Source organism: Lactuca serriola, chromosome 2, assembly GCF_051521515.1.
Source record: "Lactuca serriola cultivar US96UC23 chromosome 2, Lser_US96UC23_V15, whole genome shotgun sequence".
NCBI classification, from domain to species: Eukaryota; Viridiplantae; Streptophyta; class Magnoliopsida; order Asterales; family Asteraceae; genus Lactuca; species Lactuca serriola.
Genome location: NC_136409.1, coordinates 124089983 through 124162071, shown reverse-complemented (window position 1 = coordinate 124162071; position 72089 = coordinate 124089983). Strand labels below are relative to the sequence as shown.

At 36.1% G+C, this 72089-nt stretch overlaps 1 pseudogene; it reads right to left on the bottom strand.

Annotated features, from left to right (window-relative positions):
* Positions 1-12684: 12684 nt before the first annotated feature.
* Positions 12685-44482, bottom strand: LOC145089551 (protein phosphatase methylesterase 1-like; annotated as a pseudogene).
* Between the last annotated feature and the right edge of the window lie 27607 nt (positions 44483-72089).

The following is a 72089-nucleotide window of genomic DNA, read 5'->3' as shown; positions in this document are numbered from 1 at the left end:
TAATAAAAAATTTAAATACAAAGGTCAAAATATCTAAGAATATTGAATTTATAAGAAAATAAGAAAAATTACGAATTATTATAATAAATATGTTTTCTTATTTTTTAAATTTAAATAAATAAAAGAAACTAATAATCTTTAATTTTGAAAATTTTAAAACTAACAGGTAAGTTCATTAATTAAATTGATATTCATTTATTACTATATTCATTGCAATTATTATATTAAAATATTATGTTGGATTTAATGAAATAGAAAAAACTCATAAAATGACATATGGAAAAAATTAATTCAAAATAACCACAAAATGACATTTGACAAACTGAATGAGAGTGTCACAAATGACAAAAAAACCTTCATTTATTAGAAAGGATTATATTATATACTGAAAAAAAAAAAAAACAAACAAACATTCATATCTTGGGAAATTTATGATTCTTTTTAATTTCTAACTTCTTTTAAAAGTTATTTTTCGGTGATGACATTTAAAACAAAATCACAAAGAACAAATTATAAAATTAATGGTACTTTTTTTGGTTTGAGTTATTTAAAAAAGTCCACCCATTTACACCACCATTGTATGACTCCATAAATTTTCATAACTCTTGTATTGATCCAATAACTTTATTATAGTAATAATATATTCTAAAATAAAAGACGATAAAAAAATATCGAATAAAAGTATATTATCAAAATGTTTTATTGATAATTAAAAAGTTATATTATATCTCCCTAATATAATGTTTTATAAATATATATTGTGAAGTATATATTTCTCTATTCAAATTCATAGTATGTTTTACAAATCATAATTATATTAAATGTTTTAACAATAACATAAATCATATTCAATATATATATATATATATATATATATATATATATATATATATATATATATATATATATATATATTAGTTTAAAATTATCAATACAAAAGTGTAAAAAAAGTTAAATCTTATTAATTTATCAAAATTTTATAAATTTTTTTCCCGTAGTTACGATAACGTAGTATATATATATATATATATATATATATATATATATATATATATATATATATATATATATATATTGGGTGTATTTTAAAAGTTATTAAAACACAAGATTTCAATATTAGCTATGTAAATTAATCATATAATTATTTAATTAACTTAAATCAATCATGGATTTATAATTATCCTTTTAATTAATCTTATAGTTAAATTAATTATTAAATCAATAAGCATAATATTAACTAATCTTATAATTTAACATTATCTTATTCAAGTTTATCTCCTAATATTTAGGGTTTTTATTTTATTCATCTAAGGGATTAGAAAAATCGGATTTGACCGATTTAAAACCAGATAATTACCAAAATTAACCTCACAAATCAGATTAGGCAAAAAATTTCGTTTTTAGCTAGTTTCACATCGTGACAAGCACTGTGTTATGACGTGACCAACAAATTTTTTGAAAACTTAGTTTTGTTCGATCATTTTCTGTACAATCAATGTTAGGCACACTTAGTCTCTGATACCAATGATGAGTTTTATAGCTTGCAAAAACTATGTGCTTGTGGAATTTCACTTAACACTTAAGTGCACATGAAACCTAAATGATCTATGTCATACTCTTTGAATGTAACATACATAAATAATAAAACTAGATAAACCGTGGAATAATCAAAATACAATACAAGAATTAGGATTATATACCTTTTCTTTGTTGTAGCAAACAAATCACTTCAATCATTCCTTTGAAGAGCTTGGAAAGCAAGCATCAAAAGGATACCTCTAGTGGGTCACACTTAAACTCTAGAACTAGAAGACAGATGAGGAGAGAGGAGGAGATGTATAATTTTTGTTCGTATGCCTCTAGGAATGAGTATGCACATAATTTACAAGCGAAGGGGGTCCTGTTTATAGTTTAGGTAACTAGTAGACAAACCAAGATTTGAATTGATTAAATAATAGATTTAATCATAATTCAAGTCATTTCCTTTTCTGTAACCAGGAGGCTTCCAGAAACTCTAGAAGAGTTCCTAAAACCGTCCATGCTTGGATGGTTTTAGAATTGCCTCTATTTTTCACCTATTGAACAAATATAGTTCACCCCTTGCACCTTTAGTTAGTTCCAATTAATCCCAAACTAATTCTAGATTAATTATGATTACTATCAAATCAATTATAATTGATTTCATATTAATTTATTAATCATATAAATTAACAAATGAATTATTTAACATTTCAATTCATATTAATTTATTAATCACATAATAAATTAACAAATCAATTGTCTATTTTTTTAATTGGCAAACAACCTTCTCCTAAATACCACCTATGTCTCCTAATGAGACATGAACCCATGACCTCTTATTTGGGAGTATCACTCCTTATCGCTAGGCGAAAGACCCTTTGTATCAATTGTCTATTTTAATATATATATATATATATATATATATATATATATATATATATATATCATATAATATATTAACGTATCATTTATTGCAATTTTTTAATCATATAGTAAACTAAAAAATTTATCTTGTCTTTATAAATGTCATTTTAATCAAGTTCTAGTTATGAGGGTAACCCAAAAAGGACTTTGCTTCTAATTACAAGATAATACCAATTTAGTTATGATCTTAGACAACTAAATCCAAAAGAAAACCTTTCATAAGATAAGATAAACATAAATATGGATTAAGCATGCTAATGCTGACATAAATCACTAAATCCCACAGATCTAAGAGTTCCATAGAGTGTGATTGGTAAAGGGTTTAACTTACCTAAGTAACTTCTCCTTGTGATTAAGTCTCACCTCTATACATGTAGAATTGAATTGTTGTTCTTATCCTTTGATAAAATAATATACCAAGAAATTGATTTTATAAAGTATATAATAAAATCACTATTAAAAAGTTATACAACTTTTTATATGTCTTCAAACGCAAATTCCTAAAACTCAAACTTCTCACCTCTATGTATCCTTTTAAATGAAAAATTGAATGGATCACATTATCTTGACTGACATCGTAATTTGGGAAATGTTTTCATGTACGATAACAAAAGTCGAGCTCTAAACCTCGTGCTGAAAATGAAACTAGAGGTTAACCAAAAGAGAATAATGATTATGTACTTGAGTCTACTGATGTTGCATACCTCATGCATGTGATCGTGGTTTTAGATATTCGAAAGAGTTTTGTAAAATTTTGGGAGTATGATATCACAATGCAGCTTAAGGAAATGTTTCAAGTACAAGATAAGGTGTAAAACCTAATCTTTTACACATTAAAATGCTATGGTTTATAAAATATTTTCTTTAAATGGGCCCCTTTAGAAAATATCCTCTCGAAGCTTTCTCATTTCATTTAAAAATAAATTTGTACAAATATTCCTTTGGGTATTACAACCGACAAAAGAAACCATAGTAAAGGTGTAAGGTTGCCTACCACATGGAAGAAATGCCCATGTTATATCCATTGGTTCATTGCTATTTGGCTCACCTCAACTCTCTAAGTTATATCTCAAAACCTAGAATACATGGTATTTAAACAAACACGTAAGACAATCATAGTCTCATGAGCTACATGGGTTTAGAAACAAAATCATTCTCAAATCATTTGATAAAACTATAATTCGAGACATATTTATATATATAATGCAAGGCATGTTATTTGTGTTCTCACTCAATGCAACACTTCTCTAGAAATCTCGAGTCTCTACCATCTTTTGAATCTAATGTCCATGTAAGGACCTGTAATTTGTTCACATGCTAACCCCTAGGCAAATATGGTCCGCACAGGACCTCTTGAGCAACATTACACTGGTCCCCATGTGGACCCCTTAAGAAACATTTCATTGGTCCCCATGTGGACCCCTTGGGAAAGTCAACAACATTTGATGCATGGTTCCTAGTTTTCCTTAACTGACTCAATCATACCTAAATGATTGATGGTCATGCATATGCATATTTAATAATCACTTTAACTAGTAAAACATTTAAACATAATGTAATCGTAAATACATTTCATTATACCTTTTCAATAATCTATATAATAAATCATTGCGAGCTAACCATTACTCTTAAAAGAGTTTGTTTATTCTAAACCATACCTTTCAATACCTGTAACTTATTCTTTAGATAAAGAATCCATTTACTCATTAGCTAGGATTTATTAACTTTTCAATAATAAAGCATATCCAAATCATTTTCAAACATTTCATGAAAAACATTTCTAATATGCCATGGACCCCAAATGGGAAAATCCATATGTACTCACTTGGCTGGTTAGTGAAGACAAACTTCTGATACAGCTTCTTGCCTCGCGCTATGTCTTATCTCAAACACCTATATGGAAAAATAACAAGCTCCTTAGAACTTGTTCCATTACACTTAGGATCTTAACTATCATATCTATTACAATGATCCTTGCATGATCACTAACACAACGGGGTAACTATTTCTTACCAATTGACTAAGCTTCTCATAACCATTAGCAAACGGCTTAACTCTACTAGGGTTTACAACCCTCATTAACCAATTGGAGTTTAGCCACATAAACTCTTTACCTATTTATATATCATTCAGCTCATAAGAACACATTGTTACGAGTTACATACTATATCGAGTTTATCAACCCGCCACATGAATGTTCATTAACATAATAAAACTACGTATTAACAATTGATAGGATAAGTTAGTCCTATCACAGTAGTAATCCTGTTAAACGAACTCTCGATCTCCATTTTTAAGTTGTAACAACGTAACCATCACACACCAACTTTGATCTCGAATCCTGTATATCGATGTTAAAATGTGCTTCCAAAGGCTAGATGAAGTTTCATAACTGCTCAGAAAAATCATAGGGAAAACATGCAACAAATCATAGAAACACACACACACACACACACACACATATATATATATATATATATATATATATATATATATATATATAGTTATGGTCGTTGAGCCATAACAAGTATGTGGTCGTGCCGTTGTCACATGTCAAGATCTGTACCTGCTATGTGACCTTCATTATTCGCCATGTGTCCTTATTGTTTGAAATGTGTCATTCGTGCTTCAAGAGAGGTGCGTCGTGCCTGTTAAAGGGTGCTCCATGTCATTCAAACTTTTCACTGTCTTTTTTCGAATAGTAATATAGTTATCGAATAGCCATAACTTTCTCATGCAAACTAAATTTTTGAAAAACTTTATATCGACGAAATCTTCTGAACCAGAACTAAAACTTTCATATCATTACTAGGTATATAATGGCTTCACAAAGTAGGTAAGTCTTGGATAAGGTGTCTAAGTCCATAAATATATTTGGTATGTACTTAACCCGATTTAGCATGGTCAATTTGGGTTGCATGACATCGGAACAATTTGGATAAACTTTTATGAGAAGAGGATATTTATGGTTTATTAATATATTATAAGTTCTAATATATTAATATGAATTATTTAATTATTATTGATCAAGAATTAGTTTGGAATTAAATTTGTGATCAAAAGAGACCAACTAAATAAATGGGGACTGATTTGGTAAATCATTCATTCTTATATAGTGGGATTGTGATCCATAGTTCTTCATGTTAGGCTAAACCCATGTGGTGACCTATGGCTACTCCATGGAGGTTATAACACATTGATCATGAGGAATGTGGAAAGTCATGAGTTAGATGGTGTAACCCTAATGAGCACACTATATAAAGAAGCCTCATACTAGCAAAATCGGCACTTAAGAGACACACAAGTGAGGGCTAGCCAATTTGGTTCAATATAATCTTCGCTCAAGTTATTCCAATTGTTGGTGGTGTTTTGTGAAGCAGTTGAGGCATCGCATTTGGGGTGCTAGGCTCACAAAGTCTAGAGGGATCAAAGGTACAACAAAGGTATGTCATTCTATTAGAATTTTGTATTACATATACCTTATGATATGCTAGTTAGGATGAAACCTTGGAAAAATGAAAGTTTTCATGTATAATAGAGAAAACATAGATCCAAGGTTTCTAGGGTTGCATGCACACCATAGGAATGTTAGAATGCTCAAAATCCATCAGTAAGGTGATGCATGATTACGCAGAACAATCAATGGTGTTTTTAGTTAAAAACAATAACTATGTGTTAAAGGGTGAAGATTCATAATGAATGAAAAAGATTAGTCTTCACCGGATGTGGACAATGCTCGATACATATCAAGTGTAGGTGTATATGAGCTACAGTGCATGCCACTAGTTGAACCCGAAACACCAGAACCCTTGACAGAGAATGTGATCACGATACACCCCAACGTCGCTAAATTACTAGAGCAATACAAGGACTACTTCTGAACACTTACAAGGTTTCCGCCCGGTTGATTGGTCGATTATATGCTCTCATTGTCTCCAAATACCAAACATGTAAGCATGCGAGCATGCCGCTAACCGCACTACCAAAAGGGTGAGATGGAAATGCTGGTTACTGAGATATTGGACCAAGGAATCATATGCTTTAGTGAGATCCCATTTTCTTCACATGTCCTGTTAGTTAAGAAGAAAGACAGACATTACCGATTTTTGCTTTGAGTATCGAGCTCTAAATGTCTTAACAGTCAAAGAGAAATTTCCAATACCACTGCGTATAAGACGTTTGATGATATGGGTTGCGAAATAATATTCACTAAGTTGGGTGTTGTCGGGTACTACCATCGGTTCATCAAAGGGTATGCAACGATCGCATCACCTTTGACCATTATACTCCAAAAATATGGGTTTCATTGCGACAAGTGAGAGAGTCAAGCCTTTGAAGACTTGAAATGAAAATTGTTAAGTGCATTATTATTAAGACTACGGGACTCTTACGATGAGTTTATAATCAAGTCTAATGCAATAGCAAAAGGTATGGAAGTTATGTTACTGCAAAAGGGCGACCCATTAGTTTTTTTCAGTCGTAATTTGGGCCTACGAATGAAAATTGCATCCACTTATTAGAAATAACTACTTGCGATTGTGGAAGCGTTTTACAAGTGAAGAGAACGAGTATAAGCCATTCCAACAATAATATGTTAAAAAACTCATGGGCTTTGATTCTAAGAACGAGTATAAGCCGGGAATCAAGAACCAGGCGACTGACACTTGTTCTCGGATTTATAAGGAGGGCAATCTGTTGATGGTAGCATTCATGCCAATCAGTCACCCTATTGTCAGGTTCTTTGAGGAACTACAAATCGAGAATAAGAGTCTCAAGGAATTACGCGACGTAAATCTCTCTTGAATCGAGGTGAATTGGCTAAAGGGCTTTGACATTAGAAAGGGTTTCTCGTATACCAGGGTCGATATTTCCTTGGCAACTTGTCTAAACTTAAGAATAGGTGTTGAAAGAGTTTCACGAGACACCAAGAGCTAGTGTCGGGCTTAGAGGAATTAAAATGATTATGGTGAGTTTATCTGTTGTATTTTACGAGAAAGGGATGTGGAAGTCTATGAAGGAATTTGTTGACTAGTGCTTAATTTGTCAGCAGCCAAATATTCTGCTCAAGTTGGTTGAGGTTATTTTAAGCTATTACCCACCTCGAGGCCGTTTGGAAGGATGTGACAATTGACTCCATTACCAGGTTACCAAATTTGATAGGTGTTACAGTAATATTTTTGATAGTCGATCGGTTAACCAAATACATTCATTTTGGTACTTTACCAACTCATTACACCGCTCAAAAAGTTGTCGAATTGTTCATCGAGATAGTTGTTAAATACTAATGGTTTCTTAAGTCAATCATGTCGGACCGCGACGACCTTTTTCTTAGTGAGTTTTGGACTCACTTGTTCTCATTAATTGGCACACAATTAAAGTATAGTAGTTTGTATCGCCCGTAAACTGACGGGAAAACAGAAGTCGTCAATAAGGGGTTAGAGCAATATTTGCGGGCCATGGTGTCTGAACAACCTAATCAATGGTCTCGCTTCTTGACTTGGGCTAAGTTATGTAATAATTCTAGCTATGATAGTAGTATATGGATGTCAACATATCAAGCACTGTATTGAACAACCTAATCAATGGTCTCGCTTCTTGGAACTTCTAACATAGAAACAGTGGAAGATTTGTTGTTTGAACGAATGAGATGATCTGACGGTTGAAGAAAAACTTATTCGTAGAAGGACATGGAATCGCAACCACGGCTAATCGTAAGCGTCGTGAGATTGAGCTTTCACCAGGGAATGGCAACCACGGCTAATCGTAAGCGTCATGGGATTAAGCTTTCAAAGCAGTATTATGGGTCATTTGTCATCACAGAGCGCATCGGAAAGGTGGTGTATCGCCTGGCTCTATCCGCTGCTAGCTGAATTCATATGGTATTTCACGTGTCAGTCCTTAAGTTTTATAAGGGAGGAGAAAATGATAAGGTGGTACAGTTGTCGAAGGAATTCGAATATATGTGACTAATACATAAACCACTAGCTATTTATGCATCACAACGTGTGTTGCGAAGAGGGTCATCCACAGTACAAGTGCTCTTACAATAGTCTGGTCGTTCGCCAGCGGATGCGTTGTGGGTAGTGGAGAATGTAGTTAAGAAGAAATGGGGTTCATGCACCCCACTTAGATGTGAATTTCACCTTATTTACTTATAAGTTTTTTTTTCCTTAAACGTATTCTTTGTTTATTGATGTCTATATATGGAATAAAGATGTACAAAAACTAGCCTTAAATAAAGGAGATTAATTAACCACACAAATGTTATCTAGTCTAATCATTATCTCTAATATTAGTTCTAATATTATTGCTAATACCCCCCCCCCCCCGACAAGCTAAGTGTTGGTGGACCAAGAAGAAGCTTGGTACGAAAACAGTTAAATAACGCGCAGAAGAATTTTAGTGAAAATATCGGCTAGGTGAACATGTCTGGGAATAAACTTGGTGTTTACTTTTATGAAGGACACCAGTTCACCAAAAAAATGATAATCAATATCAATATGTTTTCCTTGTTTGTGAGATATGGGATTTTGACTGAGAAATAAAACACATTTTTGTTGCATAAAAGGGTTGGAACTAAATCATGCATGACGTGAAGCTCACATAGCAAATAGGTAACCGAATATAAGCTATGAAGTAGTGTTTTCCATGGTTATATACTCGGAATCACAAATAGAATGAGAGATAGTGGGTTTCTTTTTAGCGCTCCAAGATACAAGATTTCCTCCATGGAATATAGAATAGCCATAAGTTGAGCGACGAGTCTTAATACATCTAGCCCAGACAGCATCAGAATAACCAAGGACATATGAAGAATGTGGCCGATTAAAGTGAAGTACATAGGAGAGGGTGCATTTAACATAACGAAGGATAAGTTTTACATCCTGGAAACGATCGATGGTAGGCACCTTAAGGAACCGACTGACTTGATTCACAAAAAAGTGAGATCCGGACGTGTAATCGTGAAATATTAAAGAGCACCAACAATCGATCGAAATAAAGTAGGGTCCTCGAACTAAGTACATGTAGTGACAAGGTGGTCAGTTGTGGACAACAAAGTTGTGTTTCGTTTTGATTCCAAAAGACCGGCACGAGTTAAGATGTCGTTAACATATTTTGGTTGAGTAAGGAAGAGACCATCAGAGGTGTAGGTGACTTCAAGACTAAGAAAGTAGCTCAACCTAACTAGATCCTTTGTAGCAAACTCATTACTTAGACGAGTTATAAAGGTGCGAATCAGTGTAAGATCATTTCCAATAAGGATAATATAGTCGATATAGGCCAGAAGATAGAGAAGTGTAATGCCTGGGTGAAAAACAAAAAAAGATGTGTCCGCCAAGCTATAGAGAAAACAAAGGCTTATTAGGAAAGCAATGAGACATTGAAAGCATGCATGGGGTGCTTGCTTTAGAACTTATAGAGCCTTGTTGAATCGACACACATGAAGAGGAAACTGATATCAATGAAACACAGTGGTTGTTTCATGAAAACGATGTTAGTTGGGGGCTAGTGAGAAATGCATTGTTTACATCAAGTTGATGTAAATGCCATTTTTGCAATACTGCAAGAGAAAGAACAACTCGAACAGTAGATTCATTCACAATCAAACCATAGGTGTGCGAGTAGTTAAGGTTGGGAACTTGAGTGAAACCTTGCACGACTAGATGAGCTTTATAGCGATGAATTGTGCCGTCAGAATGAAGCTTGGTTCGAAATATCCACTTGGATCCAATACTATTTGTGTTTTTGTGTCTACGAACTAGACACCATGTACTATTTGCACATAAGACTGCCATCTCCTCTTCCATGGCCATCAACCATTGTAGGTGCTTTGCTACAGACTTAAAGCCTTTAAGGGTGGAGGAGGCGAACAAGGCATGTATTAATCCCGAGAGTTGAAGAGATGCTAAGTCTGCCTGATGCTTCAGGTTATAGTTACACACTTGAGAGTGAGTAAACATAGGGTGGGTCGGTGGGACAATCTATAGTGTGAGAGCTAGTGGTGGTGAATTTTACACCAGATATTGAACAGTCGACTCAGTTGTAGGCTGTTGGCAGTGTAAGTGCTAACAAAGGAGAGAGAGAGATATCGACACATGGACAACAATGATTTGCATGGGAAGAGGCACTACTAGAAAAACAGCCTTTTACGACGCTCATTGCGCGTCGTAAAAGGCTCAGACGACGCGCAAATGCGTGTCAAGGAAGGCCCTGTCATAAAGAGAGACGACGCGCTTTTGCGCGTCGTCTATAGACGACGCGCATTTACGACGCTCATTTACGACGCGCAATTACGACGCGCGTTTACGACACGCAATGCGTATCAAGGAAGGCCCTGTCATAAAGGAAGATGACACGCATTCGCGTGTCGTAACCTTACGACGCGCGTGTTAATGACACGCAATGCGTATCAAGAAAGCCCCTGTCAAGAAAGGCCATGTCATAAATGAAGATGACACACATTTTTGCGTATCGTAAATTTAAATGTTTAAAAAAAATAAATTTATATATTTATTAATTTTCAAATTAAATTTGCATTTAATTTCTCATAATAGAAATAAAATAGCATATACAAAAAATACAATCCATTGCATAATATAAAATAAAATTTCATACTCAAATCATAAAAGGTAAGATGAAAAACAAAATCAAAGATATAGTTACACCAAATTCAGAAAACAATTACCCTAGCTACATTTGTTCTATTTTCTATCCCACTCCAATCCACTTCCCTAGCTGCATGTGCTATCAAACTCCATCTAATTGTCCTTGCACAACCGAACAAACAAACATGACTATCAAAGATATAGTTATGTGAATTTCAGAAAAAAATACCCACCTGAACATTTGTAGAGTCTATATCTATTCGTAGTCGTCTGGTACTTCAGCAAACATGTATTACCTTTGAGGATGAAAAACATTAAGGTTGGATCCATGGAAACTAGAAATCAAATTTTCAACTTATGAGAGAAATTAAAAGGTAGAAATTGAAGCTTACCTACCTGTTGTAGCATCCACATAATACTCCCACATCCATTTCATATAACATTTTTTACACAACTTCATTTGACCACCATATGTACATATATTAAATTCTCAAAGCTCTGTTTTAATTTGCTTTTTAAATTGCATGAAACATTGAAACCCATGTTAAGCCTTTATATCATATAAAAATTAAATAACAGATTGTAGTTGAAACCCATGAAAAATGCTAATTCTTGAAAATTCATTACTCCAAACCTGTTTAGACTGATCATTACAACCACCTAGAATGCTCCACACAGCTCCAAAAGGTGGCAGCAAGCTCCACACAGCTCCAAAAGCATGGGAAAAAATTTGAGACCAACAAACACAACAACTAAGCAAAACACAGAGCAGGGGTAAAATGGTCAAAAAGGCAGAAAACACTTCAAAGTTCAAATAGCAACCGTAGCAGGTTAATGATGTAGCTATAAAATTAGCAATTAGATACCTAAGAAAGAAATCACAAGTTTCCCCAAGTTTCCCCTGTTCCAACAATTAATAAAATCAATAATTCACAAATTAGGTTAATGATATAGCTAATTTTTTATACTCACAAGAGAATAAGGGAATAAGTGATGCAATCGATTTCTACATGACAGAGTCAGAAAGAAGACCGGGTGTGTTGTTGTTCTTATAACATGCCTTGCTTCAGAACCCACACCATGTACTATCTCTGGTTCACTTTCCTGCAATATAAATCCAACATGAACAGATTATCAATAACAACTGATGATATGTAAGAATTTTATGAATGATATATAAGAAAAGTTATGATAAGGGAAAAGGAACTTGCACTCACTCTTTCATCATCATGTTCTACCTTGTCGCATCTCAAGCATCTCTCTCCCGAGCCAGTCAACTGAACTAGATAAATAATTCAAGCCGGTAACAACTCTGGAACTGCCAACTCCGCCATGTCCAAGGTTGGTAGAAGCCATTTAACACCTGATGAATAGCACAAAGGTGGCAACGACTGTTTCTTTAGTAACTTCCAGGAAGTTTTTTATAAATGTCAACCAAGGGTATAATGGACCAAACTTGAAATAAATTTATATTTATCCCTGACATGACGTTGAAGTTTTCAACCTCGAGTGTCAATACCAAGCATATCCCTGGAACTTTATGTTGTTGGATCGATGTATATCAGGAGCTGTAAAATCAAAAATAAAAAACATTAAATATGAGTAAATGCAAATTGTAACTTACCAATAGACATTAAATATGAGTAAATAAAAAATCAAGAACATCATCAACCAATAGTTTGATAAAAATAAATTCATCACGATTAGCAAGGCTTCTAGCAAGGCTAATTGCTCATTCACTATAATCTATTCCAGTGAGATCAGAGAACCTATTTATACTAACATCAAAAGTAATAAAGAATGATTTATCAATTATCATCGTACCAAAAGGAGGAATAAGTGTTATTATGTATAATACTATACCCCTGTTTAGCAAGCTCTTGAAGAAGTAGCCCATTGCCTGTTCCAACATCAAGAACACTCCATCTTGCTAAATCTTTATCCTCTTGACTAACAGACTCAGAGTCATCAATTTTATGTTGAATTTGTAAATGTCTTTGTGAAATGTCAGCACATAGTCCTTTTTTCCATGAAGCAACCATTTCCATGACATCTGCCCCAAACCTTTAGAAAGAATTTAAAAAGTCATACAAAAAAGCATCTTGTCAAAGAAGGTATATGTCATAGTCAATTAGATATGCATACCAAACTTCACCAGCATCCCCATGTTCACGAAAATTTGTCAATTCATGTGCATATGTTGCATCCCAGTAACTTTGATACCCCAGATGATTACCTTGGTTAAAGCTTTAATTTACTAAACCTTCAATTGGAACTAAAGAAGCATAGGGCACTACCCTTGCTGTTGTAATTGATGATTGGGACCCATTTTGCCTAGCAATAACAGATCACAGATGTGACCATTATTGCAACTAAATGAGCTTCAATTCCATTCCATATCTTCAATTCCAACTCTCAAACGCTAAATGGTAATTTTCTCCAGCACTAGCAACTTCAGGGTAAGATTGACAAGTTGATTTAGTTAATGAAGAATCATGATCTTGAAACTGAATTTCAACTAAACAACACATGGGTGTCTTCAAAGTCAAGATCAAGAACTAAAGACGATGGAATTTTCTAAAAAAGAAAAACATTAAGAACAAGAACAAAGGCAAAAGGATTGGATGTTTAAGAATCATAACCCTAATTTGTTTACTAATCACAGATAAAAATGCCCAGATTGGGAAGGAAAATAAACATGCAGGTTCCAAAAATCAAGAAACCCGAACAATTTATGAAGATCTTATAAAATCAAAGAGCTAAATCCAGATAAATTCTAACACTGAAAGAAGAACAAGAAAGGGGTTTGAAAGATTAAAGATGAAAAAACATGAAAGCAGAAATTATACTCTATGGAGGAGAGACTTACCTAAAGTCGCAGGAGAAGAAGTGTTTATGCAATCAGAGTAGTTTTAGGGTTTCCTTCGGTTACTCCCTTCATGTCTCCGACAATCTCCATCTATGGAGGAGAGAGATGAGAGAAAACACGGTGGAGGGGGAGAGACGAGAAGGTGGATGCAAGCGCTTTCCAGAACCAGAATCCAATGTTGGAGAAGATGCAGCAGATGCAAGCGCTGTTGTGGTGCGATGTTGGAATGGTGGAGTCCGAGAGAAAAAACAAATTATGATGGGTAGCTATCATTGTTGGTGATGTTCGATTCATCAGAAGCCCTAGTTCTTCGCTCAATCGTCTATTTTGTGAAAGAAGACATTACCATTGCAAATGCGTTATGTTTGATTAGGGTTTACACAGAGAAGGAAGTGAAAGTCGATCGCAGAGGAAGGGGTTGCAGAGAGAAGGAAGGGAGAGAATGAAATCGATTTGGCGGGTGTAGAGAGTACACAGGGAGGATGGCGGGTGTTCAAAATTTTGGGGGATTTCATTTTCCCTCGGACACGCGCGTTTCTTAAAAAAAATATAAAACGACATTCACAGATGACGCACAAGTGCCTTCCGTATTTTTAATATTTTTACATCAGACACTAATTTAAAGGCACTCAGTAATGCGCGACATAAATCCTTAAAATTTTTGAAGAGATGACACTTTTTTAATGTCACTCTCTAATGCGTAACATAAATCAAAGAGCGTCGTGTTTTGCGCGTCGTAAAAGGCTGTTTTTCTAGTAGTGAGGCGTGGAAACCTATTTGTTTCCATGTTGGAGGATAATACGGTATGTAAGAAGTGGGAAACGATTCATCAATGGAAGTGATTCGTAGAGTTGTAAGGGATGCTGAAGATGAAGAGCCAACATAAAGAAAAGTTGCTTCATTAAACTGGGCATGTTGTGTAGTGTAAATGTGATTATAAGCAGGATCTAAGTACCGGTATCCTTTGTAGTTTGTCTAGTACCAAATAAAGATGCATGGGGTTCTTCTTGGTGCTAATTTGTGAGGAGAATAATCTCTTAAATACGGAAAAACACGGCAGCCGGGAACTCGTATTAAATCATAATTCAGGGATGAAGAGAATAATTACTCAAACGATCTTTTATTGTCAAGGGGCTTGATGATAACTGTTTGATAACAAATAACATAGATGTGAAAGCCCCGACCTATAATTGGGCGGGAACATGTACATTAAAATACATTGCAAGGCCCGTTTCTATGACGTGGCGATGTTTACGTTCTGTCCTACGTTTTTGTTGTGGAGTGTAGAGACACGAAACACGGTGATAAGTCCCATTACTCACAAGTGTATGTTTGAAATGTTTATTAAGAAATTCCATACCACCATTACTTTGAAAAATTTTAACCTTTGAAGAGAACTGCGTCTATAGAAAGGTTTAAAAATTGTTGAGAATTAACAGGAAATCAGACTTGTGCTTGAGTGATTAGAACCACATGAACCTAGAGAAATCATACACAAAAGCAACATAATACATTTAACCCTCTGTAGAATGTATTGGTGATGGTCGCCATAAGTCGCAATGAATAAGTTCTAGGACATGTGAAGATCGTTTTTCATTTTCAATAAAAGGTAATCGTTTGCTTTTTAGGAGGTGACAAGAAGAACAAATTGTTGGTTTTTGTAATATAGAAGTAAGGGATAAATAACCCAATTTTTCTAATAAATAAACAATGTCAAAAGCTACATGTCCTAGTCTGCTATGCCAAACTTCAAAATAAGCACTAGTCCTTTTATTTTGTAATGCTGCTAAAAACGCCTTATTGCCTTGCTCAAGTATGTAATGTCCTGCTTCACATCTACTTCTGCAATAATTTCCTTGGTGATTTGATTCTGAATTGCAAAAAAAGTGTTAAATAGGATAACGTCTACTAGTAAGCCATGGATGATCTTGCTAATGGAAAGAAGGTTTTTAGTGATGTGAGGAACCACTAGAACATCTAATTGAAAGATCTAGGATACTCAAGAATCATATTATAGTGATATTGCAAATTAACATATGATATTAAAGGGTCACACTAACAACAACTTGATACAATTGATTATTATTAGAAATTGATTTTAATAAATATTCAATAAACTCTTATAGTTAAATTGGAATTATTTACTTTTAGGAAATAATAATTTTCATTACCAAGTAACATTACATAATTCATATGTTGTGAATTAATATGTCATGAACAAGATTTTGGACCATAAAGACTTTTTGTCTTTTACCGAAAGGTTAAGGTTTATATTTTATAAAAGAAAGTTCATAAGATTCATACTTTATAAACAAGTAAATCTAGTTTATTTATTTAAAGGGGTGCTAGTTTTTCTTTCTTGCTAAAATAGCAAGTTGAGAGGAAGGAGTCAAAGTATGGCCCCTTTGATTAGTTTATGCAAAAGTATACCTTACCTTTAAGGCATGGGATACAACTAGCTCTAGGGGACATAAGTGCTTAAATGGTTAAGGACATATGGACATGGTTTCATTTTTATGACTAGTAAGAAGGCTTTCGTTTTGAACTTGCAATCTTGCATGCTAAAATCTGAAACCTCTTAGTCTCACTCCATTCTCTCTAGTTTTGGGTTTAAACTGGAAGAATAATTGCTTATTTTTATGATCTCTTGAAGTTCATATTGGTTATCAACTTCATGCTTAAGAGATTAAGAGTTTTCTTACAAGACTAGCATCTTAAATCGATTTGACAAGTTGTTGGTGTCTCTAAATTTCATAATTCTTCATCAACTTCCAAGCCTCCCAAAAGGATCCAAAGAACTACAAAGGTTGTGATTTATTCATCTCTTCGTTGGTGCTTGTTTAAATCTTCCTACAACTTGCAAGATGATCATTGGTTGGTTATAAACTTGTTTTATGTTATTCAAAAATGATCAAGTCTTCTGTTACCAAATATCATGTTTATGAAACTAATTTTAGAATAAAAACCAAACAATTGGTATCAAGAGCCACCTCGCAAGTTTGGTTATATTTTTTTGATTTTTGGAAATCTTAGTTTTTGGAGATTATGGATAAGTTTGTTTTCTATAAAAACTAGTTCATACATATTTTCTATGACAACTTTTTAATTGTTATTTTATGTGACACGTGTTTCATGCATCTTTTGTCATTTAAATTTGTCTTAGAAAAAACAAAGGTGGTTTAATGTGTTATTTGAGATATATGATGTGCATAAACTAGCCAATAACCATTGTGTTTGTTGTGTTAGTTATTTTATAAAAATAGTTGTAATAATTTATTTATTCATATGGTATGCAATAAATTAAATAGATTAGTTCCCTTAGTTTATTTTTGTAAGTAATAGATTAATTTTTAGAATTAATTTAATTGTACAAAAATGTAAAAAGAAATGAAGTTGGAGCCATTTTTTGAAGAGCAAAGTGTAATTTTCGCAAGTATAAGGTGTGAAGGATTTTCATTGATAGTCTGCATAATGTTGTTAAATGTTGTTGTTGTTGCTGTTGGCAGATTTCTCAAAGGGTTGCTAAGCATTTGCGACACTTTCTGCAGAACTTCTTGACAGTGTTGCATATTGCTGAAATATTGTTTTAAAGAAGTTTTTCCAGACTTTTGCAATCAAGGGGTGTTTTCTCAAGTAGGAGCTTCTACAACAACATTACCAGAAGAGTTTTGGTCCCTTAAAATGTCACTTTAGGAATGGAGTTGACATTTTTTGTGTGGCGCACAAAAAATGTCATTAGTTGGTTATGTTTATGTATATATATTTTATGCATGTTTGTGTTGTTTATTTATGTAACTATTATGTATGTTTGATAAATTAGTTTTTCACATTCTAAAATAATTTTCAGACAAAATAAACATCACATGAAGTTTGGTTTTCAAAATTTATAATATGGATGTAAGAAGTTATTGTTTTAAAATAAAATCCTGTTTTTAAAAAAAACTTATTCACGTCAAATTTTCAAATACTAAAATATATGTTTTAAAATGGTGATTTTGTAACTTGTATAAACTCCAAATATATAAATAATAAAATGAAATTTTACTAAAGATATAAAATTTTCAAATGCACTCAAACTTTATACCGGTTATTAAAATTGAATCCTAGCGAATTATATAAAAACTAATTTTTTATATAGAAACTTTAAAACGTTATTTTCTTTTGAAAATCGGTACCATGTTTGATTGTATTCATGTAATAACCATGATATCATATGTTTTTAAAACTAGAAGTATAAAACGTATAAAAGACCCTTTTACAAACATCAAATCCATGCAATCCTTTTTGAAGATCACTCGCACATCTCTTGTATGCACTAGTGGGATAACGTATACCTAACCGTTTAGTGTTATATTTAGATGGTTAGGGTGTCTTTGCGATTTCTATAACCAAGTTATAGGCGGATTACACATGTTTTTCAAATTGGATGATTTGATTAGAATTCTTTTGTGATAAAGGATACCTAAGCAAAAGAGTTCCGAGGCAAAAGATCGGATTAAACATTTCTAAATAAATTTGTTATTAGCGATCCCATAAATCTAGGAATTAGATAGTAAAATATAGTTGATAATCGATATCTACCGAGTTGAATTCAAATGGATGAGATAAATGATACCTAACCATTTATTTGTTTTGCAACTTGGATTCCGGCATAGATAATTAATGTTTTTGTCTTAAGAGAGAATATTTAATTACCATGAATTGTCATTTTCTTTAATGATTTAATGAAACAATAACATTCAATAGATACAACTTGAATGAATGAGTTCATGTCTTAAGACACAATCTCGTAAGAGATATGAAATTGTATGCACTTAAAGATCCTAGTCCCAAACTATTTTCCTTAAGCAATCAGCCTGAACATGATACATAGTAAAAGCATCACTATCATGTTAAAGATGTTTATAACATCAAACTAGGAAAGGTCCAAGGCTAAGAGAATCACCTTGTGTGATCTAGGAGGCCAATGTTTTATGGACTGAAAACCCTTATTCCCAAGAAATCCAATAAGGCCCACATAGATATATCTTGTTTCTTTTGTGAAGAAACTTGAAACTAGAAGAGGATTTGCTCCTCTTATCTGGAAATAAAGTCTTGAAGAAACTAGTACTCCAGGTATCTACTAGATAGAACTCATACTTTTCATATAACACTTAGGTACTTGGTGCTTAAGTGCTAATATAATATTTTTATTGTCTTACAAATATTTACTAAAGAGTAACAAACTTAGCATAATCAAGTTGGAACTACACTTTCGTAGTTTAGTTTATTAATTATGCTAATAACATAATTCACTTGTATTATGAAACTGAAGGGTCTTAGTATACTACAACATCCTATGGTGCACATACAACCATAAATACCTTGGATCTATGTTTTCACTAATTATACATTCAAATTTTTTCCAAGGCATTAAACCTATAACTAGCATGCATTCGCATATACCATATAAGATACTAGTTAGGGTAACATACCTTTTGTGTTGTAGTTTGATGTCATGGAGCTTAAGAGCCGAGTGCCTCAAGTGTGAAACCTCATATGGTTCACACAACACCAACAAAAACTTGGAATAATTTGAGAGAAAAGTCCTAATGCTCAAATCGGTTAGCCCTCTCATATGAACCCCTTAGGTGCGATTTCTTAAGCCATGGGGTCCCTATATGTTGTGCCTATTAGGGTTACACTATGTAACTCATGTCTTTCCATATTCTTCATGCTCCATGGGTTAAAACCTCCATGGAGTATCCATGAGTTACTCCATGGGTTTAGCCCAACATGAAGAACTACGGATCATAAGCCCACATATATAAGAATAAATGATTTACACAATCAATCCCCATATATTTAATTAGTCTCCTTTTGATCACAAAATTAATTCCAAATTAATTCTTGATCAATACTAATTAAATAATATGATTTCATATTAATATACTAGAACTTATAATATATTAACAAATCATAAATATCCTTTTCTCACAAAGTCTATCCAAATTGTTTTGATGCCATGCAACCCAAATAGACCATGCCAAATCGGGTCAAGTACATACCAATTATAGTTATGGACTTAGACACTAATCCAATAGTCTCCCACTTGGATAAGTCTAAAATTATTATTGCGTATGACTCCAAAACCCGACTAGCAATCGTAGCTCTTAAATCCACTGTCGAACTCTGAACAAATCAATGACACATATATTAGATAAGGGATCATATATTCCTCCATTATAGATAGCATATGGACTAGGACATGGATTATAATCATTCTATATGTCCATTTGTTTTTTCCCGATTACCGATTTATGACGACTGACTAATTGAACAAATCAAATTAGTCCAGGCTTGGCCAAGCACTTAGGGGTGTTATCACTAAATCATCGAGGGTCCCACAAATATCGCTTTTATCCCTCCAAGGGTAAAAGGAATGGATAAACTTCAACTCATATGCTTGTTCTACTACTTGTTGAATCATACACAAAGGCAGGTTTTATAACATCGAGTTACCAATGCATTTTCGTACAATCAATTTATAACCAACTCATAGTCAACAACTCATATCTCTAGGTTTGAAGAATATAAGATATTATCATATCACGGTCACTCGAGATAAAATCCATGAAGTGATACAAGTGAGTGTGGGTTTAATCCAATACTCAGAATTTATGAGCACTCATGAATATTGTAGCAACTCTTGCTATCTCCAAGACCTTAGACATCTACAAGCGAACTTCATGACAGTCTTAAATCATACCTACTTCCAACATATGACCGATTGTGGATTGTTTGAATAACTTAGTCATTCAGGAAGAATGACCTAGTTATTCTGGAAGTCAAAACATGCGAAGTGAAACACAAGAATAATACTAATTCAGTATGGCCCCAAGCAGCTTTGAGAGTAAATAGAACGCCTTTTGTTTAAACAACATATCGATTACTCAATATTCATTGTTTCAAATTTATCAACTGAATACTTGAATTAAAACAATAGTTATCCCATGCTCCAAGCATGTACACTATGTTTTCTAAACAATAGTTATCCCATACACCAAGTATGCACACTAGGTTTTTCCAAACATTAGTTATCCCATACACCAAATATGCACACTAAGTTTGTCTATGATCTTTACTTTGTGAAATAGATTGATTGAACATAATTTCAATGATTCTCATTTCATAGTCCCAAATCCTTATCGTAAATGTAAGAATTCAAAATTCCTACCATTTATCGAAATCTGTTATATTCTAAACTTATATGCATTACACCTCTTGTAATGACTATGCACAAAGTCACAAAGACTTGTCCACAAACATTACAGAGTATTCCAATGGAGATCATTCCATGGAAAAGAAGTCTTAATTTCAAAGTACAATGCTTTGAACATCCTTCTTGCATTAAGTTTCCTAATCTTACACAGATCTGATGAATAACTTCCACCTATGGGAACATTTCCACATTCTCATTTTTACTATTACTTCTGAACAAGAGTTTCCTATTTTTAGAATATGTCAATATGGTCCTCTCCAAACATTTACACCTTACTTCCAACTATCCCTGAGAAACCAATCTTTGGTTAACCTTAGATTATCCTCAACAATTGCTTAATCACTTTAGTCATATCCAGTTCTGGTACTTTTTCCCTCTTGATGCCACAGGCATTTGGAAGAATTTAGAACAGATGAATATTATAACACACGCAATCGATCCTATATCTGAACCATATGGGACAGAATTCATGATGTCTCACATAAAGACATGATATTATACCAGTCTTTTGCTATAATATTTCTATTTCTATTTGCCATGTTCTCATAATTCAGATTATGAAAATGGATGCAATAATCATAATCGAATTTTAGAACGCAAATAATGTTCCCATATATAGAATTTCCTTATGTTGAACCATTCCAACATAACATTCAGATACACACACACAAACATATATATATATATACATATATATATATATATATGTGTATATATATATATATATATATATATATATATACTTGACTAAATTTGATTAAAATCTCATGATCTAAGCTTTTAGGTTTGAAATGAAGTATAATTTCATCTCCCTTAATTATAGCAAAACAACTTTTTCCCAATTGAAACTTTTGTTTTTTATAATTAACATTGCTAACTTGCAACAGTTACCATAATTATCCTGCTCTCACTAACATGATGATTATTAGTATAACACTTATGCTCCCACTAGCTTTGACATGTACTAAGAAATCAGCTGGACTTCAAGAAATCAATACTTTATTGGCTTTCTTACCAAAGTTGAGATTTCTGATACGAGATGCTTTGATAAAACTTTATCAAAATCATACACCTTTCCTAAGATAGCACACATGTGTATCTAAACAATTTCAGAACTATGAAAAGGGATGCCGTAATCATAATCTCAATTGTTTAGACCTTTTCCATTTCTCACAAGTCCATGTTAGTGTGCCGGTTAACCACACACGCTCCACTAACGACTTTGAGAATGCAAATATCATAATTTCTATCTACTTAAAATCTACTTAGTGAAAGCATTTCCTCACCATCATTTTCATGAATTGTAGAGAAACCTTATGACACTTAGATTTTGTGGTGTATGTGTTCCCATCCATGTGAATTTGGAATAACCACAAGGGGAGGTTAGTGACAAATCCAAACTCACATGGAGCGAACTTGTGCAATCTTAAGTTCTTGCCACCTGGCAGCACAAGGGTCTGTCATTGCTTCCAAGTAGTTGTCTAAACAATGAGAACTTGTAGAACTCAGATGTATAGTCAACTTTAACTGGAATGGACACATAAATAATAGTATGTCAACACGATAGGTTACACACCTCAAGTCGTGCGCTAGTGCTAAATTACAGTTTTTATTCTTGATTAGTTCTTGAAACTTTTTCAAGATCTTTAAGACTCCTACTAACCTCTTGACATATAAGATTCTCTTTTCAAGAACCATTCCTTGACAAAACAAATATTCAAGAGTCAGTGCAGATTCTTATCAAGACAAACACTTAACACAATTGGCCTTAGTTGGTCTTTGTTTTATCCAAAACATCATAGCTTACCAACTTCAAATGTTCAAGAGTAAGAAAAACGTTTTACTCTACATTAGACAAGTGTTATAAACCTTCTTAAGATTATGTCACTCAAGTTACAATCTTGTAGTATTACTCCAAGACTCAATTTTGGAACGAAGTATGATTCATCTTTTGATTTAACCAACTCAACAATTCACGATTCCTCTTCTTAGTCAAACAAATGTAGTAAGATGATCAACTGTGATATTGTTTCATAATCACTAAGATAATCATAAAACAAGATACTAAAGTACTCTCCTATCTTTTCAGATTTGAGAAACTATTATCTTTCTGCCTAATTTGATTCTTCTTATTCGTTCTGCCTTACATTGAAACTTTTCCAATGATTCAGAATTATACTTAAACTTCTAAGTATAACCATATTTACTAACTTTAGTAAATCAAGACGAATAGTCTTGTCGTTCTCTGTGGTGGACCTGACCAGTGCATAATCAATTGTACCTGATCCTATAGTCCGTCACTTAACTCACATACATGCGAACAAGGAATTAGTCTTAATTTCCCAAAGATGAAAATTCACATTCATCATACAATACAAGTTGCATGATTCCAAGTTTCTATCCAACTGAAACTTGGGTGATGAGAATATTTCCTTATTTGGCAAATTATGACACTACCACAAATGAAAGAATCAAATCCACTTTCCAATATTGCTATTAATGGAATCATATAAGCAACAATTTATCACAAATGCCATTGTAAGGATACTTCAAATAAATAAAATCAAAACCCTTTTTTTTCTTTTTTTTAAACTTACGAAAAAACTTATCCTTACAATGCAAATGCATCTGAAAACATCTATTCCTAAGCAATCTATCACAAGTCTTAAGCAACAGCTTAAAATACTGATCAACGAACCATGCGATCGAAATCAATCTTCACGATCAGAATCAACATATACTTCCTTTAAGCTTCCTTTTTTTTCCTTTGATTCTTAAAACATCAACATGTGACCTAGTCATATCATGTAATAAGAATCTCCAAAGAGGATCTTAATAGAGTTAGATAGTGGACTTACCTAAAGTAGAGTCAAACTTTTTGACTTGACCAACCTTATGATCTTTTAAGTAAATAGGGCAGCTTCACAACCAATGCCCCTCCTTTGGCAATAGAAACATATGGACTCATTGGGAATGGTACATGGGACTATCTCAGACTTACCCTTTCTCTTTACCATTTGGTCAACCGAGTTGACTATGGCCGATCCCTTTCCATTGGGAAGAGAAAGCTTTTCTGGATATCCAATGTTACCATTGTTAGAGTCCATGGAAGTTTGGGAAGTTGATCTTCTAATCATATTTGCTTGACCAATGCTCCAAATCATTGCTGATTCAGCAGCACAAGCAAATAGATAAGATCATTAAAGGTCATGTCATAGTCTGTTACATAGTAGTCCTAAAGGAAAATCACTATGTGACTTAGAAAGTGATTGAAGAACAACCAACTTTCTCAAGACTTTGACACCTAAATTTCTCGGCTTGTAAATATGTGACTTCATCTCCAAGATGTGAGCACACATAGACCTTGCTTACCAATAGGGCTTGAGTAACATTGAACTTATGGGTTAGGGAGAACAATTGGAGGAGGTGGAGGAAGATAAGCATGATTTCCATGAGATTTTAGAAGGTCATAGTTGTCTGAAGTAGACATCTACAATGAGAGAAATTCAAGTAATTTGATTTAAGTTCCTTAATATAACACCCAATATAAAATATTAAGGCTAAGACCCAACACAATATTTTATAACTTGGAAGAGGGTTGCCATAATCCAAGCTATAAAATATTTGAAGGTAGGCGAATGATGATTCACCAGTTTTCACCATGAAAAATGAAATAATTTATTAGGTTTTAATTGGATTTGAAACTCCTAGATCTTTTGAGATTCATTGAACTTTTCAATGACATGTTTCAATCTCGATTGTTCCCTCTCAAGTTTTGTGATTGGGATGTCGAGGATCACAAAACAACGTGTGAATAACCATGCAAATTTACTTGGTAGCCTTAATATTTATCACTTAATCGATGTGTCGGTTAACTACACGCGCTCCACCGATCCTATGATAAACATGAAGTTACCATTTGCCTACCTTGTTAAATCCAGGTTAGTGTGTCGGTTAACCACACACGCTCCACTAACGATATAAGCAAAGTGCAAAGTGTAATTTCATGGGTTAGCACCAAATTCACATTTTCCAAAAGTAACTAAGATTGGGAATTGATAAAAGGTTTAGTTACTTTATATTTATCATTATACTTATAATGAAGGGAGAATTATAGTCCTTGTCCTACTCGTTTGGCTAACGACCCTCCACCAGTCAAGGAAGCGGTGGGTGAGAGTGGACACCCATTAAACTGCCATTTTATACGCAGTAACCTTATACCTCGCTTAAAGATCGGCTTCGTGAATGAGGCCTACTAACGGAAAGACTGACTTTGTTCTTATACATATATATATATATATATATATATATATATATATATATATATAATTAACTTATAATACTATAAAGTATAAGGGTTGAATTTTAGCTTTTAAAATTCTAAGGTTTTAGCATGGAATTAAAGTATTCATGAGGGAAACTTTACAAATTCCAAAACTTGAGGGCATGTTTTGAACAATTCAAAAATCTTTTCAATTCCATAACTTATGTGTTTAAAGCAGTTTTAATGACACCCCTTCAAGTTCCATAACTTGAGGACAAGTTATGGAAGACTTTAAAACATTTAAAAATAAGACTCTTTATTTTCATAACTTATGGAAATCTTACGAGTTTTAAGAATCATAATTGTGACTTTTCATATAGCTTGAGGACAAGTTACAAAAACACATTTTATGAATAACTTTTAGATCAATTTGGATTGAAAACACATTATCACATAATTTTTCTATTAATCTAAGCAAACTCATAAAAACAAGATAATTCATATCAAACAATTTTCATGTAATTAGCCTAACCATTAAACTAATACAAAACATGAATCTATTGACAATGATCTTTTGAATTGGATTAGAATAAACATTACCACATCAAAAACAAGTTTATAGGTTCAAAAGCAGTTTAGGGTACTGATTCTAGTCCAATTCCTTCCTTAAAAGTTGAAAATATGCTGTTAGGGCTCCTACTCGTCAATTGTACGAACCTACTCGACGAGTAGGATTAATTTCTTCATGGACTCGGCGAGTCCATCAGTGGACTCGGCGAGACCAGTGCCCAGAAAGCCAGAATTTTCGATTTTTAAGCTATTTTAGCAAGTATAACTTGAAAATAAGTGTTGGCTCTGATACTGTTGAAGGGTTTTAGTATACTAGAACATCATATGGTGCACATACAACCCTAAATACCTTGGATCTATGTTTTCACTAATTATACATGCAAATGGTTTTCAAGTCATTAAACCTATAAGTATCATGCAATCTCATATACCAAATAAGATACTAGTTAGAGTAACAACAACTTGGAATAACTTGAGAGAAAAGTCCTAATGCTCAAATCGGTTAGCCCTCTCATATGAACCCCTTAGGTGTGATTTCTTGAGCCATGGGTCCTTATATATTGTGGCTATTAGGGTTACACTATGTAACTCATGTCTTTCCATATTCTTCATTCTCCATGGGTTAAAACCTCCATGGAGTATCCATGGGTTCCTCCATGGGTTTAGCCCAACATGAAGAACTATGGATCATAAGCCCACTATATATGAATGAATGATTTACACAATCAATCTCCATATATTTAATTAGTCTCCTTTTGATCACAAAATTAATACCAAATTAAATCTTGATCAATACTAATTAAATAATATGATTTCATATTAATATGTTAGAATTAACAAATTATAAATATCCTTTTCTCACAAAGTCTATCCAAATTGTTCAGATGTCATGCAACCCAAATGGACCATGCCAAATCGGGTTAAGTACATACCAATTATAGTTATGGACTTAGACACTAATCAACAGAAGTAATATTTGTTTTGAAACAATGTATGTTTTAATCTAGATTGCCTAATTATATGTCTCAGTTTAATTTATGAGTGATTGACTATTTACTTAAATATTTTTTCATAATGATCACCTTGATATTCAGAAATTATTAAAATTTTGTGTATGATACTAGATCTCTTAATAAGAGTTATAAATTAAATATCAATGTTTTATAAATAACAAGTTCTATATGCAAAATATTTTGACTTAAACATGTTTTAAATCAAACTCATCTTTGGCATTGTTATCTTTATTATATAAATGACATTCACATATTCCAACTTTAAGAAAGGGATCCTTGAAGGTAAATAATTTAGTTTATTTGACATATGTAAATCTTATTTATATATAAAAGATTCTTAATGATATGTTCATTATGTAGTAGAGAAAATAATTATTAATAAATTATACACAATGACGTATGACTTCCTTTCTAATGAATGTGTAAGATTTATCATAAGATACCAAATCAACTTTATTAACAACTATAGTATTTATGAATTAACACAAATAACGCTATCAATTGTACCTTGAGTACACATACCAGCTAAGAAGTAGATGTAACATTTCCTTCATAAGATTTTGTATGGAAAGGCTACATCCCCATCTTACTTAAATGTTTTTTTGAATTTAAAGCGTATGTTGGACTAAAGCTTTTAAACCTCTACGAAATAGTTATTTGTATATAATACTCTAAATGTGGATTAGATTATTATATGAAAACCCAACAAAAGTAAATTATCTTATTCCCTTGATAGCTGAGTAAGTAGAAAGCAAGTTTCTAATGACAAAGCAAGTGGAAGGTACATGGAACTTGAAGCAACTCAAGAACCATAAGCTGATGTAGTTACATTTGGCATTAGTTTTAACAAGGGATTGTTAAAATTGAATAATAGCTATTCACAATCACAATTTATTCACTTTAGTGGTAAAAAGCATCTATGACTTGAGGAATGTGGAATCTCTCATTGATGAACTTTTATTGATGGTTTCTAGAAAATCCATCAAATACCAATATGCTATTTCAAATTTTGAATATGGTTAATGACGTGGAGTCATGAACATGAGATGTAATCCATGTATGATATTCAAGTGTGGTCTTGATTGAACTTTCTCTCTATAGCAAGGCTAGATGGAGTAACTTATTCTTCTAGAAAGAATACATACATGGATAACTATACCCATTTAAAGAAAGACTTGTTATAAAAGGATTTTCTCATACTCATGTCATCAACTATGGTTCATATCATACTCACGAATTTGACTATGACGAAGCCGTTTTGACAAGTACCTTTGATTGGATCAACAAGGATATTATTTACTATAAATTCATATTCTTAATATAAAATATAGCAAATGGATTTCAAGAAAGACCGCTTTTCTTAATAGACATCTAATAGAAGATATCTATATAGATTAGCTTGGAGGTTTTCTTAATCCATATTAACAAAATGTGTAAAGCTTGAGATCCACCTGTGGATATTAAGCAAAGATCTCAATGTTGCAATTATTCTTTAAATTTAAAACCACAAGGTATGCTTTTACATCAAAATAAATAAAGCATGTGTGTTTACTAAGAACTAGTGGGAACATATTAATATTCCTAATCTTGTATGAGTGAGACACTCTTAATCCTGAGAAATTACATTGTAACCATGCCAAGCCTTTTCACCTTGACTCGGAATGTGTTTCCAAAATAAAAGACTTAAGAACAAGATACATTCTTTGAATATAAAATCTATAAAGATAGATAAAAATCAATGTTAAAAGCTTTATATCTTTATGCAAATATGTATAATATCTTGAAAGGGATCAAGACACAAAATTCCTTTGGAGGAGTCTTGGCATCATCACATGGAATTAAGTTTGAGCCATCCTTAAAAGGACCTAACTCATAAGTTTAAACTAGTTGAAATGATTTATATTTGATTTGCTTAGCCAATGAATCCATCATTTATGTCGTATTATGCATAAGACTTGGTATATGATCATGTTATGAGCATATTACAATATACCAACTAAATACATGGTTAGATCACCAAATGACTATAAGAACATTCTAAGAGTACTTTAGAAGAACTAAAAGAATGTATATGAGACAATTAGATTAGAATAAAATCCTCATGTAAAGAGCTAGATAAGATTCTGATTTCTAAAACATATGGGCATTTATGAATTATAATTGGATTATTACTTCATTGTGTGACGAAGAGTAAGTTTTGTTGGAATAAGGTTCAACCAAAACAAAATGACACAATATAATACAAAATAAGAATACACTACATTATAAGTTGAAATCTAATATGATTGGATGAATGAGTTCATTGAAAAACTATGTTGATTTATGCCATTCAAGGACCACATAGAAATCTTAGTGACCTCGAGAGTATACTCAATCGAGCTAAAAGACTCTATGTTATGAAAGAACACCAATAATATACTTCAATATATTTAACTATGCCTAGAGTAAAGTCAAATATGGAGATGATTGTATTTGTAGAATTCACACAACTTAAGTTTAGTTGAACCCATTAATAAATTCTTTATTTTGAGCTAAGTATGAATGGTCACACTTGAGCTATATGACTTTATTATTCTAGAAATGGGATTTTTATTTGGATTTAGTACTTGGATATTGCAACATTGTAAAAACAACTATTATATAATGTTTGGATATACTGGGAAATAATCATAACATCAATACTTGTTGTGTTCTATATTAACATGTTTAATCCATGAATAATGGTATTATACTAAAAGTTCATAGTTGATTATAATTGTGGGAGCAATTATGAAGTAAGACTAATATGAATTGGATTGGTTGACTTTTACCAGATGAAGGTAGGCAAGTGGTTGTAACCAAGTTTCATAGGTAATTGTTAGAGAACTGGTATTTAACAGACCTGTATCAAGATCATCTCAGGATCACTATTATGAATGAAACTTGATAAAAAGGTACTATCTTTATATCCTTAGCACCCAAGATACATAGTGGGACTTAAGTGTAGGGAATAGTGTGATTTGATCTAGTCCAACACTGGTCCTTAGTCGAGCAGTTATAAAAGCCATTTTCAGGTATGGTATGAAGTATGCAAGAGGCTTACGTAGTCAAGATGGGATTTCTTCCTCTTATGTGTTAAGAGTTAGTCATCTAACTGATGAACATACCTTATACACCAATTATAGCTCTGAGGTTTTTGGGAATTAGGCGTTGGTAGAATGGCACAAAGTCGTATGTCAATAGGGGCAGTGAAATGTTGCTAGAAGTTCACAACAGTCTTTATCAGTCTAATATGAATCTTGTGGAAGTGGGAGATTGAAAGATCAAGTATGCTCAAGAATCATATTAAATTGACATTGTGTCACACCCCCAAACCGGAACAGTAGAAACGTTCAGGGGCGAAGGACGTCATGTACAGTATCACAACAGTTGTATAATAGTAATCAAAGCAAACACAACCATTACATTGATAAAATATTGTATTTACATCTGTTCATAACATAGTTTGTATGATATCAGAATGTATAGAAAAAGTATAAAAGACATGACTCTAAAAGCTCTGTCTTCTCGAAAACCTGCGGGTGTAGCTGTCTTACCTGTTCCCTGAGTATACAAGTGATTTTGAAAGTGTATCAACATTTAAGTTGGTGAGTTCATGATTATGCTTTTGAGAAGGTAAAATGTTTGTCTATGTTTCTTGAAATTTTTATAGTGTACTTCCAGAAAATCCAATATTTTCTTCAAAGAATATATTGTAGTCATGTATGTTCCTTGTAAATGTATACTGAATTAGTGTACTCCATACTAGAAAATAGTGTACTATTACTTTATTTATATTAATGTCTTTGTATGAATGTATGGATTCCCACCAGCAGTAATGTAAAGAAGTGTACTGTAGTTTTAAAATAAAACCCTTGAAGTAGTGTTAATCCCGTAAACAAAAGTTTTAGCTATATAGTTGTGAGTTTTTATATAATCATTCTTGATATGACTTAGTGACCTCTATGACGTTCTTCAAGCGTCTGAAAGCTATGACATTTCTCACCCTAGGCCTGTCGGCCTAACTGTAGCGAGCAGTTCAAGTGTGGGATTGTTAGTCTCGTATAGATCTATACATAACTTTCACGCTCTCCCTCCAAGAGACTTTGGTTATAATGTATAGGATTTTATTCCGTACCCTGAAGGGTACAATTGAAGTAGTGTCTCACAACCCTGTACTAACTAGTTTACATGTAGAGTTGTAGTGTTTTAGTGTTCTCTTGTACTAGAAACTATATATATTGCATTGTATTAATGTACTTTGTAGTGTAAAATAATTATACATAAATAATTATTTTAGTAGTGTATACTTGTATCAATGTATTAGAGTACTGTTTCCTAAACTATACCTATTATAGTTTGAATAAATGTTTATGTGCTATGTATTGTGGTTAGCAAAATAGTGTAGTGATTCTCAAACTATACCAATTGTAGTTTAACTATAATGTTCAGTAATCTAATGAAAACTTTTGCAATTTAATTGTATGAGATTAAAATACCCTTATGCTCGGCATGTTACAAAAGGGTTAAAAATATTAGAATATTTTTATGAAATGTAGCAAATACTCGGTTTGCAATAATTACAAAGGTTTTAAAAATTATTTAAAAATGTTTACATAAACAAAAAAGTCCTTATGTTTTACTTGTATTCCACCCCCTAAATACATTCAAAACATTGAAAATGTAGGGGTATGAACTCATCTCAAATGTGCATTAGCTTGAATAGCGAGTTGTAGAGATGATCTCCGGGTAAGCGTACGTGCAAATAACGTTATTCGAAAATACTTATCGCAGACGTCGTATTTAATTTAATATGATATTAATATAAATAATAGTTATAATAAATTAATTATGTAAAGGGAGAGCTTACAAAATTATTAGGAAATAATTGCAAATGATGCAAGGTGTTTTCACTTGGCAATTGGAATTTTCGGTTGGGGTTGTGGTGTTTTCGGTTGGATCTTGGTGTTCTTGGGCATATTATGAAGATTTGAATATTATATGAGGATTTGAAGGCGGGTTTTAATGTTCTTGACGAATTGGTTGAAGATTTGAAGATTATGGGCAAAATCTATGAAGATTGAGAGTGTTTTCGGATGGTATTTGAGAGCAAGATGGAAGTGTTTGCGGATAAAAGTTGAGAAAATGAATTAGTTCATGGATTATATATATATATATATATATATATATATATATATATATATATATATATATATATATAGGGGTGGTTATGGTTCATAATAGGCTATGGGGTTGTGTTTTTGGTTCTATATTGGGCCCTTATTGAGTTTTCGCCCCTTAAAGTCAAGGGGGAAAAAGTGTTCACGAATTTGGGTCAAAGGGAAAAGGGTTTTCAGATTTGAGTCAAGATGAAAAGGGTTCAGTATCAAGGCTTGCTAGTATAGGGGTGTTTTCAGATTTGCTACGACTTTAGGGGGGTTTTCGGATTTGCTTTACCACAAAGCATGTGTTTACAGTTTAGGTTTTGGGATTATTTGAACTAGTGTAACCTTAGTTTAATCTTAGTTTAATCTAGTGTGATTTTATGTTAAGTATTAAGCTTATACTATTCTACTTCAACATGGTTTTCCACATAAACTTGTATATAAGTTAAATGACCATGCACTCAAGGCATTATAAGTCCCTATAGAACAAGTTAGCTTGTGAATTTAATTGAATATAATTGTAGTTTAGAGTATTATTTACTTGAAATAACAGGTTGTTACATCATCCCCTCCACCCGATACAGGGAATTTTGTCCCAAAGTTCTTGCTACAGTGAATACATGATGGACTAGGGAAAATTTGCAGGTACTTTTGTTTTATTAGATCTTGTCGGTCACAAGTAAATTCACGTCCCCGCTTGGCATTCTAGCAACGTTCACTTTCAGTATGTGACTTTGCTTCGTTCGCCTGACTTCCTTACCCATAATTTCTATGGGTTTTTCCACAAAATTAATACTCTCGTTTACCTCGATTTCGCCGAGTGGAATCACAAGAGTTTTGTCGGATAGACACTTTTTTAAATTTGATAGGTGAAAGACAGACTGTACGTTGCTAAGTTCTTGTGGTAGACGGAGTTTGTAAGCTACTGGACCGATTCTAGCGAGAATTTCAAATGGTCCCATGTACCGTGGATTTAGCTTTCCACGCTTTCCAAAGTCTATCATCCCATTCTAGGGTGAGACCTTCAACAGAATGCGGTCACCAACCTGGAATTCCAAGGGTTTTTGTCTCTTGTCTGTGTAGCTCTTGTGTCTATCTCTAGAGGCTTTCAGTTGCTGTCGGATTAGGACGATCTTGTTTGTGGTTTACCAAATGATCTCTGGGCTAGTGACAGTGTTTTTAGGAACTTGGCCTTTAGCTAGTTACGTGTCCCCTTCTTCAGCCAAGCACAAAGGAGATATGCACTTGCGGCCATAGAGGGCTTCGAACGGGGCAACCTTGATGCTAGAATCGTAGTTATTATTGTTTGAAAACTTGACTGGTGGCAAATGGGCATCCCATGCTTTACCACAGTCAATCACATAGGCTCTTAGCATGTCTTCTAGGGCTTGTATAGTTCTCTCACTCTGCCCATCGGTTTGTGGATGGTAGCTTGTGCTCATGTCCAACCTAGTTTCAAGAGCCTTCTGAAGTAACTGCCAAAATCTTGAGGTGAATCTACTATCTCTATCAGAGATAATCGAGATTGGCAAAACATGTAGTCATACAATCTCTTTCATGTAAGTTCTGATCAATTTCTCCATTTTGTCTGTTTCCTTTATTGGCAGGAAGTGAGCGGATTTGGTTAATCTATCGACGATTACCCAAATAGTGTCATGACCACCCGGGGTCTTGGGCAACTTGGTGATGAAATCCATTGTAATACGCACCCATTTCCACTAAGGTATCTCCAGCTGTTGCAATAAACCTAAGGGATTTTGATATTCTACCTTGACTTTGGCGCAAGTTAGGCACTTGCCCACGAAGGTAGCCATCTTTGCTTTCATGTTCGGCCACCAATACAGTTTCTTAATATCCAGATACATCATCTTTGGACTTGGATGGATGGAGTATCGTGTCTTGTGGGCTTCGTTCATGACAACGTGTCACACCCCGAAAACCGAAGGCGGAAACATTTCCGGGGTTGACTCCATTTTAAGTATCAAATCCAATGCACATAGTAAAACAGTAAACACAAAACATTACATTACATAATATTGTTTACATCAGTTTGAAAGAAAAGTTATACAAGTGTTTTACATATGTAATATAAACAAAAGTAAAGACGAGTCTTCAGGACGCTCCGTCTTCTCCAAATGGCTGCGGTGTACCTGTCTAACGCTGACCTGAGAATACAAGCGGTTTGAAAATCAGCATAAAGCTGGTGAGTTCATAAGCGGTTTAGTTTTGAAAAGAATGAGTTCCTTTACTTTCTGGAAAAGTTGTTGATCATGAAAATCCCATATTTTCTTATGAAAACGGTTTGGTTATCCTTTGTTACAATTTTGAATACAGTTGGTTATGTCGTTCCAGGAAAAATCCCATATTTTCCTTTTAATTTTAGTTATTCGTTTGTTACGTTATCCCTTTATGTGTTGTTATGCTACCCAGGAAAATCCCATATTTTCCTATGTGTTGAGTTGTCTATTTGTATCTAGGTTTGTTACTGATTGTAATGTTATCCCAGGAAAATCCCATATTTTCCTATGTGTGGTGTTTAGTTCTTAAGTCTAATTTCGAAGTACTAGTAATTACCATGTGAGTAGTTTTAGTTATGTATTCTAAACCCTTAGTTATTCTTCATTCGGATGACTATAATCTACTAACTTAGTTGTATTTTTGAATATTTGGAATCACACAGAAGCGTACATTACAGTATTTTCGAAGTTCTGCTGATTTCCAAATGAGTATATTAGTTGTGTATTCGAAGCTCTGTCGACATTCTGAGGCGGATATATTTGAAACTCAGTAGAGGTCCAGAGGCGTATTTTTGTATTAGATTTGAAACTCTGGTGACACTCAAGGAGTACACTAACTGTATTTTCGAAGTCTTAGTGTCAACCAAAGGCGTCATTTCGCATTCGTAGTCATATTCGTATTCGTATTCGTATTCGTATTTGTATTCGTTTTCGTATTCGTTTTCGTATTCGTATTCGTATTCGTATTTGTTGATCTTAAATAAGATTAGTATGATTTCTTATTCAAAAAGAATGTAATTATAACTCTTTTTAAAAGAATTCTATGTTTAACCTGCAATTCGAAACGTCAGTTACCACAAATCTTTGGAAATCAAGACATTTAGTAGGTAAAACCATTGAGTTGAAAATCAGTTAAAGTAAAAAATACACTTGTACTTTTTGCCCTTATTCCCCCCTGAAAACATTGAAAAACCATTGAAAACACGGAAAAAGGGGTAGGGGTATGAACTCACCGAACGAGAAATGTGACGATTTCGGATGCTAAACGTTGGTCCGGGGCTTGCAAACGCACGAGGTTCCTAAGTATAATGTAAAGATACACATTTGTATCTAATTAGGACTTAGATTAATTATTTGTTAGGGACAAACACTTGTAGTCGCGGAAACACCTCATATCAAGTGTTTGGAGGGACCCGGGTGGCGTTTAAGGACGTGTAATGGCACTAGGGACTTGGAACTTGAGTTTACTCCTCATGAATAAACTCATACAAGAGTTTTCGGCCATAACACCCATTCCCCATGAGTTTACGGCCGTAAACTCATGGTGGGTGGTTTATGGTTGTTAAATGGCTTCATATGACTAGGGAAAATTTGCTAGGATTTGATTTAAGGCTTGGAATTGATTTAAAACACCAAATGACAATACTTAAGGGAGTTTTACAGCCTCGCATAGGACTCATGGCCGTAAACTCCTATAAACCCATGAAAAATTGTGTTTTTGATTCCCAAACAAATGACATGTGATTGCTAAAATTATTTCAAGGCCTTACATGAATTTTTATGGGACATTTGGGGTGTTTTTGGATGAGACCCCCTCATGGCTGTAAACTCTCCTAGAGAGGGATTCATTATGTTTTAAGGCCAAAAACTTGTTTGTAAACACTTCTAAAAATTATTCTAAGGCTTTAGGGGTGTTAAAGTGGCTTTCTCACACCTTAAATTGAGTTTACACCCAGGGTTGAGGAGTTTACGGACCAAGCACATGCCTTGGCCGTAAACTCATATAAATCCCCCAAAATTTATGTTTAAAGTGTTCCAAGGCTAAAGCAATTATTCTAGAAGTCATATCTATGTCTTGTTGAGGTTTAGGAAGGGTTTAAGGGCTTAAAAACCCTATAATTATTAGTTTACGGCCTAAACACCAACCTTGGATGTAAACTCATATACATGTCTCCAAAGTATATTTTAAGGCATTCTAGGTCCATTCCATAAAGCCATCTAGCCATATCTAAGGTCCAAGTGTGTTTTGGAAGGGTTTTTGTGCTCCAAAACCCATTTCATATGAGTTCACGGCCTAGGAATATTCCAGGGTCGTAAACTCATGAATGTGGTTCTATTCCATGTTTTGAACTCGAATTTGAAGGCTAGGGAGGTTACATATCAAGTTAGGGAAGGAACCTGAAAGATTTGGAGCCTAAAATTGATGATTTTGACCCTTAAACTTGGATTTTAGGAGAGAGGTTAGAGAGAGAGTAGAGAGAGGAAGAAAAATCTTCAAATGAATGTTTAAACACGTTTATATAGGTCCAAAAACTTGGACACGGTGGAATTCTACCCGATACCGGCCTTAAACGGGGCTTTAGGTCGCACCCGATTAAGTTTCCGTCACCCGGCGGGGACGTTTCTAACTTTTTGAAATAAACGTTTTTGGGCTAGATTCATGAGTTCCTAAAGGATTTGGACACTCATTGGATTTATAATAAACATATAAATTTAAATAATTCAACCCAAAACGAAAACGGAACGATTGAAAAACGGCGAATCTTTACGGGTAGAACGGGTTATCGGTGATGAATAACTTCGGGTTGTTACACAACCTCTCGGAAGCCACCGAAATTCGGTGCCCAAATACGGTTCATGAAATAATGAACCCCGTCATCCTTTATTTCTAAGTTTTTATCCATTCCTCTTAAGGGTTCATCTATCACATTATCCAACTTCAAAGCTTCTAACCGAGCCTCCTTGATTTGAGTGGACAGATGTGAATGGATTGTCATGGTTAGTGCCTTTACTCTACGACCTGAGTACTCCTTTTGCCTAAGGGCATCTACTACTACATTCGATTTACCCGAATGATAACGAATTTTGCATTCATAATCGTTGAGAAGTTCTACCCATTGTCGTTGTCTCATGTTAAGGTCTTTCTGATCAAAGATGTGTTGAAGGATTTTGTGGTCGGCAAAGATAGTGCACTTGGTACCGTAGATGTGTTGTCTCTAGATCTTCAAATGAAGCACTACTGGTTCTAACTCAAGATCATGAGTGGTGTAATTGACTTCGTGTGCTTTAAGTTATCTCGAGGCATAAACAATACCTTTTCTTTGCTGTATGAGGACACAAACTAGCCCCTGATTAGATGCATCACAATACACCACGAAATCTTATGTACCTTCAGGAAGAGACAAAATAGGTGCACTACACATGGCTTGCTTCAGAGTTCGGAATGCAGTGTCTTGTTTTTCTCCCTAACTAAAAGTTACACCCTTCTTAGTCAGGGTAGTAAGCTGTTTAGCGATTCTGGAGAAGTTTTGTATGAATCTGCGGTAATAGCAAGCAAGTCCTGGAAATTGAAGGATCTCTAAAGGCGTTCTGGGTGCTGACTAGTTCTCGATCACCTTGGTTTTGGAAGGGTCCACGTGTATTCCTTCTTCGCTGACCACGTGACCAAGGAAGTTTACCTTTCTAATCCAAAATTCACACTTTGACAATTTCGCATAAAGCTTCTCCGCTCGCAATGTTTCTAGAACTTATCTCAAGTGCTGACTATGTTCTTTTTTGTTTCGTGAATAGATACGTATATCATCTATGAAAACTATCACAAATTTTTCTAAGAAGGGTCGGCACACCCTATTCATTAAATCCATGAACATCGCGGTGCGTTCGTTAGACTGAAGGGCATTACTACCAACTCGTAGTGACCCTAACAAGTTCGAAATGTTGTTTTGGGAACATCATTATCATGGACTCGTAACTGGTGATACCCTGATCTCAGGTCTATCTTTGAAAACTAGCTAGCTTCTTGGAGTTGATCAAAGATGTCAGTTGTTTGTGGGAGAGGGTATCAATTCTTAATAGTGAGCTTGTTCAGTTCGTGGTTGTCACACCCCGGCCGTCGGCGGAAACACCGGGCAGTGTAACGTCATTTCTCGTATCATAGTTATCAACTTCCTAAAAACACATGCAATTTAAAATATTTCAACATAAAGTTGGTGAGTTCACAGGTTTTGACTCCATATAAAAATAATACATTTTCCAAGTTCAAAAGTATAGTTTTGAATGTATCATTTTGACTCTCAAACATTTAGTATATATATCCTAGGTATAATGGCTTACTTACCAAATAAGTGTTATACCTAAACATTCTTTGAACCTAGAGTATAAGGATAAATTTTTGTAATTCCATACAAACTAAGTTGCTACGTATAAATCTATTTCAATTCTATACGAGTAAAACCGTTATGTATAAATCTATTTCAATTCTATACGAGTAAAACCGTTACGTATAAATCTATTTCAATTCTATACGAGTAAGTAGGATAGGTATAGTGGTCTACTTAATATACAAGTAATATACGTACTAGATTCTTATACTTAGAGTATAAGTCTTTGGGAAACATATACTAAACATTCATACTTTTATATCGACAAAGTATAATGCTTCTACGGTTGTTCTACCATGAGTCTGTAGCTGCGACTGTATGACTTAGTTTTATACCTCTTATTATTATTACAAGGATCACACAATGCGGTAGTACAAGGATCATACCTTGCGGTAGTATAAGGATCACACCTTGCGGTAGCACAAGGATTACACCTTGCGGTAGCACAAGGATCACACCTTGCGGTAGATTCCGCACGTTTCATCGACGCCGGAACAATAACAAATAAAAGGATAGTTCATCACTCGCTTTTGGTTGACTGTAGCTAACAGTTACAAGTGGGGTGGTCAACCCGTATACTAATTATACATGACTTCCTCGCTCACACGGGATTAACGAATACAAGTCAGAGGACTTTCACTAAGATCCCCAATCTTAGATGATGAATACAGTAGCTCCTGTAGACTTTGATGACATTCTATAGTTCTAACAACAAAAGCATTTTTGTGTCTAAAACCCTAAGTTAGTAGACTATGCTTTTAAACATTACTCCTAATTTCATAACATTTAGGCAGTATAACAACTATAACTTGAAGTAAAACTTGGTTTTATCTTGACATAAAACCAACAATAATAACATATAACACACCGGGTTTTATCTTGACATAAACCAACAATAATAACATACTTAGAAATCAATATATATAACTCTCGAGTATAGCATCGAGGCTATATCACACATAGTATACATAGAACTCTCGAGTATAACTCAAGGTCTACATTAGTATAATAAGATGCTAACAAGTTTATGATAGTTGTATGTTTTAAAAATATCATATATACTTTAGGTATATATGAGGAAAAACAACTATACCACAGTTAATATAACTATATATGTTGATACGAACATACTATCATATAAACATAATATTAACTTTTATTCAATATTTAGCATGCGTTTTCCCCCAAAAATATTAGAAAGTGGGGCCGTGAAACTCACCTTAGTAGCGTGATCTATAGAATCTAAACGGTCAGAGGCTCGTCGTAGTCAAGCTCGGGAAGGGAAAACGGCCTTTGGAAACGAGAGAGAATGAAAGGAGAAGGTGTAAGGATTGAATGAGCTTTGAACGCTATTTATAGGGTGTTCTGGGGCCATTCATGTCGTGAACATGATAGGTTCACATCGTGAACTTCCATGAGTCATCCCATAGCCTTAACGTGTGTTTTCTAGCTCTGATTAGTGTCTGTTGACTCCTCATGTCGTGAATTTTTGATGCTCACGTCGTGAGTTCAGTCAAATTAGGGTTTCTGACAGATGCATCTTCGGAAGGCCATAACTTTTGCATACGTAGTCCGTTTTCGACGTTCTTTATATGCACGCGTAGGTAATTCCGAGTAATACGAATTTCTTTTAGAATCCAGTAGCTAATTCTAATTCTATTTTAAATCCCTCTTGTTATAAGGCATTATAGCGTTAGAATTTATCATAACTTCTTCACGCAAAGTAAGATTTAGATGTTCTCTATATTTTTGTAATCGTATGAACGTATACTTTGAGTTGTATCATGAAAGTTCATACTTTAACATGAATTACAGAGTAAGTTTATCACATTACTAGTTTAACAAAATCACATTACATGATTGGCATAATCACATGTGATTGTTATTGACCTAATTTTGACGGGTGTTACATTCTCCCCTCGTTAGAATAATTTCGTCCCGAAATTTATTTTGTGAATTGGGCTTTGTTAAATAGTTATGGGTATTTTTGTTTCATCTGATATTCACATTCCCAAGGATATTCAGGTCCTCGTAAAGAGTTCGATCGAACTTTCACTATGGGAATACAACTTTGTTTGAATCGTTTGGTTTATCGATCCATGATTTCGACAGGTTCTTCTACAAATTTGAGTTTGGTATTTGTAACGCCCGCGATTCCAGGCTAGGCATTTTCGTTGATGTAATAGTCGAGGTTAACCTTTGTAACTCATTTTGAAATAATAGAAGTATATTATTTGAGTATTATGTATTTTGTGTTTAATTGCTTAATTATGTGGTTTGATTAATTAAGAATAAAAATAAGCGTCAAAATTTAAGTGTAAAATAAACTCGTTATCTTTGGATAATGTTGTAGTAGTTGAAACGAGGTTTCCGAATATATAAAGAACGCCCAAATCTGACTTCGTATGAGGAAGTTATGATTTATTGAAGTTTCGACTTAGCGGTATGCAGCCCGAATTACTCGATTTGAGATCGAGCGGTTTTTAGTCAAATCGATCTAAATGAGAATCGAAGATCTCGTTGTTGGTATCGAAGCGATGAAAAGTTAGGCGAGAACGGACGTCAAGCGAAGAAGTTATGAATTTATAACGAAGTTTTTCTGTCCCGGCATATTAAAAATAAATAATAAAAATAAATTTAAAATTAGCCGACGGAGTCTAAACGAAAGTTGTAGAGCATAGTCTCACCTACGCGTGGATATAAAGAACATCGAAAACAGAGTTCGTATGAAGAAGATATGAATTTCCGAAGTTTATTAAATATTTAATATTTAAATTTAATTCTAAATCTTGGTATTATCCGAAGAGGAGTCATCAGACTCATCCGAAGTACGCCCAGCATACTGGCGTACGCCCAGCGTACCGCGAAGCATGACGCACCTCGCACTCAACTGACTTCGGATACGTAAGCAATGACGATTTAGGACCAGTACGCCCCGCGTAACGACGTACGCCCCGCGTACTCCGAGGCTCCAGCCTCCTATAAATAGGATGCGAGGGCAGCCGACTCCTTTTCTATCTTTCTCTCTTCTCTCTCCCGTTTTACCTTGATTTGCGTGTCAGAAGTACCCCGAAGCCCCGGTAATATTCTCGAGCCCCGAAGCAAGTCCCGAGATCCCGAAGATCCCGAGAAGTGTGATTCCCGAGCCGAAGCTCTGTCCGCGAGAAGTTCGATTTTTGTAGAGATCTTCCAGATCTGCTGAGGATTACTACTTCTGCAAGCCGTGGTGTTGTCTGATCATCTTCTGATCAAGTGAGTGTATACTACCTTTCATAAACACGATAATAATACAAGTATGGTTTGAGTGTATTAAGTATATTGTTGTTTATATGCGTGAGTGTGTGGTTACTTTCTTCTAACGCATAATTATAAAGTATTTTATATGAAATACGTGTTATGTGTATATTTATGTTATATGTGTGAATGTATATTCACTCTCTTCTATCTCATGGATCTGATTTGTTTTCTATGAAATACGTGTTATGTGTGTGTGCCTCATCTGTTATGTGGAATATGTATTTATTAAAGCATGCTATACAGGCTTTTAAACTATGTATCACTACTAGAAAAAAAAGCCTTTTACGAAGCTCATTGCGCGTCGTAAAAGGCTCAGACGACGCGCAAATGCGCGTCAAGGAAGGCCCTGTCATAATGAGAGATGACGCGCGCATTTACGACGCTCATTTACAATGCGCATTTACGACGCGCGTTTACGACACACAATGCGTATCAAGGAAGACCCTGTCATAAAGGAAGACGACGCACATTTGCGTGTCGTAACCTTATGACACGCAATGCGTATCAAAGAAGCCCCTGTCAAGAAAGGCCATGTCATAAATGAAGATGACACACATTTTTGCGTATCGTAATTTTAAATGTTTAAAAAAAATATTATTTATAGATTTACTAATTTTCAAATTAAATTTGCATTTAATGTCTCATAACAAAAAATAAAATACTATACAAAAAATACAATCCATTGCATAAAATTTAATGTCATACAAATAGTCAATCCATGGAAAGATAAAACAAATCAACAGAAATTGTTTTCTCCCTATACATGATTATCACATACTAAATAAGAAACTTTATTTCATATTCATAAATATGATTACATTATTCATTAAAAAAAACATATACCTACATCTTCGCCTAAAATGTTATTACATGATGCAAGTTAGCCACTTCATTGATGGATCACCAAAAGGAAGACCAACAACTGCCCTAAAATGTTCCATGATGTGTCCATACTCATGTCCTGTAACTTTAAACATTTAATAAAGTAAAATACCTCCTAAAAATAAAATTGCACAAGAAACAAGACATCATAATGAGAAATTACTAACATGAATGGAAGAAGTACACTATAAATTTGTTTTACCAAGAGTGGCATGGACGATCAGGTGCTACAAGATTATCCAAGCTGCCAAACAAAAGCCAAAACATTGGAAAAAGTTGACATAGAAAAATGTAGCATGCTTCTTTTGAAGGATTTGGCAGTGCTTGCAGATAGCTCAGAGGCAAAATTTTGACATAGAAAAATGTAGCATGCTTCTTTTGAAGTGTGACGTAGCTTAGGGGCAAAAAGGTAATTTGACAGAGAAACATGATTATCTTACCATGTATGAGCAGAAGGCAAACGATAAGAGCTTCCATAAACTTTGTGAATCTGGATGGTAGTGCTAGTCTTTGGAGTAGCTTGAAATCCATTCCCAAATCCAGGCGTCACCTCCTTTCAGACAGCCAATAAACATGTTCGTATCAGAAACAACTAATAAACCATGTTAATTCTTCAAGAAAATTTAAATAAAAACACAAAGCATATGGACAATTTTATATAAAATGTAGCTATTTGGAATTCTGACAGCCATGCAAGCTCTCTTACAAAGGGGGTTACTCATTTCTAGAAGGGACCTTGAAGATTCCTCCTTGTCTTACAGATAAAGGAAATGTAAGAAAAAAAATTAAGCCTTACAAAGTATATGGACAATTTTATACAAAATTCTATTGAAACAGATAGAAACTTAGGAGTATTTGTATTAGGTCATATCCTAAGAAGGCCCATAAACAAGTGATATGCTTAAACAATCCTTAATTGTTTTCCAAAGTGTAGTATTTTGTTATTAACATGGAAGGCCCATAAACATCTATTATACCTGTCAAGTCTATCTGTTCCAGCCAACAGCAACAACTTTGGGACAGGAGATGACAAAAAAATTTCCGAGAGGCCTTCATACCTGAATTTTTTTTATTTACAAAAATAGAAAGTTAAACATAATAAAAAAAATTCCTTCAATGACTACAAATATCAAAGAGTTAATTGTTACCATCCTCTTCAATATTGTTTTGTTTCCTCCAATTGTGCTCTATGTCGATAGTTGTACATACAACAGCAAGATCAATCAATTTGCACAAAAGGAATTCAATATATTTGTAAAAATATTTACAAGGGAGTTGAATTATTAATCTATTAACTTTTGTTTCTAAATTCCAACAAATAATTTACAAGAATCAAGATATGTTGTATAAAAATTAGGAATGACAAAAGAAAAAGGAAATTAGTTTTCAAAAAATAAGAAACCTAAAAACTTACCACTGCTGTGAGTCATCATACTTTATAGTCCCGGGAATCGATATTCGAGCAGAATCGATGTTTCTTAAAGGGCCTGATCTCACATTCCACTCAATCTATAAGTATTTACAAATTACAATTCAAATTTTATATATAAAAAAATTAACAGTTTTGTACATTCTTATAGATATATGAAATAAGTGAAGTCAAAAGGCTGATTTTACAGAAAGGGTAAAATGGTCATTCACTAACATCCAGACGATTAATCTTAACACAATCACCGGAGAAATTTGTACCTTCATCATTCGACCTGCAATCTACAATTTTTCATTTAAACTTTATGCAGCTCTAGCATCTTCAAGGTGTGCAAACTGAATAGTAACACAAAATTTATATATATGATGGTCAAAGTTGACAAAATAGCATTTTTCACTTTCCATGGGAATCGGTATGCTATGATTCGGATCAGAGGCCTGGAATCATCAAGGTAGAAATTAAATCAAATATGATGCCACATCACTGTTAAGTCTATAGTCAAAAGTTAAAAAAGGTCAAATAAGTTATATTTTACCTTATTTCATATAAATGAAACATGGGTGGCAAAACCTATTAAAAAAAAGTTTAAAGTACCTAGGTGGAACAAACTTGAGACTTGGTTACTATATTATGACATTAACCCCTTTATGTAGAAATAAAGTTGGCACAACCAAAAGAAGGGTAGTATTATACTATTATAGATCATAAAAAGTATATCAACAAACAAAAAAATGACATGTGAATATGTGATGGCTAAAGAAAACAAGAAAACATTGTATTTTGTTGTTTAGTATATTAAGCTTTGTTTATATGTAAAGTTCAATAAATAAGAATCTACTACTAAGTCTATGAACATCCACGTAGCTGTAAGCCTGTAATTGCAGAATAAGTAGATAAAAGAAGAAGATGAAACCAGAAACATAAGCAAACAAAGGAACACAGTTTGGCTTAAGAGATGGATATGAAGATTTTGACAGAATAGATTCCAAATTGTTAGATATATATTATATTTCAAACCTACATATTAAATGCCACCATCTGAGCTCCATGCATCCACCCAATCAGTGGGTTGTAGTTAGATGAGTCAACTCGTATCCCTTTAGGATACACCCTCAAAACATTCCTCTGGGTAAACCTATAGCAAGCTAGTTTTTAGCAAGTTTTCAATTTGAAAATGTTTATGAAAAATTAGGCAATACCTGACAATTGGAGAAGAGTCATTGAAGAAGATAATGAATTTGGAAACTATTCATAGTGGATACTATTTACTTCTAGCTGGTATATATGCATCAGTTGGTAGATTAGAAGATGCATTTAGGGTAAGAAGAGAGATGAAAGAAAAGGGTGTTATTAAAAAGACTCCAGGTTGTAGCTCAATTGAAGTCAATGGTGTCATTCATGAGTTTGTTGCTGAAGATGATGTGAATTTTGAGTCTGAGAAAATATATGCAGCTACTGAAAAGATGATGAAGAAGATAAAGTTGGTTGGTTATGTGATGAATATAGAAGATGCAAGATTGGAGGCAGATAAATATGATAAAGAAAAATCGGTTTTTCATCATAGTGAGAAATTGGCAATGATTCCTAACTCGTTTTGAATTATAAAACTTTTAATGAAAAATGATCTCTATTAAATCCTATAATTAATTTAATTTCTAATGTTCTACAGAAAACTTGGTGTTAACAAAAGATCAAAGAACACTAAAACTTGTAGATTTTGGATTAGCAAGAGAAGAGACAGTTACAGAGATGATGATAGCTGAAACAGGGACATATCGTTGGATGGCTCCAGAGGTAATTTTTTTAGTCTTTTTTTTTTCTTTTTTATCAAAGATAAAGATTTTTGAATGTTTCTTTTTTAATAGTTATATGGCACTGTGACACTAAAGCAAGGACGTGATGAAAAAACGAAACCATGCAGCAGAACTTGCAAGACTCCCACATGTGAGATGAGGGAACTACAAACAAAACCATGCACTAAGAGCTCCAACATAAGAAATGCCAAACAAAAACCATGGATTTTCAAAATAAACCTGATAATTAAAAAAAAAAAAAAAAGAATGTTACTCGCTAGAAAAGGAAGCTTTCTCCAATCTGGATTTAAACAAAGTGGCATTAGAAATATTGACACATGGAGATTAATTATAAATGCATAAATTCAAAACAAGAATGTTACTGGCTAGAAAAGGAAGCTTTCTACAATCTGTGACATCATTAGATGACTCCTCAACAGACTGCTCTTTCTGTATTAGATACAATTCAATTTCAGCCTCTTCAATTTCCTGCCGCACATCAATCAATACCTCTTATTATTTTTTATTTTTTTTTATTTTATAAAACAAAATATTGTAATGTTATAACTTACCATAAGTTTTTCATCAGTGTTTTTCGAAAAGAAATCAAAGTATGATTGTGTTCCATGTTCTCTCCAACTTCCAAAATGGCAGCCATAACCAAGGAATTGCTAACAATTCTATTTCACAAGGAAAAATACATGAAATGTGGGATGGGATGCTAGGTTGATTCATACCCCTGATACAGTTAATTCTATCCTTCATTGTCCCACCTTGCACCTATAAAGAAGCATAAATAATAGTTTAGTAGTAAATTTGTACAGATTTATAAAAGTTTAGTGTTGAGATTTGTTAAGAATCGTTATTATTTAGGAAAAGAAAAGAAACAAGATAAGTTTTTTTAAATACTATTATTATTTATCCATTCCAGAGAACACTTAATTTGTATGCTGTCATACTTAAGAAAGTGAATGACCATTTTACCCTTGTATTTGCAAAACTACTAAATCTAATAGAAACATGGGTAGAATGGGAAAATGCAACATCTTAATTCATAGAGTGAGTGACACCCATTACGACATTGCTAAAGAAAGTAAATGAAGTGTTTAAATGTGAGTAAATGACCATTTTACCCTTGCATTCATAAAACAATAGTGCTACTATTAGCTACATGATGCTAAATGTATTCAAGTAAAAAAGAAACGGGCATTTATAAAAGAATAGTGCTACTATTATCTACATTATCAAAATTCAATTGTAAGCTCAAAATTAAAAAAAAAATGTTCAAATCAGATAGGGCATGATTTACATGAATATACACGAAGAAGAAAGATAGAGAATGCGGAAACCATACCATGAGCTCCTGACCACCAATACTTAATTTACTCAGAAGCCTTAAAGCACGCAGAACTCCTTCAACATTCCTAAATTCACAAAAACCAAAGCCCTTCAAAGCCCCAGTAGTGGGATCTGGTACATGTTTCCAACTTTTAACAGGCCCACAGAGCTTCAGAAGACATAAATGTGTAATAAGTCCAAGACCATTGGGCAATAAGATCTATTTACAGTAAAGATGTGAGAAAAAGAGGAACTTACCTACAAAAAGGGAGAGCATGAACTCATTGTCCACTGATGATGCTATCTTGCCAACATAAACTGTGGTCACTGGCTTTTCAGCTGGAGTTATTGTATTGATGGGTCGCCTAATGATTGTAGGGACCACTGGACCCCGCATAGCCATCATTGGTGGGCGTGCTAATGATGGAATGACTCCCACTGCTCCAAGTGGCCTTTGAGGATATGCTGGTTGCAACATTTGTGGATATGGAGAGGCATAATGGATATTCCCTGCAAAAATAAGACAAAAATACTATTACAAAAAAGAGAGATCAAATAGTGAAAGTATCACAGCAAAATTCAAACATATCGCACATATTTTCATCATTGACATATATAACTATATACCAAAAACTCAGATCTGATGCAAAGTTAAAAAAAAGGAAATTTTAACTGAATTGAAAATTAAAACCTGAAGTTCTGTAATGAAGCTAATGCTCTGTTCCAATGAAGGCTTGTGGAAGGTCAATGAATGATTTGATTGTTCCACTTCCATAACTCTCTATCTCTAGCTAAATCACGAGTTTAAAACAACAAATTTTGGGGAAATTCAAGAAGAAGTGATCATTTGATATCAACTAAAGAACCCTAGCTTTAGTTTACTCTCTACTTTACTAGATACATGTGGAGAAAGATTGGGTGTCCAATGGATTCCAAGATTTAACTAACTTATTGATTATAATAATATATATTTTGGTTCAAACATTTAGTCAAACACCTGGTGTGCATAAAAAAAATCAGGTACTTATATCATAAAATATCAATAATTCCATGAAAAGATTTGAGAAAGGGTAGAAGGGCACAAAAATCGTCCAAAAAGAAGGACCAGTTGTACATGAAATAGGTAACTGTGGTTGAAAAAAGAAGAATTACCTTTGTAATATGCCTACTATGCAAATGAAATACACTCCTTTAATTTTGAAGTCTCCAGAATCGACATGAGGTCAAGATGACCTGAAGCAACCAGGAAAATATCATACTACATGATGGAGGCATGCAGAAGTAAGCATGATGGCAACATCGGGAGAAACGACACTGTCAACAAGGAGAACCCATAGAAGGGAAGAGACGAGAAAAAGGCACCGTATCGTTCTTCTGCTTGTTTCTGTTGTATAAGTAAAATCAAGATTGATAGAAGATTATAAAAAATTGGGATGAGAGAAGAAAGAAAACATACCTTAATCCGTACGAGGTGGGTTGAATCTGAACTCCTTAGACTTTGTAGAGAGAACTCATGTAGTAATGCCCTAAATCACCGGTTCTCTAAGAGTAAGAAAATTAGTGTGATTCTGATGGGAACCTTAGATTTCTGTCGATTCTTTCAAGTTTCAATCAAAAAATGAGAAAGAGTTAGGGAAATCAAGAATGGAATGCTCACGATCATTGGGAAAATTAGTGTGATTCTGATGGGAACCTATATGCTCACCAGGCTCCCAAGCCTGACCCACTCAGTTTTATTTGTATTACAGGAAGTGGCGCGAGGGCATAAGATGGATGAACCATCAAGTTGTTTTGTTTACAAGTCTGTGTATGTATATATTTGTTGAATGACTTGTAATGTTATCGTTTATGCTTATTGGTCTGTATCGGAACATGACACCCTGAGTTTTGATTATATAATGAAAATAAATTTCTTTTATGAAATGCTTTGGTAAACATTGTTTTATCATGTTTTGTTTTTTGGGAACAAATTCCACAACTCTTTCAAATCAAAAGGATTTACTCAGAAATTATTTTAAAAGCATAAATAAAAATCGGTCTTTTCTGGCCGAGATTTTGGGGATGTAACAGTTGGTATCAGAGCATTATTTTAAGCGAACTAGGAATTTGTAGGATTTCTAGACTTAAACTTAGAATGCTAAGTGAAATTTTGAGATATGTGTCTGTTATGTTTTAGACACGAGCACTAGTTTATTTTAGGAAAGTTTCCTCAAATGCTTTATGTGCTAAATGTTATATGTTGCCATATATGATATTATTTGTTCGGATCTATGGTCTGTTGTCGACCGGATCTAGAAACCTTATGTGTGTAGGATTCTAAGTGTACGTCTACGATATTAGAACTAGCATGTAAACGTTTCGGAGTGATAAGGATGATTTGAATATCTATCGTGAATGAGGATCTAATTTCACCTTATTCGGTGTATAGATCAAACATGGTGAGAACAAGAAGTGGAGTTGGAAATGTTGATGAAAACAGGAATCAACCACCAGTGATTGAACAAATACCCGTCGTAGCAGCAGCACCTGAGCCAATAACCATGGCTGGTGTGCAAATGATCATTCAAGCGATGTTGGATCGTCAGATGGATGAAACTAGACGGTTGCTTCAACAGAATCATGAAGAACTGTCAATTCGTGTGGAAGAACCTGAATTAAATGAAGGGCACTCGGAAGGTGGAAACTTCAGTAGGTCTGTTGGTCAAGCCAACCCACCGATAGTTAGGCAAAACAACCATGATGGAATGAGCGATGGAATGGGATGCAAGTACAAGGACTTTCTAACTTGCAAACCATCAACCTTTAATGGAAAGGAGGATCCGATTGGAGTTATGGATTGGATCTCCGAAATGGAGTTAGCCTTCATGACTTGTGGCTGCAGAGGCAAGTTGCAGACTATTTATGCAGTGCGTCAGTTCCGAGTTAGAGCCGTGCATTGGTGGAACACTCTAGGGAAGACTTTGAGCCCTAATGATCCACTGCAATTGACATGGACAGAGTTCTTGGCGCAGTTCAAGCGCAAGTACTGCTCGGCTCAAAATCTGTTGGAACTAGAGAACAAGTTTCTGACATTGACGAAAGGCAGCATGTCAGTTGATGAATACACCAATAACTTCACCGATAAGATGGAGTTTGCCTTGCGTATCGTCCCAGACGAGCTGACAAAGGTGGACCGGTATGCGAAGGGGCTCCCATGGGAGTACGAGGTGCCAGTACGTTAGGCACATACTCTAGAGGCAGCTATCTGGGCTGCCAAGTCTGTTGAGAACATGATTAAGGGGAGAATCACCAACAAGGTTGAGGTTGGTGAGAAGAGAATGTTTGAGGGAACATCTGGTTCCGGTAAGAAAAGCAAATTTTCGAAATCTGATTCGGAAAAGTTTGGTGGAGGAAAAGGAGGCGAAGCGAAGTGGTATGATAAGTGTAAGAAAAAGCACTTTGGGAAATGTAGTGAGGATGTAACCTGCTACAAGTGCGGAAAAATTGGGCATTTTGCCAATGAGTGTCCGAACAACAAAAGGATGTGTTTTGGTTACAATGAAGAGGGGCACATTTTGAAATACTGTCCGAAGAAGAAGGAGGCAGCTAAGCCCAACATTCCACCAAAGCCGAAGGCAAGAGCCTTCCAGATGACACTCGAAGCTGCGACAGATGAAGCTGATGTCACTTCAGGTACCTTTCTCGTAAACTAATTACCTGCTTAAATTTGTTTGATTCTGGAGCTAACTACTCCTTTATTTCGCATGAGTTTGGTAGAAAACTAGCCTTGCCTGTTGATAGACTAGATAATGCTTTATTAGTCGAAGTAGCTAGTGGCAAGTTTGTACCTGTTAGCCATCGTATGAAAGACATCTTAATCGACCTTAATGGGAATAAGTTTCACGAGGAATTATTGCCTATCGAACTTAATGGTTTCGACATCGTTCTGGGGATGGATTGGCTTAGCACCAATGATGCCGAAATATTGTGCAAGAAGAAGATAGTTAAAGTAAACCCGCCTGGGAAAGATTCATTTATGGTGTACGGGGACAAACGGCGAGTAAATTCTGGAATCATTTCCCTAATGAAATCCAGGAAGTGTTTGACCAAGGGATGTACATCATATTTAGCATTCGTGATCGATACTAAGAAGGAAAAGAAGGTGATGCAGAGCATTCCAGTGGTGTGTGATTATCCGGAAGTATTTCCCGAAGATCTTCCTAGATTACCACCTGATAGACAAGTCGAGTTTAGAATTGACTTGTTACCAGGAACCACGCCAATAGCAAAAGCACCGTATCGATTAGCACCGACGGAGATGAAGGAGCTGATGATGCAACTTCAGGAGTTATTGGAAAAAGGTTTCATTAGACCAAGTTCATCACCCTGGGGAGCTCCAGTGTTATTTGTGAAGAAGAAAGATGGAAGTATGACAATGTGCATCGATTACAGAGAGCTGAACAAGGCAACAATAAAGAATATATATCCTTTGCCGAGGATTGATGACCTATTTGATCAATTGCAAGGTTCGAGCTATTTCTCGAAGATCGATCTTAGGTCAGGATATCATCAGCTAAAAGTAAGAGAGCAAGATATCGAGAAGACTGCATTCAGAACTAGATATGGACACTACCAGTTCTTGGTTATGTCGTTTGGACTAACCAATGCTCCAGCAGCATTCATGGATTTAATGAATAGGGTTTGTAATTCGTTCCTTGATAAATCCGTGATAGTGTTCATAGACGACATTCTGATTTACTCGAAAAGCCAGGAGGAGCATGGCAAACACTTGCGAGAAGTTTTAGAAGTCATGAAGAAGGAGAAGCTGTATGCAAAGTTCTCTAAGTGTGATTTTTGGATTCGTGAAGTCCAATTCTTGGGTCACGTGGTCAACCAAGAAGGGATAATGGTTGATCCAGCAAAGATTGAAGCTGTGATGAAGTGGGAACAACCGAAAAGTCCCACGGAGGTCCAAAGCTTTTTAGGATTAGCCGGATATTACCGAAGGTTTATCCAAGGCTTTTCTTCGATTGCTACTCCATTAACAGCTTTGACCCAAAAAGGAGCTACTTATGCTTGGAGTGATAAGCATAAAGAAGCATTCGAGAAGCTAAAGAAGAAGCTATGCGAGGCAATGATACTTTCTTTACCCGATGGAGTTGAAGACTTCGTTGTTTATAGCGATGCGTCTGGGGTTGGATTGGGTTGTGTTTTGACCCAAGGAGAAAAGGTGATAGCATATGCGTCTTGACAGCTGAAGGAGCATGAAAATAATTACCCGACTCATGATTTGGAGTTGGCAGCGGTAGTTTTCGCTCTGAAAATATGGAGGCATTACCTCTATGGCACGAAGTGCAAACTTTTCACTGATCATAAGAGTCTCTAATATCTCTTTAATCAGAAAGAATTGAATATGAGGCAACGACGCTGGCTAGAGTTACTTAAAGACTACGACTGCGAAATACTTTACCACCCCGGTAAAGCTAATGTTGTTGCTGATGCTCTCAGTCGGAAAGTCAATCTCGAAAGGAAAAGGCCAAGAGCGTTGAGAATTGAAGTTGTCTCGACCATTGTGGAAAGTATAAAGAAAGCTCAAAGTGAAGCTTCTAAAAAGAATGACCGAAAGGAGGAACGTTTGGGCAAAACGTTGGTGTTCGGTGTAAACAGTCATGGACTGAAGGTGTTCGAAGATCGGATTTGGATACCTAAGACAGGAGGAGTCAGAGATCTTCTGATGGAAGAAGCTCACAAAACCATGTACTCGATTCATCCCGGTAGCACTAAAATTTATAGGGACCTAAAACCCTACTACTGGTGGTCGACGATGAAGCTTGATGTTGCAAAGTATGTGGCCGAGTGTGTGACTTGTGCGAGAGTCAAGACACAACATCAGAAACCATTTGGGAGTTTAGAGCCTTTACCTGTGCCTATGGGTAAATGGGAAGACATTGCTATGGATTTTGTCACTAAACTGCCCAGAACAAAGAATGGTCACGACATGATTTGGGTGGTCGCTGATCGATTCACTAAGAGTGCGCATTTCGTAGCAGCCAAGGAGAAATGGTCTATGGAGAAGCTTGCGAATTCTTACGTGAAGGAAATTGTGAGGCTTCACGGTGTTCCGTTAACGATTGTGTCGGATCGTGATAGCCGTTTCACCTTAAGGTTTTGGATAAGTCTACAAGAGGAATTGGGTACCAAGTTGTGTTTAAGTACAGCTTACCATCCGCAGACTGGTGGTCAGAGTGAAAGAACAATACAAACACTTGAAGATATGCTGAGAGCATGTACCCTGGAATTCCTAGGTAACTGGGATGAACATTTACCTTTGGTAGAATTTTCCTACAATAATAGTTTCCACTCAAGCATAAAGATGGCACCTTATCAAGCTTTGTACGGACAGAAGTGTCGTACGCCGTCTTGTTGGCTTGAGGCTGGGGAAAAGCAGTTTATGGGACCCGAGATGGTTGATGAAACTGCTGAAAAGTTGAAAATAATTAGGGAAAGAATGTTAGCAACTCAGGATCGTCAAAAGAGCTATGCTGACAAGAAGCGAAGGCCAATGACCTTCGAAGTTGGAGATTCGGTTTTGCTTAAAGTCTCGCCGTGGAAGGGACTTATAAGATTTGGTAAAAGGGGAAAGTTGAGTCTAAGGTTTATTGGACCGTTTAAAGTTCTTCAGAGGATTGGGAACCAAGCTTACAAGCTCGAATTTCCCGAAAAACTGAATGGAATTCACAACACTTTTCATGTGTGTTATTTGAGGAAGTTCATGGGAGAAGTTCCTGATATAATTCCAATTTCTAAATTGAGAATTGATGAGAACAAAAGGTTGATTGAAGAACCAGAGGCAATTGTTGACCGAAAGACTAAGAAGCTTCGACGTAAGATGGTCGAATTAGTGCTTGTTCGTTGGAAACATTCGAATGGGCCAAATCTCACCTGGGAAACGGAGAGTGACATGTTGAGTCGCTATCCGCATTTTTTTGTTGATGTGTGATTCCGGGGACGAAATCATCCTAAGGGGGAGAGAATTATAACGTCCGCGTTTCCAGGCTAGGCATTTTCGTTGATGTAATAGTCTAGGTTAACCTTTGTAACCCATTTTGAAATAATAGAAGTATATTATTTGAGTATTATGTGTTTTGTGTTTAATTGCTTAATTATGTGGTTTGATTAATTAAGAATAAAAATAGGCGTCAAAATTTAAGTGTAAAATAAACTCATTATCTTTGGATAATGTTGTAGTAGTTGAAACGAGGTTTCCGAATATATAAAGAACGCCCAAATCTGACTTCGTATGAGGAAGTTATGATTTATTGAAGTTTCGACTTAGCGGTATGCAGCCCGAATTACTCGATTTGAGATCGAGCGGTTTTTAGTCGGATCGATCTAAACGAGAATCGGAGATCTCATTGTTGGTATCGAAGCGATGAAAAGTTAGGCGAGAACGGATGTCAAACGAAGAAGTTATGAATTTATAACGAAGTTTTTCTGTCCCGGCCTATTAAAAATAAATAATAAAAATAAAGTTAAAATTAGCCGACGGAGTCTAAACGAAAGTTGTAGAGCGTAGTCTCACCTACGCGTGGATATAAAGAACGTCGAAAACGGAGTTCGTATGAAGTAGATATGGATTTCCAAAGTTTATTAAATATTTAATATTTAAATTTAATTCTAAATCTTGGTATTATCCGAAGAGGAGTCATCGGACTCATCCGAAGTACGCCCAGTGTACTGGCGTACGTCTAGCGTACCGCGAAGCATGACGCACCTTGCACTCAACTGACTTCGGATACGTAAGCAATGACGATTTCGGACCACTACGCCTCGCGTAACGTCGTACGCCCCGCGTACTCCGAGGCTCCAACCTCCTATAAATAGGATGCGAGGGCAGCCGACTCCTTTCCTATCTTTCTCTCTTCTCTCTCCCGTTTTACCTTGATTTGCGTGCCAGAAGTACCCCGAAGCCCCGGTAATATTCTCGAGCCCCGAAGCAAGTCCTGAGATCCCGAAGATCCCGAGAAGTGCGATTCTTGAGTCGAAGCTCTGTCCGCGAGAAGTTCGATTTTTGTAGAGATCTTCCAGATCTGTTGAGGATTACTACTTCTGCAAGCCGTAGTGTTGTCTGATCATCTTCTGATCAAGTGAGTGTATACTACGTTTCATAAACACGATAATAATACAAGTATGGTTTGAGTGTATTAAGTATATTGTTTTTTATATGCGTGAGTGTGTGGTTACTTTCTTCTAACGCATAATTATAAAGTATTTTATACGAAATACGTGTTATGTGTATATTTGTGTTATACGTCTGAATGTATATTCACTCTCTTCTATCTCATGGATCTGATTTGTTTTCTATGAAATACGTGTTATGTGTGTGTGCCTCATCTGTTATGTGGAATATGTATTGATTAAAACATGCTATACAGGTTTTTAAACTATGTATAAAAATGTATATTTTTATCTACTAATATGTTGGGTAGAACATGGGTAGATAGTTGGTGTGGAATAAACAGATGAGAGGCCTATTTGTTGTTTTGATTTAGTCATCTAGCGAAGTTTAGATGACGACCACAGACTTTTCTAGACAGTCTTATGGAACATTAGCAGGTTTATCACCTGTAGGTGTTAATGAACTCGGGTGTTCATTCGATGTACTCCATCCCCCTCATGGTTGCCTTATTTGACTTATATTGCTGAGGAACCCCTGAAGCATGTGTTTTCGCCCCGATGAAATATTCTTAGACTAGGTCCCTTGTGTTAGTTATTTTAGGGACATAAAGTGAGAATAACGGGAATGGGTAATTGGGTTATTGTTGGTTGGTGGAAATTAAATATAATTATTTATTGTTGGTTGAAAACCCTATATGCTCACCAGGCTCCCAAGCCTGACCCACTCAGTTTTATTTGTATTACAGGAAGTGGCGCGAGGGCATAAGATGGATGAACCATCAAGTTGTTTTGTTTACAAGTCTGTATATGTATATATTTGTTGAATGACTTGTAATGTTATCGTTTATGCTTATTGGTCTGTATCGGAACATGCCACCCCGAGTTTTGATTATATAATGAAAATACATTTCTTTTATGAAATGCTTTGGTAAACATTGTTTTATCATGTTTTGTTTTTTGGGAACAAATTCCGCAACTCTTTCAAATCAAAAGGATTTACTCTGAAATTATTTTAAAAGCATAAATGAAAATCGGTCTTTTCTGGCCGAGATTTTGGGGTTGTCACAGTATTGACTTGTATCTCATCAAGAGGTACAACAAGAGTGTCATCCGATAGACATATTTAGAGATTCGACACGTGAAAAACATTGTGTACATTGCTTAGCTCTTGAGGTGTGACAACCCCAAATCTAATTCCGTTACAAATCCCATTTTCACTAACGGAACGTGTCGCTATACGTTATTTTATGTAATATTTGGAACCGTCAATATCCGAATATCTAAGTTTATGCATGACTTAATATTGTCGTAAGAAATATAACTCGTATGTGTTAACCCCGTTTAACCTAATAGAGTTGTATTACCTTTTCTACCACTTCACCCGGGTAAAAAGTTTTAACCCAGTTAACTTTAAACATCGGGTAGCCGTGTATCGGGTGCGATTCCCGAGACATATGTCATGGGTGTGCACAACATTTGAACACTCATTTACTACACACCCACTCTCTCTCTCTACTTTCTCTCTCTAGACTCGAAAACGACGCCGATTCCGCTAATTTCCGACTTCCAAACATAAGTACTCATTCTCTACCTTATTCTAGACATGTTTCATTGAATTTGAGGGCCAAAAATCATAGGAATCAAGGTTCAAAGAGGAGTTTACGGCCTAAGAAGCTCCTTAGGCCGTAAACCCCCAAATCCAAGCCAAGGACTAAGTTTTTCCTTCTTGTATGTTAGTATGCTAATTAAGGCTTATAACTAGAAGGGTTTGGACCTTAGAACACAAGAGAATGATGCTTAAAAAGGAGTTTACGGCCCAATCATGTGCTTAGGCCGTAAACACCTCAAACACCCCACAAATCCATGTTTTAAGCCCCAAAAACACTTCTAGGATGTTTGGTAAATTAGACTTGACTCCAAGGAAGGCTTGAATGCATTAAACATCATCATTTGAGGCCAAAAAGAGGAGTTTACGGCCTACCTTAAGCTTGGGCCGTAAACACCCAAGAAATTGTGTTAAACAAGTCCCTAAACTACTCTAATGCATGAAAGGAATTAATCTAAGGCCTTTGGAAGTGTGTTGTACCATTAAACACCTCATTTTGACACCAAATGAAGAGTTTACGGCCAAGGATGTTCTTGGGCCGTAAACTCCCCATAAATATGTGCCAAATTGTTCCAAACTCACTATAGGGCCTTCTAGGATTTTTCTAAGCCATTTGGGATCATGTTGTACAAGTAAAACCATCATCTTAAAGGACTTATAGGAGTTTACGGCCCAAGATCAAGTCTTGGCCGTAAACTCCCCAAAAATATCACAAAATATGATGTTTAATCCTTCCCTCTTGGTCCAAAACACACACCACTAAATTAAGGAAGTGAGATAAGGCCCTAAACACACATTTTGGAGTGTCACAAGAGTTTACGGCCAAGCCTAGGGGGCTTACGGCCGTAAACTCCCAAAGAATGGATTTTAGGCCATAAACTCTAAGAGAGTGAACTCATGGACCCTCCCGTAAATCATTCATGGCCTTGTACCACTCCCAGGAACCCTTTCTAGGCCTTAAAACCCCGAAAACGACACTAGAATGTCCAAATTCTATAATGAAAAGCATAAGATGATTAACTTCTTGTAAAATACATATTTCATATGACATTAGGGTCCTAAAAGGTGTTCAAGTGGTTATTTGGTACCAAACGCTCAATCGACACTATTACCCGATTTACCCGATTCACCCGATTTCTGCGATTTCAGGTGAGTTCATACCCCTTTAATGAACCTTTCAAGTGTTTTACATGTTTTAGGGGGGAGATACAAGTTGCTTATACATGTTTATGTAAAGTTTTACAGAACGATTTCCGAGTTACAAGGACTAATCACATGTGATTCACTACTCTTAGTTCAATCACATGTGATTTGTCCCTATGACTTAAGAACGGGTTTTACCCCTTTTCAAACTATTTTTAAACAGTGAATCAAAATTTAAATGTTCTTTTGGAAAAATACTTTTATTTAAATCAATTTGCTTATAAAAGGTAACCACTCTGATATATTTATATAAATAAGACTTGAAGGACTTAGGACCGATATCTCGACTTATTTCCTGTTCTTGTTTGATTGTGGGCTTAGGGTAGTAGTTATCCGTCCGACTGTCGTTGATTTCTTACTTATATAAAATCTGTATATCAGTATGGGATACGAATGTTACTGCTTTCACTTAATGTTAATGTCACTAATGTGCTAAGAAACATCCTCACTAAGATAACCATAATAGGTATGGTTAGGGTCGCTACCACTACTACTCGTTAAAGTATTTACCATCTACACTATAATACTCACTATCACTAGACGATACACTAGTAAGAGAATACACTATGATCAACACTAAAAGATTACTACACTATAACAACAGAGAAAACACTAAACAAACAATAATACACTAACCCGCTATGAGATACTCTATTCGCTATTCACTACGCCCGGAGTGTTCCAGCAGGAGACGACTCTACATGTATAGATCTATACGGGGCAAACGCTATTACATCCCGACTGTTAATTCAGTCCGCGCCGTACAGGCCCAGGGATGCCACTACTTCACTACACTGTGCATGACCGGGAAGGTCATGGGATCCTCTATTATCCTCACTATTGGTAATATACAAGGAATACCCAAGAACTACACTAAAATACTACACTAAATGTTAAACTACATCCCGAAGTAAGTAAGTAATTATCACTAAAGGAAGCTCGCACCTCTATCATTGGTCACGGGCTTAACTTATCCTATCACATTTGTTATTTGGAGATTTGCCAAAGTATTTTTACAATAAATTGTTTTCAAAGAGATGAAGAATGCATACTTTTCACAGATTGTCACTTACAATGTATTTCCTGGAAAACATGGGATTTTCTGAGTTTCTACTACTTATGTACATAAATGATACATCAGTAACACTAATGCTTTGTATACAAAAACTCACATTAAACTCTTATGAACTCACCAGCTTTATGCTGATAATTGTTTTCAAAATAACTTGTATCTTCAGGTCAAAGATAGACAGGTACAGGCGCGGCATTTTTGGAAAAGGTGGAGCGCTCAAGACCCATCTCTTATTTTTGGAATTACTTTTGGGTGATTGTTAAACATTACTACACACGCTTGTAACTAAATTCACTATATAATACTATGGTTGTATGTTTCTTGTTTCTACTATTATGCAATTGTGATGATACTGTTCACTACGTCATCCACCCCGAAACGTCTTCCGCCGTTATCGGTTTTGGGGTGTGACAGTTTGGTATCAGAGTGTTGTTTATAGTGAATCAAGTATATCAACCTATAAAAGATATACGAACTATAAACACTTCGGGACTAAAACACTCTGACCAAGAATATATACTGTTAAGTATCTAAAAGATCTAACCAAGTATATATATACACTCATCACTATGAAACACAGGAATCAGTATCATCCTAGAACAAAACAAAAGTATTAAGATTGTTGGGCAGCATAATTGGGTTTAGAGACATATAGTCACATTCAGGATGATGTAGCCTGATCAACTACGCTTTCCTGAGGGTGACTAGCATGTGCCTAAGTTCTGTTGTGATGTTGCAACAAGTCTAAAACTTACCAACAATACCACAATAACGCTAACATAAGAATACTATAGGAGTATTCTGTATCTCTAGATTATATGTATGTGTTAACAAAAAGGGTCGTTACTAGTAGGACGATAGTTGCTAAGTGGATACACCACGATTACATGTGATTAGGGCGCTATAGACTCAGAATCTGCAGCCTTTGCTTCATTCCCTGTTCTTGTTTGATTGGGGGTCTGAAGTTAGGGTGGTTTATTCGAAGGACTATCTTGCTTCGGTTACATGTGATCGGTATGCGCTATGCAAGTATTGGGTCAACTGGTAATGATTCCTCCTATAAGTATCTTAGAATAGTACGTCTATTAATCTTCTTTCCCCCTTTCTCGCGTAGATAGCATGGCTGGCTTCCACCTCCCTGGTGATCCGTACTTTCCGAACCAGGGCAATGGAGGGTGGCTCGAAGAGGAGTCAGACGACGATCACCCTATTCCTTTGGATGATCATCATACTGAAGGCTTCTCGGATACCTCGAGCTCCGAGCCAGAAGTCAGCAACCAACCCCCTGAAGCCCCAAACCCTAACCCCCGACCCGCATTTCAGGGCCCCACTCCTATGTGGGCAATATCCTTGCGTCGATGGAGCGAGGAGCAGGGTCAGCCCTTGCCTTACAATGGAGACCGAAGTTTCTACAACGTAAGCGAAGGAGGATCAGCAAATCGGGTTCTGCCCATCATGATCCGAAGGATTGCCAGGAATGTTGAGCAAAGTCAAGCTGCCATTGGTCGAGTTGTAGAAGTGGATGCCAACTCAAACCTCAACACTGTTCGCATCCGCCAACTTGAAGAAGCCGTGGACAGGACAAGGAGGACCAACGAGGCTCTGCAGCATCAGCTGGCTGCATCCCGAGCTGAAGTTAGGGAACTCCGAGCATGCCAAAGGACTCATGATCGACACCTTCAAGAAGTTATGCGTCAACTAGAGGATTTGAGGGTTCGCCCGACAAGCGATCGTCGCCAGTAGAAGACATCTAGTTACCTCACCCTTTTGTTTAAAGGACTAGCCTTTTATCTCTATGTTCCGTAGGTCTTTTGTCTGTAAACATTCCTAGTTTAAAAGTACTCTAGCTGAACCCCTAAACTGCCAACATTTTCTCTATGGAATGATGTAAGACCTACTGCTAGGTCAATTTTCATGAACTTTTGTTGCATCATTCATACCAGTATATTGGCAGATGATTTCTCTATTGCTAAAGCTCTTACCCTGATCTTGGATTATGTTGATTTAATCCACGAAACACACTATTCATATTCGCAATAGGCTCTTACTATTGCTATCATTTCTATGATCTTCCAGTGAAGGATGCCTCCACGAAAGCGTCCCAGCAGAGGAAGACCTGAAACTCAAACCCCTCCTCCACCACCTCCTCCTCCGCAGTTCGATCCGGTGTTGTTTCAAGCGGCTGTGATTGTGGCTGTAACAGCAGCCATGGCCCAGATGAACTCGGGTTATGCGAGCGGTGGAAATTCTAGATTTGGTGAAGTCCACCAACGAGTGCAGGGATGCACTTATAAGGACTTCATGAATTGCAAACCTACTTTCTTTGATGGGACCGGAGGAATTCTGGCATTGTCCCAATGGTTCGAAAAAACCGAAGCTGTATTCGAAATGTGCTCTTGTCCCGAAGAGAGCAAAATGAAGTTCGCTACCGCTACCCTCACTAACAGGGCTTTGTCATGGTGGAACGGCCATGTCAACGCACTCTCCTTGGTCACAGCCAATGCCATGGGCTGGGACACTCTAAAAGATCTTATGAGAGGAGAGTACTGCCCTAGGGGCGAAGTTCAGAAGCTTGAGGAAGAACTCTGGAACCTCAAGATGAAGGGGACCGACATAACGGCTTATACGGCCAGGTTTTGCGACTTGGCGGCTATGTGTCCCAACATGATCCCCTCTGAAAGCAAGAAGATTGAGCGTTACATCTGGGGTTTAGTGCCCCCGTATCGAGGAAATGTTCTGGCCTCACGCCCTACCACTTTCGACAGCGCCAAGGAATTGGCCCAGAATCTGATCAATCACGAAATCTCCTCCACTCCAGCAACAACAACCACAACAACCACTGCACCATCCAGATCATCCGACAGAAAGAGGAAACGATGGGATAAGAAGAAAGGAAAGAAAACTCAAACCGCCTCCAGGGATCAGCAAATTGTGGCGGTTCATGCTGCCACCATCCCGGCCGCACCAGCTGCTCCAGCCCCACCGAAAGCTTACAGTGGGAATTTGCCTAAGTGCCCCAAGTTCCCTTTTCACCACAATGGTCCATGCCGTGAACTGCAGTGTTCCAACTGCGGACGGAAGGGCCATACTGTCCGATTTTGCAAGGCCCCTCCCAAACCTATTACACAGGTTCCTGGTACGGGAGTGACCCCGACGTGTTATGGCTGCGGCGAAGCGGGCCATTTTAAGAAGAACTGTCTGAAGGCTGCAAATGCTGGGGGAACTGGAAGGTTACTTGCTATCGGTCACAATGAAGCAGTAGCCGATCCCACAGTGGTCACGGGTACGTTTCTTCTCAACAACTCTTATGCCTACGTCTTATTTGATAGTGGTGCAGAAAGAAGCTTCATAAATCAAAACTTTAAACACTTACTCAAACAAACCCCTCAACCACTAAAAGAAACATTCGTTGTAGAAATGGCTAATGGGAAGACAGAAAACTCTAATGAAATCTATATAGGTTGTACTCTCACGTTAGATGATCACCCCTTTCTAATCGATCTTATACCAGTCTCAATCAAAAATTTCGATGCCATTGTTGGTATGGATTGGCTAAGCCTTCACTACACCGACATTCTATGCTCCGAGAAAGCCATTCGCCTGAACTTTCCGAATCGAGAGGCCCTATTGATATACGGAGATAAGCCAAGTACAAACCTTCGTATCATCTCCAGTATTCAGGCTCAGAAATACTTGCGCAAGGAATATCGCGCCTTTCTTGCTCACGTCGTCGACACTAACCAGAAGTTGAAAGATCCAAAAGACATTCCAGTAGTATGCGATTTCCCTGATGTCTTTCCGGAGGATCTCCCAGGCCTACCTCCTAAACGACAGGTTGAATTCAGAATCGACCTAAAACCAGGAGCTACCCCCGTAGCTAAGTCGCCCTACCGACTAGCGCCCGCCGAAATGCAAGAACTATCCGGTCAACTCAACGAACTTCTCAGCAAGGGCTTCATAAGACCGAGTTTCTCACCTTGGGGAGCTCCGGTCTTGTTTGTGAAAAAGAAGGATGGGTCGTTTCGGATGTGCATCGATTATAGGGAACTCAATAAACTCACGATCAAAAATCGCTATCCCCTCCCTCGTATCGACGACCTTTTCGACCAGCTCCAAGGAGCCAGTTACTTCTCCAAGATTGATCTTAGATCGGGGTATCACCAATTACGGGTGCTTGAGGAAGATGTTCCAAAGACAGCTTTCCGAACCCGCTACGGGCATTTCGAGTTCGTAGTGATGCCCTTTGGACTGACTAACGCCCCCGCAGTATTCATGGACTTGATGAATAGGGTGTGTCGTCCATATTTAGATCAGTTCGTCATCGTCTTTATTGACGACATACTTGTCTACTCTCGGAGCGAGGAAGAGCACAGAAGCCATTTACGATTAGTCCTGGAAACCCTGCGATCCGAGAAGTTGTATGCGAAGTTCTCTAAGTGCGAGTTTTGGATCCGGAGAGTAGAATTCTTAGGGCACGTGGTCAGTGAAGACGGAATCCACGTGGACCCCTCCAAAATCAAAGCTATTGAGAACTGGTCAGCACCAAAGACGCCTACGGAAATTCGTCAATTTCTAGGCCTCGCTGGCTACTACCGTCGGTTCATCCAAAATTTCTCTTGGATTGCGAAGCCTCTCACCACGTTAACACAGAAGGGTGTGCCATTCGACTGGGAAGAGAAACAGGAGAAGGCATTTCAGACCTTGAAGCGAGCCCTATGCACCGCACCAGTATTATCCCTTCCCGAGGGGACAGAAGATTTTGTCGTATACTGTGATGCATCCAATCAGGGGCTCGGTTGTGTCTTGATGCAACGAGGCAAGGTTATCGCCTATGCCTCGAGACAGCTAAAGAACCATGAAGTGAACTACACTACTCACGACCTCGAGTTAGGAGCGGTCGTCTTTGCATTAAAAATCTGGAGGCACTACTTGTATGGGACGAAGAGCGTGGTGTACACTGATCATAAAAGCCTCCAACATATACTGAACCAGAAAGAACTCAACATGAGACATCGTCGATGGGTCGAATTACTTAACGATTACGACTGTGAAATTAGATACCATCCGGGGAAAGCCAACGTAGTAGCTGATGCTCTGAGCAGAAAAGAATACTCCGGACGAAGAACTAAGTCGTTGACAATGACTATACATTCACATCTATCCACGCAGATCAAAGAGGCTCAGCTGGAAGCTTTAAAGCCTGGAAACATGACGGGAGAATCTCTGCGTGGAATGGATAAAAATCTGGAGGTTAAGGGTGACGGAGCCTATTACTTCATGGACCGAATCTGGACTCCACGCCATGGAGGTTTCAGAGATTTGGTTATGAGAGAAGCACACAACACTCGTTACTCCGTCCACCCGGGTTCAGATAAGATGTATCTTGATCTCAAAAAGCTGTACTGGTGGCCGAACATGAAGGCAGAGATCGCTACCTTTGTAAGTAAGTGCCTTACTTGCGCGAAGGTCAAAGTAGAATGTCAAAAGCCATCAGGACTCCTCCAACAACCAGAAATACCAGAATGGAAGTGGGAGCGAATCACAATGGACTTTATCACCAAGCTGCCCAAGACAGCAGGTGGATTAGATACCATATGGGTCATCGTTGACAGGTTGACCAAGTCCGCCCACTTCCTACCCATCAAAGAGACGGATAAGATGGAAAAGCTCACTAGGACTTATATAAAAGAAATAATGCGATTGCATGGCGTCCCTATATCTATTATATCAGACAGAGATAGTAGATTCACCTCTAGATTTTGGCAATCATTACAAAAGGCGCTAGGGACGAGGCTGGATATGAGTACAGCCTACCATCCGCAGACTGACGGGCAAAGTGAGAGGACGATCCAAACCTTAGAAGACATGCTGCGAGCTTGTGTGATCGACTTCGGGAAATCGTGGGATACACACTTACCTCTTGTGGAGTTTTCCTACAACAATAGTTATCACACGAGCATCAAGGCAGCTCCATTCGAAGCTCTCTACGGCCGGAAGTGCAGATCCCCTTTGTGTTGGGCCGAGTTGGGAGACACTCAGTTAGCTAAGGGACGAACTCCTGATAGCGCCCTCACTGGTCCAGAGATCATTCGAGAGATGACCGAGAAAATTGTACAGATACATGAACGACTAAAAGCCGCTAGGGATCGACAGAAAAGCTACGCCGACAAACGAAGAAAACCCTTGGAATTCCAGGTCGGAGACCGAGTCCTTCTGAAGGTCTCGCCCTGGAAAGGCACGATACGCTTCGGGAAGCATGGAAAGTTAAACCCGAGGTACATAGGGCCTTTTGAGGTTCTTGCCAGAATCGGCCCTGTAGCTTACAAACTAAACTTACCCCCGCGAGCTAAGTAACATACATCCTACCTTCCACGTCTCAAACTTGAAGAAATGTCTGTCTGACGAGACTCTCGTGATTCCCCTCGACGAGATCGAGATCAATGAGAGCCTCAACTTCGTGGAAGAACCTGCTGAGGTTTTAGATCGTGAAGTAAAGCGGACGAAACAAAGCCGCATCCCAATTGTGAAGGTTCGGTGGAACGCCAAGTGAGGACCGGAATTCACTTGGGAGCGCGAGGATCAAATGAAACTCAAATACCCTCATCTCTTCGCTTAGTAGTATTGTAATATCGTATCTGTTTGTATTCTAAATTTCGGGACGAAATTCCCCTAACGGGGGGATGATGTGACAACCCCAAATCTAATTCCGTTACAAATCCCATTTTCACTAACGGAACGTGTCGCTATACGTTATTTTATGTAATATTTGGAACCGTCAATATCCGAATATCTAAGTTTATGCATGACTTAATATTGTCGTAAGAAATATAACTCATATGTGTTAACCCCGTTTAACCTAATAGAGTTGTATTACCTTTTCTACCACTTCACCCGGGTAAAAAGTTTTAACCCAGTTAACTTTAAACATCGGGTAGCCGTGTATCGGGTGCGATTCCCGAGACATATGTCATGGGTGTGCACAACATTTGAACACTCATTTACTACACACCCACTCTCTCTCTCTACTTTCTCTCTCTAGACTCGAAAACGACCCTGATTCCGCTAATTTCCGACTTCCAAACGTAAGTACTCATTCTCTACCTTATTCTAGACATGTTTCATTGAATTTGAGGGCCAAAAATCATAGGAATCAAGGTTCAAAGAGGAGTTTACGGCCTAAGAAGCTCCTTAGGCCGTAAACCCCCAAATCCAAGCCAAGGACTAAGTTTTTCCTTCTTGTATGTTAGTATGCTAATTAAGGCTTATAACTAGAAGGGTTTGGACCTTAGAACACAAGAGAATGATGCTTAAAAAGGAGTTTACGGCCCAAGCATGTGCTTAGGCCGTAAACACCTCAAACACCCCACAAATCCATGTTTTAAGCCCCAAAAACACTTCTAGGATGTTTGGTAAATTAGACTTGACTCCAAGGAAGGCTTGAATGCATTAAACATCATCATTTGAGGCCAAAAAGAGGAGTTTACGGCCTAGCTTAAGCTTGGGCCGTAAACACCCAAGAAATTGTGTTAAACAAGTCCCTAAACTACTCTAATGCATGAAAAGAATTAATATAAGGCCTTTGGAAGTGTGTTGTACCATTAAACACCTCATTTTGACACCAAATGAAGAGTTTACGGCCAAGGATGTTCTTGGGCCGTAAACTCCCCATAAATATGTGCCAAATTGTTCCAAACTCACTATAGGGCCTTCTAGGATTTTTCTAAGCCATTTGGGATCATGTTGTACAAGTAAAACCATCATCTTAAAGGACTTATAGGAGTTTACGGCCCAAGATCAAGTCTTGGCCGTAAACTCCCCAAAAATATCACAAAATATGATGTTTAATCCTTCCCTCTTGGTCCAAAACACACACCACTAAATTAAGGAAGTGAGATAAGGCCCTAAACACACATTTTGGAGTGTCACAAGAGTTTACGGCCAAGCCTAGGGGGCTTACGGCCGTAAACTCCCAAAGAATGGATTTTAGGCCATAAACTCTAAGAGAGTGAACTCATGGACCCTCCCGTAAATCATTCATGGCCTTGTACCACTCCCAGGAACCCTTTCTAGGCCTTAAAACCCCGAAAACGACACTAGAATGTCCAAATTCTATAATGAAAAGCATAAGATGATTAACTTCTTGTAAAATACATATTTCATATGACATTAGGGTCCTAAAAGGTGTTCAAGTGGTTATTTGGTACCAAACGCTCAATCGACACTATTACCCGATTTACCCGATTCACCCGATTTCTGCGATTTCAGGTGAGTTCATACCCCTTTAATGAACCTTTCAAGTGTTTTACATGTTTTAGGGGGGAGATACAAGTTGCTTATACATGTTTATGTAAAGTTTTACAGAACGATTTCCGAGTTACAAGGACTAATCACATGTGATTCACTACTCTTAGTTCAATCACATGTGATTTGTCCCTATGACTTAAGAACGGGTTTTACCCCTTTTCAAACTATTTTTAAATAGTGAATCAAAATTTAAATGTTCTTTTGGAAAAATACTTTTATTTAAATCAATTTGCTTATAAAAGGTAACCACTCTGATATATTTATATAAATAAGACTTGAAGGACTTAGGACCGATATCTCGACTTATTTCCTGTTCTTGTTTGATTGTGGGCTTAGGGTAGTAGTTATCCGTCCGACTGTCGTTGATTTCTTACTTATATAAAATCTGTATATCAGTATGGGATACGAATGTTACTACTTTCACTTAATGTTAAAGTCACTAACGTGCTAAGAAACATCCTCACTAAGATAACCATAATAGGTATGGTTAGGGTCGTTACCGCTACTACTCGTTAAAGTATTTACCATCTACACTATAATACTCACTATCACTAGACGATACACTAGTAAGAGAATACACTATGATCAACACTAAAAGATTACTACACTATAACAACAGAGAAAACACTAAACAAACAATAATACACTAACCCGCTATGAGATACTCTATTCGCTATTCACTACGCCCGGAGTGTTCCAGCAGGAGACGACTCTACATGTATAGATCTATACGGGGCAAACGCTATTACATCCCGACTGTTAATTCAGTCCGCGCCGTACAGGCCCAGGGATGCCACTACTTCACTACACTGTGCATGACCGGGAAGGTCATGGGATCCTCTATTATCCTCATTATTGGTAATATACAAGGAATACCCAACAACTACACTAAAATACTACACTAAATGTTAAACTACATCCCGAAGTAAGTAAGTAATTATCACTAAAGGAAGCTCGCACCTCTATCATTGGTCACGGGCTTAACTTATCCTATCACATTTGTTATTTGGAGATTTGCCAAAGTATTTTTACAATAAATTGTTTTCAAAGAGATGAAGAATGCATACTTTTCACAGATTGTCACTTACAATGTATTTCCTGGAAAACATGGGATTTTCTGAGTTTCTACTACTTATGTACATAAATGATACATCAGTAACACTAATGCTTTGTATACAAAAACTCACATTAAACTCTTATGAACTCACCAGCTTTATGCTGATAATTGTTTTCAAAATAACTTGTATCTTCAGGTCAAAGATAGACAGGTACAGGCGCGGCATTTTTGGAAAAGGTGGAGCGCTCAAGACCCATCTCTTATTTTTGGAATTACTTTTGGGTGATTGTTAAACATTACTACACACGCTTGTAACTAAATTCACTATATAATACTATGGTTGTATGTTTCTTGTTTCTACTATTATGCAATTGTGATGATACTGTTCACTACGTCATCCACCCCGAAACGTCTTCCGCCGTTATCGGTTTTGGGGTGTGACATGAGGTAACTTAAGTTGGTATGCGACTGAACCAATTCTTGCTAGAAAAAGGTCCTATATACCGTGGGTTTAGTTTGCTTCGTTTCCTGAATCGATTTACAGCTTTCCAAGGAGAGCCCTTCAACATTACTCCATCTCGAACTTGGAATTCTAAAGGCTTACGTATTATTTCAACATAGCTCTTTTGACGATCACGTGCAACCTTTAATCGATCCTTAATTTTCACAATCTTTTCAGTTTTCTCGTGGATTATTTATGGTCTAGTACATAAGGCAATGCATGTATGTTCTCTAGCCATCTGCGTGTCTCCGACTTCTGCCCAACACACTGGGGAACGACATTTTCTTCCATAAAGAGCCTCAAACGGTGCAACCTTGATGCTGGTGTGATGACTATTGCTGTAGGAAAACTCAATTAACGGTAAATGAGTATCCCACGCATTTCCAAAGTCTATTACACAGGCTCGGAGCATATCTTCTAAAGTCTGAATGGTTCTCTCACTCTGACCATCAGTTTGTGGATGGTAAGTTGTGCTCATATCTAGACATGTTCCTAAGGATTTTTGTAGAGATTGCCAAAATCATGAAGTGAGTCTACTATCTCGGTCAGAAATAATAGAATTTGGAACTCCATGCAATCTGAAAATTTCCTTAAGATAAACTCTAGTCAGCTTCTCCATCTTTTCGTTCTCCTTAATTGGTAAGAAATGGGCGGACTTAGTCAATCTATCGACTATTACCCAAATAGTGTCGAATCAACTAGGATCTTTAGGTAACTTAGTGATGAAGTCCATTGATATCTGCTCCCATTTCCATTCAGGTATTTCTAGTTGTTGAAGTAAACCTGAAGGCTTTTGATGTTCTGCCTTTACTCTAGAACAAGTCAAACATTTGCTCACATAAGTAGCAATTTATGCCTTCATGTTTGGCCACCAATAATGTACTTTTAAATCTAAGTACATTATTTCAAAACCTAGATGCACGGAATATCTGGACTTGTGGGCTTCTTCTAAAACCAAGTCCCTGACTTCACCAAACTTAGGAGTCCAAATTCGGTTCATAAAGTATTGTATTTCGTCATCTTTTCATATAAGTTGCTTTTACATTCCTCGCAAAGCTTCGTTCTTGATGTTTTCTTCTTTTAGAGCCTCACGCTGAGCTTCTCTAATTTGTGCGGTAAAGTTAGAATGGATAGTTATAGTTAATGCTCGTACCCGACGGGGTTTAATATATTCTTTCCTGCTCAAGGCATCTGCTACCACTTTTTCCTTTCTGGGATGATAACGAATCTCACATTCGTAATCATTCAACAATTCGACCCATCTTCTTTGTCTCATAATAAGATCTTTTTGGTCGAAGAGTGCTGGAGAATCTTGTGGTCGGTAAAAATAGTACACTTAGTACCGTATAAGTAATGTCTCCAATTTTTTTTTGTGCAAAAACAACAAATCCCAATTCAAGATCATGGGTAGTGTAATTATTCTCATGCACCTTAAGTTGTCATGATGCGTAGGTGATAACCTTTCCTCTTTGCATCAACACACACCCCAATCCTTGATTTGATGCGTCGCAGTATACAACGAAATCTTTTGTCCTATCTGGAAGGGATAGGATTGGTGAACTACACAACATTTGCTCAAGTTTCTAAAAAGCAACTTCTTGTTTGTTTTCCCAGTTGAACTTCGTATCCTTCTCGATAAGTGGCTTGGATATTTTTGAGAAATTATCTATGAATCTACGGTAATAGCCAGCAAGTCCTAGGAATTGGCGCACTTCTGTTGGTGTCTTCGATGCCTCCTAATTCATAATTTCATCAATATTGGAAGGTTCGACATGAAACCATTTGTTACTAACTACATGTACTAAAAATTTTTACTTTTCTAATCCAAAATTCACATTCAGAGAGTTTGGCGTACAACTTTTCTTTTCTTATTAGTTCCAAGATTATTTGCAAGTGTTGACCGTGTTCTTCCTTGGTTCGTGAATATATCAATATATCATCGATGAACACTATAAGGAATTTATCCAAGTACGGTTTGCAAACAGTATTTATGAACATTGTTGGAGGCTGGTCAATGCAAAGGCTTAACTAGGAACTTAGATTGACCATACCGAGTCCTAAATGTTGTCTTCGGAACATCGTCTTCTTGTACTTCGAGTTGATGATATCCTGATCTGAGATCTATCTTTAATCTTTTAGAATCTTCATGTGTTTTAGTCTATCAAACACCATATCCAATTTTAGTTGTACATCAGTCTAACCATAATTAAACATAGGTGATCAGTCTATGTTTAGTTGTGGTTCGGCCCATGTACAATAAAACTCGACTAAGTAGTTTGACCTAAAACTTTGCGTTGAATTCTTATCGAGGGTTTGGGTTTTCTATATTTTTGGTTTATACATGTGTTCTCATCGTGGGACTGAGTTTATACATAACTCTATATCTTTGTGTTTGTTGTACTAACGGGTATTATTAATTATTGATTGTTACTTCAGGTCTAGCTGATAAGGCACCGGCCAGTCAGGACAGTCGGTAGGCAGGATCATTTTAGCATATAGCCGTTCTGAAATCCAGCAACCCAAATTGACATGTCTATCCTTGTCACCGCTCCCGTAAGTAGTCCTTCAATAGTATAATTACTAATACTTTTTATTTGTAGGTTAAGGGATATACCTAAACCTAATACAGTAAGCCCTAAACTATAGTCGTGCTTTTCTAAGAAAGTACTAATTCACTATACTTAATAGCTCTGATACCAATCTGTCACACCCCGGCCGTCGGCGGAAACACCGGGCAGTGTAACGCCATTTCTCGTATCATAGTTATCAACTTCCTGAAAAAACATGAAATTTAAAATACGTCAACATAAAGTTGGTGAGTTCACAGGTTTTGACTCCATA